Source organism: Somniosus microcephalus, chromosome 1 (assembly GCF_052327205.1).
Source record: "Somniosus microcephalus isolate GS21.2 chromosome 1, FLI_Smic_1.0, whole genome shotgun sequence".
Classification (NCBI taxonomy): domain Eukaryota; kingdom Metazoa; phylum Chordata; class Chondrichthyes; order Squaliformes; family Somniosidae; genus Somniosus; species Somniosus microcephalus.
In genome coordinates this window covers 163443370-163502584 of record NC_140987.1, presented here as the reverse complement: position 1 = coordinate 163502584, position 59215 = coordinate 163443370, and the positions used below count along the sequence as shown (strand labels likewise).

The 59215-nt window shown below is 46.9% G+C and overlaps 1 protein-coding gene across 1 annotated transcript; it reads right to left on the bottom strand.

Moving 5' to 3' along the window:
- Positions 1 to 664: 664 nt before the first annotated feature.
- Positions 665 to 56513, bottom strand: LOC147124431 (uncharacterized). Its single transcript, XM_085987075.1, has 2 exons — positions 53881 to 56513; positions 665 to 1535 (listed from the first exon to the last, which is right to left on the bottom strand). The coding sequence occupies exons 1-2, from the start codon at positions 53932 to 53934 to the stop codon at positions 984 to 986; spliced, it is 606 nt and encodes a 201-aa protein (XP_085843201.1). The 5' UTR covers positions 53935 to 56513; the 3' UTR covers positions 665 to 983.
- Positions 56514 to 59215: the final 2702 nt, after the last annotated feature.

Genomic DNA, 59215 nt, shown 5'->3' with positions numbered 1-59215 from the left:
CAGAGTTGACACTGTAAATAATAGTATGATTAAATTTATTCTTTCTTTTGTACGATTTGGTGTTTATTGTGTCCCTCTAAAAAGGGGGCACTTTTGTTAGATCTTTCGTTTGACGGCGCTAGGGCAACCTTAAAGGTTCAATTAAAAGAGGCATAACTACAATGTAATATCCCTATGCAATAGAATTCAAGGAAACAGTAAACACTATTCTGTACGGATGTTGTGTTTGCCTCCTGGCCTCTGCCAATGTCAGTCTTAATTCAATATTATAGAAGTGGACATAAGATTCACTGCTCGTTCCTTTACATGTGAGCAAACACTTCACCTTGGAACAGCCAGGATGAAATTGGGAATAAAAAGGAAAAATGCTGGAAGCACTCAGCAGCATCTGTGCAAAAAGGAATAATGTTCGGTTAATGATTCAGTTCAATGACCCTTTGTCAGAACCTGCTGTGATTGGGAACTCATTGGGTGGGGAATCACAACCTTGAACCATTGTACTAGTCCATGATCCTGCAGCAACATTTTGGCAAATTGCTATTAAAAAGTGCAAAAAGTCACACAACACCAGGTTATAGTCCAACAGCTTTATTTGAAATCACAAGCTTTCGGAGTGCTGCTCCTTCTTCAGGTGAAGTGGAGAAATGCATAAAGACACAGCTTATATAGTCAGAGAATCATGTCAGATGTTTACAGGTAACCTTTCCAACTGCCATTAATCACACCTCGGCAGAGAGATAATCACAGCAGTCAAAGGTGTGAATGGTGTCCAAACAGGTCAGTCAGGGAAACATTACATCAAAGAACAATGAGGTGGGGTCACAAGGGGTCAAATATTGCAGATGCTGGGGTCTGTATGACAGACAAAAAACATTTTTTTTTTTCTTTTTTTGGGCTGGAAATCACAGCAGGTCCGGCCGCATCCGTGTAGAGAGAACAAGCCAATGTCGACTCGAGTCTGGATGACCCTGCATCAGGTGGGGTTACATGTAGCGTGACATGAACCCAAGATCTCTGTTGAGGCCGTCCTCATGGGTGCGGAACTTGGCTATCAGTTTCTGCTCGACGATTTTGCGTTGTCGTGTGTCTCGAAGGCCACCTTGGAGAATGCTTACCCGAAGATCGGAGGCTGAATGTCCTTGACTGCTGAAGTGTTCCCCGACTGGAAGGGAACACTCCTGCCTGGTGATTGTTGCGCGGTGTCCGTTCATCCGTTGTCGCAGTGTCTGCATGGTCTCGCCGATGTACCATGCTCCGGGGCATCCTTTCCTGCAACGTATGAGGTAGACAACGTTGGCCGAGTCACATGAGTATGTACCATGTACCTGGTGGGTGGTGTCCTCACGCGTGATGATGGTATCTGTGTTGATGATCTGGCATGTCTTGCAGAGGTTGCTGTGGCAGGGTTGTGTGGTGTCGTGGTCGCTGTTCTCCTGAAAGCTGGGTAATTTGCTGCGAACGATGGTCTGTTTGAGGTTAGGCGGCTGTTTGAAAGCGAGTAGTGGACACTGCGACATGTGCTCATGTAGATGGGTCTGGAACGGGTAAAGGAAGGTGGAAACACTGGACTCAGTTAAAAATATATAAGAAAGACAATGAGTAAACCAGAGATGGTGCCCTTTTTGACAGAGTGAGGAGTATACTAGAAGATATAATGAATGGGAAGGGGGAGTTACTACATATATCAATGATAGGGCTGTATATGATGATAATGTTATATGCCATAGTTTGCATCTTCAGGTATGTCTGGGGACAGAGCCACAGAACAAGAAATGAACCCGATGTACAGCATTTTGAACTGATAGAATGGATAAGAGCAGAATAATTCTAACTGGCTGGTGACGACCAGCCCCTTTTTGTAATTACAGGAACATTGGACGTCCGGAATGAGATGGAGCGTCCTCGCCTTGATCCTAGGGATGAACATAAGTATTGCCATTATCGAGGGGGATTAGTAATAAGGAGAACACAGGATGAGGTGTATTTTAGTGTAGCACATAGAGTTACTAAGCTTGCCATTAATATGAGTACTTTTGAGATACAAAACAAACATGGAACTCCCTGTGGGTAAAACAATTAGAGGGTCCACAGGAAAAATCTATCTTACAAAGATGTAAGAAACGGGGAGTATTGGAAACGACCGGAGCAGGGTATGCGGCCGGGTTAGCAACAGTTAATAGCTTGGATATAGAAGGAGTAAACGAAGGAGTAGAAGAATTACAAGCAAAAATAGAGAAGTTACTAAAACAAGCTACTGGGAATAGCCAGCAATTGACACTGGCAGGGAAACCAAACAATAATGCAATTGTCAGGGGTGGAAGAGATAGTAGCCCCCCATGCAGAAACAATCAATACAATTATTGATAGACTTAATAATGCTTCTCGCCAAACCAATAAGGAACTAATATGTGCCACATAGGGCTCATGGCTATTGTCGAATGCTCAGCCTAACATGAGGCAAATAAATAATGAACAGATCCCTGATTGGATTACTAATAAGGATCTGGAACCTTGGATGGACACAAATAAAAGCCTATGCAAAGGATGTAAAATGGGACAAGTATACCGGGCAGGCGATTGTCTGACCCCGTGGACTAAGATGATTGGCTTTGTACTGGCCATCCCACAATTCCCAGAAGGGGGACAACCCCTATACAATGTGATTAATATAGGAGAAGTACAAAGGGAAAGTGGGTTAAATATCATGATGTCCCTACCAAGGCGCTTTGGGAAAGGGATGAAGATAATAAACAGAAGAATGAAACCTAAAGGGGGGTGGTAGTGGACGGGTGCCACCACAAGGGAAGGACATGGGTGTGCACACCGCCCCCCACTGAGGGAGACACATCCGAGTGCGGATTTACGAAAATTACCAATTGCACCCTCGAGGTACACCCAAGGGGGATACACCGGACATGGGTAGCACCAAGGAACAATGGGACATGTTGTGTCACCACAATTGAACAGAAATATGAATATCAAGATATGGCTTGTACCATTCCCCAACCAAACCTTTGTTTTGGTCTAAAGATACCTATACAGATAGGAAAACCTGGTTATTTGATAATATGAGACTTACTAAAAAGGGTTGAAATTTATGTCATACCAGAGCCCAAGGCAATTCCTAAGTTAGAGGAAGTTTGGCAGAAGTTATGGCAGGACACGAAGGAAATTTGAAAGTATTATCATAAAATAGAAGAAGGCTTAAAGAGACAACAGAAAGACATTAGTACAACATTAGAGGAAACTCACCCACTTCCTCATATTTTGATAATTGGGGATCAGGATGGTCGGGGACTTTGGGCGCCTCAGTGATACAAGGCATAATGATATTCCTCATGATTGTTATTACGATATATTGTGTATTTTTACTGCTCCAGTGCCTCTGTACCAGAATGAGTAAGGCCGATATTGGTGCAGTGAAAGAAGTCGAGCCTGAGGAGGGGCAGGTAGCGAAGTTAAGAATGGACAACTCCCCCGCCTCTCCAAGGCAAATGGTGTACAACATGATAGGAAGCCCTGAAATTAGGAGGGATTAATTGGGTATGGTAATTAAGGACCGGGCCGGCCAACCGTAAGATGGAGGTGGCAGAAGGAGGGTGGTGAATGAGGATTGGTGTGTGATGACAGTCTCGAATTGGCACGTCACACATCCAACGCGGGAATGAGGGACAAGCTTGAGCAGAAAGCCTAAACCATTAATGCAGGGTCTAAGGGGCCCCGGGAATGGTTACACCGGAAGGAGTACATAAAGGAAAGACCACCCTAAAGGAAAGCCCACCATACCACGGGGGGGGGGGGGAAGTCGGCCTCCAAATTGATAGGATATATACATGTATAACCTAGACTGGTAGAAGGCCAGGGAGTGCACACTTTGGCAGACACCAGGCAGTGGAAATACATGTTGACCTGTTTTGGAACAATTGTCCAAAAGGTCAAAAGGAGGGACTGAAGTAAGATTACAAAATGAGCATAACAGGGCACGTTTAGTAGAACGCAATTGCAGCAGCAAAATGTGTAAAGATGAAATGTACTAATTATTCTATGTTTAATTGCAGAAATGACCATACCAGTTTAGAGAGATGAAACTTACAAAAAGAGACACTGACATAACCCTTTCCTGGAAAATGAAACTTAGTCGTGGCCAGGAGAGGAATGACTTGTTTCTCAGAAATCACAATCCTGGATGACTCATTTCAGTGAAAAGTGAAACTTATGTTATAGGCTACTTTGTATAAGTTAGACACACCTAGTTAGTGATTAATGTATAGACTTTTAAATCGATTGGACCTCTGGAGTAGGAGGTCTTGGAAAATGTGTATAACTGTGTGAATCTCAAGAGGTTCGGTGGAGTTGGAGCCTTGTGTTGGGACGCAAGAGCCATATCTCCCCAGGCCTGAATAAACCGTTTTGACTTCAATTATTGGGTCTGTCTTTCTTACAGCAAGCCGGTGACGTCGACCATGTATATCACTTGGTCCGCACTTTGGGGGCTTACATCAATCTCTTATCTGGCCATCGTTATCCTTTGCATCTAAAGGTTGCAAAGTTTGTTAGTATTGTTCAACTGATCACCTTTATTTAACAGATCAGACTTGAACTCAACTGCCTGCTCTCTCGCATGAATTATGGGCATAAAAATTGCATATTTTACCCTCTGTCAGCTGTGGCTCAGTGGGTAGCACACTCACCTCTGAGCCAGAAGGATGTGGGTTCATAGTCCCACTCCAGGGACTTTGAGCACATAAAGCTAGGCTGACACTCCAGTGCAGTTCTGAGGGAGTGCTGCACTGTCGGAGGTGCCGTCTTTCAGATGAGATGTTAAACCGTGGCCCCATCTGCTCTCTCAGGTGAACATAAGATCCCAAGGCACTATTTCGAAGAAGAGCAGGGGAGTTATCCCCAGTGTCCTGGCCAATATTTATCCCTCAACCAACATAACAAAAACAGATTATCTGGTCATTATCACATTGCTGTTTGTGGGACCTTGCTGTGTGCAAATTGGCTGCCGCATTTCCTACATTACAACAGTGACTCCACTTCAAAAGTACTTCACTGAATGTAAAGCGCTTTGAGACGTCCGGTGGTCGTTAAAGGCGCTATATAAATGCAAGTCTTTCTTTTCTTTAGCAGTTTAGTTGCTATTGCTATGGAGGATGGAGATGAATTAGGCTCTGTAAATGTGCACTTACTTAATGCTTGCAAAGACTACTGTATTTTTGCCGAGGAACAAGATTGCATTTTTTTTTTGAAGAAGCACTTTATCTCAAGTTCTTTAAGATGAATGCAAAGTGACTCGCGTGATTAGTTTGTTTTGAATTTTTCTCTGGACTCCTGATATTGTGTTGTACTTTCAATATCTTGAACATATTGGTTACTTCTGCAGAACATTCTATTCGCTATTATTAATTTAGCCTGTTATGAAAAGTATCTGGGTGACTGATATTATCCTTCTTCTGAAGTGACACGAAATGTAGCAGTATAATAAGTGTCTGGGGTGGATGATATCCTTCTTCTGAAGTGACACGAAATGTAGCAGTATAATAAGTGTCTGGGGTGGATGATATCCTTTTTCTGAAGTGACACGAAATGCACTGGAATCCGATGTACTATCCAATACCAAGTTTACAATAAAATGGAGGATTTTTTGCCCTTCAGCGCACTATATCCCATATACTAAATTCATAAGGGTAAGTTTCAGGCGCACGGGAACACCACCACCTGCAAGTTCCCCTCCAAGTTACACACCATCCTGACTTGGAAGTATATCGCCATTCCTTCATCGTCACTGGGTCAAAATCCTGGAACTCCCTCCCTAACAGCACTGTGGGAGTACCTTCACCACAAGAACTGCAGCGATTCAAGAAGGCAGCTCACCACCATCTTCTCGAGGGCAATTAATGATGGGCAATAAATGCTGGCCTTGCAAGCGACACCCACATCCCAGGAACAAATAAAAAATAATATATAATTGAATCATACAGCATTTGGCTTATGTGTCTGTGATGGCTCTTTGAAGAGCTATCCAATTAGTTCCACTCCCCTGCTCTTTCTCCACAGCCCTTCAAATTTCTCCTTTTCAAGTTTATATCTAATTCCTTTTTGAAAGTTACTATTGAATCTGCTTTCAGCTAGTGCATTTCAGATCATAACAATGCGTAAAACATCTCCTCCATGGCTTTTTTGCCAATTATCTTAAATCTATGTCTACCAGTTACTGACCCTCCTGCCAATGGAAACAGTTGTCCTTATTTACTCTGATCAAAACCCCTCCAATTTTGAACACCTCTACTAAATCTCCTCTTAACCTTCTCTGCTCTAAGAAGAACAATCCCAGCTTTTCTAGTCTCTCCACATAACTGAAGTCCCTCCATATGGAGAATTAAAAATTTCCTTTTATCACTTGCAGGGATATTAACAACCGCAAACAACCAGCTATGTTTCACAGAGACTCTCATTGTCAATTAGTTGTGCATTTTCTAGTTAAAATTCAAGCCTCGTTAATCAAGTAGATTTTATGGCGTCTGCATATCACGTCGTAGCAGTAAAAAAGGTGCCCAGTGTTTATAATTTTAATAATTAAAATAATTTATGATGTGAAAGTCCTCTTGGTGTCACATAAAACATTTACAGGTGTAAATTGTGGTGTATGTGCCTTTAAGAGCAATTATGGTGTATGTGCCTTTAAGAGCCCGAGGTGTGCGTAATGCCGGTAATTGCCACTTGGGCTATATAAGCCTATGTATTGTGTATATCCTTTAGAAATCCCCCCCCCAGACTTGCTTAGTAAATACCTATGAACCAACTCCTGTCTTCAGTGTCTTTATCTACACACGGACACTACAGTGGCGACGAAGTGGAAACGGACTTACCAGCAATTCGGCAGCACCTCAAGGACACCGATTCCTCCAGCGTCCAGAAGACTCAAGGAAGTAAGAGAAACTGTGGTTTCACCAGCTGGCCAAGCTGGTGACAGGTACTGCGCTAATCCTTCCTGGGCGTCAGGCTGGAGCTCCAGCGGCGGGCTCTACAGCTGAGACAGGCAGCGAAATCGGAGGTCAGCAATAACGGACTGGGAGGGTGCACTCGAGAGACGGCCGGCGCGGCAAGCAGGTCAGCGTTTAGACCTCCGTCGGGAACGAGTCTCCAACAGTGAATAAACGGAAACCACAGTAAAACAGCGTTGTTATCGGTAGCAGCGGCGGGAAAGCGCGGGAAGCGCCATATCGTTGCTACAGAGAGAAAAAAAAAGCGCGGGAAGCGCCATATCTTTTCTGAAATGCCTAAATCTGGTAATATTGAGGCTTTTGATGGCGAAATAGAAGATTGGACCACATACGTGGAAAGAGTAGAGGTTTATTGCACTGCAAATGGAATAACAGATAAAAAAAAGCTTCAGTACTTCTGAACTTAATAGGCGCGAAGACATACGGACTGTTACGAAATTTAATCACTCCAGCCAAACCAAAGGACAAGACTTTTAAAGAAATTGTTGATACCCTGCAGGAGCATTTAAACCCAACACCGCTGCTAATAGCGGAACGATTCAAGTTCTTCAAGAGAAATCAACACAAGAATGAAAGTAATGCTGATTACCTAAACGAATTAAGAAAGCTATCAAAGTACTGCCAATTCGGAGCAGGACTATCGGATTATCTTCGAGACAAATTTGTTTGCGGTCTCTTAAGTGAAGGAACACAAAAAAGACTGCTTTCTGAAAAAGATTTAACATTGGACAAAGCTTTCAGTATGGCTGTATCATACGAAGCAGCAGCAAAAGGAGCTGCAGAGATACAACAAGAGACACAGGACTTCGGCACCCATAAAATGACACAGGAGTTCGGAAGATGTTATCGCTGCGGCAGATCCACCCATAACCAGAGGGACTGCTGGTTCAAGGGCAAAGCATGCAGGCAATGTGGTAAGATTGGACACATTGCACGGGTATGCCAATCTGGACAAAATAAATCCACTGACAGAAAACAAAAAATCAATAAAGAAAAGTACAGGAAGGTACAAATGATGACGGACAATAGCTCCGAAGACCAGAATAGCGATAGCGACTCCGGAAACAAGAGACTAAGCTGTCTCAAATTACATAATGTACTTGCCAAAGAGGATTACCAAACCATTTGGGTTACCCTCACAATAGCAGGGTCCCCAGTTAAAATGGAGCTAGATACAGGATCAGCTCTAACCGTAATAAATCAACGAGATTATGAGAGGCTATTTTCGCATATACCTCTAAAAGACACATCCATTATCTTAAAAACATATACGGGGCAGAAAGTCTACCCCAAAGGAAAAATAAGGGTGCCTGTGGTATACAACGGCAAAGAAATACAAAAGTTGTATTTATACATTCTACAAGATGGTGGTCCACCGTTGTTGGGACGTGAATGGATAAGGAAGATACGTATAGACTGGCACTCCATTCAGGCACTGACGGTGACCAGTAAGGAAAAAAACAATGATGACATCATACCTGAACGATTAAAAGACATCTTGGCCAACGCCAAAGAAGTGTTTCAAGAGAAACTAGGAACCTTGAAAGGCATCACCGCCTCAATAAAAGTGGAAGATACAGCAATTCCAAAATTTTTTAAGGCAAGACCGGTGCCATACGCAATACGTCCGGCAGTCGAGGCAGAGCTGAAGAATTTGGAAAAGGCAGGCGTATTACCCAAAATAGATTGGAGCGAATGGGCAACACCCATCGTTCCAGTCATGAAAAAAACATTGAAAAATAACTCTGAGGAACAGAAAAAAATTCGCATCTGTGGGGACTTTAAGGTGATTGTAAACCCGGTCCTTCACATGGTACAGTATCCTCTTCCGAGGATAGAAGATATTTTCGCCTCACTATCCGGAGGGAAACGTTTCACAAAAATTGACTTGGCACAGGCATATCTACAGATGGAGGTTGAGGAGACCTCTAAAAAGTATCTCACAATAAACACACACAAAGGCCTGTACCAGTACAATCGACTGGTTTTTGGAATAGCATCAGCTCCAGCTATCTGGCAAAGAGCTATGGAGCAAGTCCTGCAAGGGATTCCGGGGACTCAATGCTACCTAGACGACATCCTTATAACAGGAGAAAACGACAACGAGCACCTTGCCAATTTGGAGCAGGTGCTCACTCGGCTGAAAGAACGGGGCCTACGAGCAAATCACCCCAAGTGCGAATTTTTCCAAAATCAGATATCATATTGTGGCCACATAATTAATAAGGAAGGGTTGCATAAGTCACCTGAAAAAATTGAAGCAGTTATAAAAGCCCCAGCACCTGAAAATGTTTCACAATTAAGGTCATTCCTGGGATTAATAAATTACTATCATAAATTTTTACCGAACTTATCAACTATTCTACACCCTCTTAATGATCTTCTACAGACAGGAGTGATTTGGAAATGGAACGAAGACTGTAAACGTGCCTTCCATAAATGTAAAGACTTAATCACATCCGAGAAAATTTTGGCTCATTACAACCCATCACTACCAATCAGACTGGCGTGCGATGCATCCCCTTACGGCATAGGAGCGGTATTGTCCCATAGATTCCCTGATGGCTCGGAACGGCCGATAGCTTTTGCGTCACGCTCATTGAACTCAGCTGAGCGTAACTATGCCCAGATAGACAGGGAAGCACTCAGCCTGGTATGGGGAGTGAAGAAATTCAACCATTACCTACACGGACAAAAATTTACCTTGCTGACTGACCATCAACCCCTCATCTCCATATTCAACCCTAAAAAAGGTGTCCCCATTATGACGGCACAAAGACTACAGAGGTGGTCCCTTTTTCTAGGGGCACACCAATACAACATTGAATACAAAGGGTCAAAACAGCATGGGAATGCTGACGGTTTATCACGCCTACCGTTGCCAACGATAGAAGAGGCACCTACAGTAGACCCAGTAGAGATATTCCACTCTACCATCATGGAATGTCTACCGGTGACAAATTCTGCCATTGAAAGGGAGACAAGAAATGACCCTACTCTCTCACGGGTCTACGATTTAACAGTGAAGGGATGGCCAGCACATGGCGAACCACTGTTGCCAGCATTCTCGCAAAGAAGAGAACAGCTGTCAGTGGGCTGAGGAACCTTGATGTGTGGATCCAGAGTGGTGATTCCACCCAAACTACAGGATAAAGTGCTAAAGGAGCTTCACGAGGGGCATCTGGGTGGAGTGAAAATGAAGAACCTAGCTAGGGTGTTTGTATGGTGGCCAGGTATCGATGGAGACATCGAAGACATGACCAAGAGCTGCCTAGGATGCCAGAAGGTCCAAAATGCTCCGCCACAGGCCCCTCTACATCCATGGGAGTGGCCCTCATCTCCCTGGCAAAGGGTGCATATCGACTTTGCTGGTCCATTTATGGACTCAATGTTCTTAATCGCAGTTGATGCACACTCCAAGTGGCCGGAGGTAATAAAGATGTCCTCCACCACCACGGAAAAAACCATCACAGTATTAAGGACCATATTTGCCAGGAATGGGCTGCCGGAGCAGATATGTTCTGATAATGGACCGCAATTTGTGTCCGAAGAATTCAGAAAGTTCTTAAAGAACAATGGGGTTAAGCACTACACGTCCGCCCCATACCATCCCGCCACCAATGGATTGGCTGAAAGGTTTGTCCAGACCTTCAAGAAGGCCATCAAGGCCATGGGTAATGAAGACATTAAACTTCAGCACAAGGTGGATAACTTCTTATTTGCATATAGGAATGCAACGCATATGGTTACTAACCAAACTCCCGCCATGATGTTCTACAATAGAAACTTAAGATGCCGGCTGGATTTGGTCAAGCCCAACATCCGAAGGGACGTGGAGAACCGGCAGTTTCAGGGCATGAATGAAAGGCCAACTAGGGCCTTCCAGATAGGCCAACCGGTTTTGGCCCGGGACTACCGTACCGAGAAATGGCAGCCTGGAACTATCTGCACACGATTAGGACCACTGATGTATACCGTGGACATCGGAGACAGCATAATAAGGCGCCATGCTGACCAAATCATCAAGTCATCCGAAAAGGGACAACCTACACCACCACTCTATACATCTAACAATGAAGTAGAGATACCCATATCTACCTCCGATCCGGTGATACTGGAGCCCGATGAACCCGACACTGGCCTTCAAGCCGAATCAGCCTTGCCAGAAGAACCTACTACACCACCAGAAACTACTACACCCCCGAGGTGTTATCCGGACCGAGTCAGGAAGCCTCCTGAGAGACTAACTTTTAATTAATTAATACAGCAATGTATATTATTTTGCATATAACATGTAATTAATAATTACTTAAAGTATGATGTACTAGTTAGCTAGAAGGGGAGGAATTGTGGTGTATGTGCCTTTAAGAGCCCCAGGTGTGCGTAATGCCGGTAATTGCCACTTGGGCTATATAAGCCTGTGTATTGTGTATATCCTTTAGAAACCCCCCCCAGACTTGCTTAGTAAATACCTATGAACCAACTCCTGTCTTCAGTGTCTTTATCTACACACGGACACTACATAAATGATAGCAATTCCTGCATTTATATTACTGTTTCTTATCTACATGCTGCCCCTCTGCGACATCATCCGAAAACACAGCATCAGTTCCCACATGTACGCTGATGACACCCAGCTCTACCACACTACCAATGTTCCCCCTAAGCTGTGCGGGTGTCGATCGGGGAGGTCCTGCGCAGGCTGCTCACTAGCTGCTGCCACTGGAAAAGATACCACGCAGCAAATTTAAAGGGACCGTGCACAAAAAATAATTCAAGGGAACGTTGCTCACCACCACTTCTCTCGACCCCTCCACTGTACCTAACTTGTCAGAATGCTTATCCGACATACAGTACTGGGTGAGCAGAAATTTACTCCAACTAAATATTGGGAAGACTGAAGCCATTGTCTTCGGTCCCCGCCACAAACAATGTTCCCTAGCCACCAACTCCATCCCTCTCCCTGGCAACTGTCTGAAGCTGAACCAGACTATTTGCAACCTTGGTGTCCTGTTTGACCCTGAGATGAGCTTCTGACCACATATCCGCGTCATCGCTAAGACCACCTATTTCCAGCTCCTTAATATCGCCAGACTCCGTCCCTTGCTTCAGCTCATCTGCTGCTGAAACCCTAATCCATGCCTTTGTTACCTCTAGACATGGCTATTCCAATGCACTTGTAGTTGGTCTCCGATATTTTACCCTCCGTAAACTTGAGGTCATCCAAAACTCTGCTGCCTGTGTCCTAACTCGTACAAGTCCCATCACCCCTGTGGTCGCTGACCGACATTGGCTCCCGGTTAACCAACGCCTTGATTTTAAAATTCTCATCCTTGTTTTCAGTTCCCTCCATGGCCTTGCCCCTCCCTATCTCTGTAATCTCCTCCAGCCCCACAACCCTCTGAGAAATCTGCGCTCCTCTAATTCTGGCCTCTTGAGTACCCCCAATTTCAATCGCTCCACCATTGGTGGCTGTGCTTTCAGCTGCCAAGGCCCTAAGCTCTGGAATTCCCTCCATAAACCTCTCCGCCTCGCTACCTCTCTTTCCTCCTTTAAGACGCTCCTTAAAACCTACCTCTTTGACCTAATTTCTCGTTATGTGGTTCGGTGTCAAATTTTGTTTTATAATACTTCTGTGAAGCGCCTTGGCATGTTTTATTATGTTAAAGGTGCTATATAAATACAAGTTGTTGTTGTTGTTGTTGTTTCTTTTTAAACATATATAGATTTGCTGTACATGTTGCATGGAGAAAAACTTCTCAGATATTCCAAAATATCAGTTTCCTTGGATAACTATTTACAAAAGCAGGCATAACGCCCAGCACTTTGAATCTGTATCGGACATTGGCCGAGCCGCTTCTGACACACTGCGATGCTCTAATCAATTCTCCAGCAAATTGTGGCCTAAATTCTCCACTGGAGGATTGGGGAGCACAATGGTCTAACTTATGGCGTTCGCCATCAATATTGCCATTGCTGCAAATTCTGGGCCAATGGGGGAGAATACTTGCAAGATAAATTTGACTTCCAGTCTGAAACTGGAAATGGTGTAAACTATAGTGAGGCTAAGAACCTGGAGTAGCAAAATGCAACTTATGAATCAATCAGATTATGGCAGGCTACAAAACACAAGAATACATTTGTGGGTGCCTTTTTATATAAGCTTATGTCACCAAACTGCAAAATGTAACTCCACTGATGCAGATTTTGAAATCACAACATAGATTATAGAAGGATGTTCATCTCAAATACTGCTGAGCCCTGGAGAAAAGGTATACCTTAAGTAAGCTTTTAGAACTGGCATGAGCACTTGACCAAATCAAATGTTATATAGCAGAGGTAGAAATTAAAAAGAAAGTAAACCAGATTAGCACTGGGGACAAAAATCCTAGGAGATAACATGCCAGCTGTAGTGTATGTGCTTTAAGTCAGAACTACTTTTTACAGCTCCTGTATACTGTAGTACTGGCAGTAACCACACCGGTATATAAGCTGTGCGCATGCCTCTGTACTCCAGTCTAGAGATGACCCTCCTCCAGTAAAGACCTGTTGTTTGTTTATGTACAGCATCCGTGTAATTATTTATCCACTGAACCACGGATCTAACAGTGGCGACGAGTGTTGATGCGAATCTACCTGCAACATTGTAAAGTCTGTGGGTTGTGCAGTAAATAAATACACAGACTTTTGAAGTACAAACAAACAGGTCTTTACTATTCAGAGGTCAGGGCGAATCTGCCCTAGTTATCCTGTAACATCACTTATATACTGGTGTGGTCACTGTCGGTATTACCGTATACAGAAGCCAATCAAATAGTGCCACACCTAAAGTAGTTCTCTTAAAGGTGAACGGTTACCCTCAATCGTTCCCTTAAAGGTAGACGGGTACATACGCTACAATCCTCCCTTTTTAGCTTATTACTTACAGGGTCCCCGTTAAACATACATATCTTCAACTTCACATAACAATTTACAGATATACTCTCGGTGGAGAACAAACAATTTACAGAGATAATTCCGGTGGAGTCAACGTCATATAAAACAGTTTACAGATATACTTTCGGTGGAAACAGTTCACAGGTTCAGTCTCTGCGGAAACAGTTCATAGATTCAGTCTCTGATCTTGACTCATTCCGAACAGCATCTCTTTGGTGTAGCCGGTTCACATGGCTAGCGTGACTCCTCCATAGCCTTTTTCTTAACGTAACAGCTTGACCTTCCCTCCTGTTGAACCAGCAGTGCGGACTTTTACAACCAACTGGCTGTCTTGATAATTTTCGGGTTTTCAACTAATTTAGCTCCTTTCATGGTGTCCCGCCTGAGATGATAGTATTTTAGACAGTTATTATCTCCTGCTTCTTCTTTTTCTTTTCTGCCTTTTTGAAACTCTCGGAGCTCCTTTCTCTGCGGCCATCTGTAGCGCCACCAACTCTCTATGTTCATTAGACCTTAAGTGCTTCATGCGGATTTCTGTACTTTGGGAGTTTTCATCACAAACCGGGCAGACCAGATCCTCGTAATATTCAGTGTCACTCAATAGGTCATGATAGTATTCGGGGTCGTCCTGAGTTAGGCCAGTGAGGGGCCCTTCTACTTCCTTCTTATCCAACTGGACGTTAGCCGACGGTGGTTCCTTCTCTGACCATCTTTCTTGAAAAGACTTCTTCAAGCATTCATATTCATCCCGCTCTTCCTGGGATGTCTGCCATTCCTTCACGCCTGGCCTCATTTGTGAGTTCAATACCTTCCCTTCCATCGGGGATTCCGTTATCAGGCTATTTAATCCTTCTACTGAAGTAGCTGTTTCCGCATTCTTCTGTTCCCCTTGACGTAATTCAGCATACTTTTGACATCCATGTGCAAGCTGTGTTGCCCCCTCAGCTCTCTCCGTGACTTTTGGAAGCTCCAAATTCTTTCCCTTTGAAACCTGAAACTCGTGTTCCCATTTTGGAGTCTTGTCCCTCAGCGTGTATAAGAGTTGGCTGGCCGTTAACTCTTCTACGGGGACACTGTGGATTAGCGCCTTCTCCATTTCATCCACCTTTCCCTCCAATGTTTTCACCTTCCTTTCCTCCGGTCCTTTGGTTTTAAGCGCTCGAAGAAATTGCGCCTTGGTGTTCTCTAACTCCTGATCAGGGGCCATTCCTACAGTTTCTGTGTTCCTTCCATTGGCCTTTCCTTCCACTGCCCGGATTCCTAGTTGAATATGTTCTTCAAGTTGTTGGACCTCTGCCATTGCCGCCTCATATTTGTCTTGGGTTTCCTTCAATAATTTAACGAGTTCTTGGACATCTTGAATTTCACGTTCTGCTATGTCTTCCACCTCTAATTTTCCATCTACGGATGGAATCTCTACCGATGAGTCTGTCTTGGTCTGGAGCTCGTCAAACATTTCCTGCAGCCTTTGTAATTCTCGCTCATGTTCAAACTTTAGTTGTTCATATGCTTTCACTAAAACTAGCTTTTCGGAGGTTGCCGAGTTAACCCCTTCCAGGATTGTAGTCTGGGCCCGTTCATACTGTTCCTTCAACTTGTTACACTCTGCTTGCAACGAGTCGTAGAGATGAACTGGGATAAAATCCTGGCTTCCTGAAGATTCCTCTTCCTTTAGGTCGTTCTGTAAATAGTCTAGTTCCTGAACAGTTTCAGGGAGATGTGATCGGTACTTGGCCACGATGGCTCTATGGTCGCTCTTTTCTCGAGCTAGCTGTCTCTGTTGTCTTTCCAGGTTCTCCCATTCAGTGTCCCAGAACTTTTCCATATTTTTCATCTCTTGTACGAGACGGTCACTCCACTGTTCTAATTGTTGTCGTACTTTGACATAAGTTTGAGTCCGAGCTCGGTGTTCTTCCGTCGTGGATGAATCCTTAGCTTGAACAGGCTCAGAATTCTCTGTCAACCTGGAGTTCTGCTCTGTAACTTTATTCTTCTTGGTGACATAAGTCTTTCTGCATGTCTTTGTTTCCTTCCCCATCATCGGCAAGTCCCCTTTAGCCTTGTCATGCATATTTGAATTGGTCTTATCGTCATCCATCTCAGAATCTGAGCTGATAGCTTGCACCGAATCCTCCTTCATTATGGCTTTTAGGTAGTGCCATTCCATGTCTATTTTCTTAATCCACTCCCGTCCTAGAAGTGGTGGTCCTCCCTCAGGTAATACGTACAAATTCATTCTTGGGTGTTCTTTCCCTCTATCTCTCACCTTGACTCTTATTTTCCCCATGGGGTATACATTATGCCCCGTGTATGTCTGTAATACGAACTTGGTATTTCTCAAAGGTATGTGAGAGAACAGCCGGTGGTAGTCCCTTCGGTTGATGACTGATAGAGCTGATCCAGTGTCCAGCTCCATTCGTACTTGGACTCCAGCTATTTTTAGTACGACCCAAATCGTTTGTAGATCAGTTTCTTTCCCCACATTGTGGATCTTCAGACTACCCAGCTCCTGGTTGTTTGGGTCTGAGTCTGAATTCTGTTCGTCTGAACTCTTTTCAGCCACCTTGTGTACCTTGTTGTACTTTTCTTGTGGTGGCTTCCGTTGATTGTTGGTCTTTTTCCCGGACCTGCATACCTTCGCGATGTGACCCAGTTTGCCACATTTCCGACACTCTTGGTTCTTAAAGCAGCAGTGATTCTGGTCGTGCGTGGTCTTCCCACAACGGTAGCATTTTGTTGTGCTCGAAGTAATTTGGTCCACCCCGAGTGCCGCCGCCTTTAGCTGCATTTCGGCCGTTCCTTTCGCTGCGGCTTCATGTGTTGCAGCTATGAGGACAGCCCTGTCCAGTGTGAGGTCGTTTTCTTCCAGTAGTCGCTTCTGCGTTCCTTCTTTGGACAATCCGCATACGAACTTGTCCCGCAGTGCCTCTGTCAGATTCCCTCCGAACTGGCAGTATTTCGCCAGCCTACGCAGCTCGACCAAGTATTCTGCAGTGCTTTCATCTTTCCTCTGCGTTCTTGCGTAGAATTTGAATCGTTCAGCCAGCATCAACGGTGTGGGGTTCAAGTGGTCCTTCAGCACAGCCACAATTTCTTCGAAGGTCTGATCCGCTGGTTTAGCTGGTGCTATTAGATGCTTCAAGAGCCCATATGTTTTTGCCCCCATCGAGTTTAGCAATGTTATCGCCTTGTCGTCTTCCTCTATTTTGTTGGCTTCGCAATAGATCTCTATGCGTTCCACGTACGTGGCCCAGTCTTCTATTTCAGAATTAAAATCGTTAATATTCCCTCGCTTAGGCATCTTTCTTTCTTTGAAGCAGCACAGTATTTCTTTAAGTATTATTTATTATCTTTTTTTTTCTAAAATGGCGGTTTTCCTGCGAAAATGGCGGTTTCCCGCTCTTCACTTCTCTCTCTCTCTCTCTCTCTCTCTGCCCACTTCAATGGCAGTTAAGATGGCGGTTCTTTTCCCGCGAAAATGGCGGTTTCCCGCTCTTCCTTTCTCTCCCCGCCCACTTCAATGGCGGTTTCCCGCCTCTGTCGTCTTCTCCGCCTAATGGTGGCTTTCCGCGTTTCTCCCTGGTGTAAGGGGTACGCTTTCCCCACAGCGGACAGGTTCAGCCGCTGGGCTGGCTCTCGCACAGCTCCCCTTACTCGGCTCTGTCTTTTCCTCCCGCCCGCACGGCTCTACCGGCGCTGGGTACACCCCGTTAACGGAGGACAGTTCAGCCGCTGGACTGGCTCTCGCGCAGTCTCTCTCTCCCCGTGCTCGGCTCTGTCTCTCCCTCTCCCGCACGTTCGGTTCTACCGGCTCTGGGTACTCCGTAGGTGGAGAACAGTTCAGCCGCTGGACTGGCTCTCGCGCAGTCTCTCTCCCCGTTCTCGGCTCCTGTTCGCTCTCCCACTCCCGCACGTTCGGTTTTGCCGGCTCTGAGTACCCCGTTGGTGGAGAACAGCTCAGCCGCTGGACTGGCTCCTCGCAGTCTCTCACTCCGCACCCGGCTCTCACCTGCACGGTTCCCGTTCGCCTCCCCAGCCCTCTCGCAGACCGGTGTTTCCCTCCCCGGCTGCGGCTGGGTTTCTCCTCCCGCGCCTACTCGCAGGTTCAGCGCTTCGTGGCTGCAGTCGCTGCCCGGATTTTTCCCGCCGATCGCGGTCCGGCTGTCACCCGACGCCGTTGGACCCGACTTTTGGCCGGTACAGCTCCCCCTCGACCGAGGTCGAGTGCTCTGCCCTTCTCCTCCGGATACTTCTACCCCTTCCCCTACTCAGTCGCTTCGGCCGCCTTGTTTCTTGCTGGTCGGCTCACTCCACACCGTGGTAGCAGGGTAATCAGTGCCTGTTGCTGATGAAGCTTTTGTTGCTAGTCTTCCAGCTTCTGTAAAGTACCACACTTTCTGTTGTTGTAGCCTCGTGTTTTCTTTTGGTAGCAAGACGAGGGCGGTTGCCTCTCTTCGACGCTCTTTGTTACTTTGCTATTCTTGCCGCAGGGTACGATCGGACTCGTCGCCACTGTAAAGTCTGTGGGTTGTGCAGTAAATAAATACACAGACTTTTGAAGTACAAACAAACAGGTCTTTACTATTCAGAGGTCAGGGCGTATCTGCCCTAGTTATCCTGTAGCATCACTTATATACTGGTGTGGTCACTGTCGGTATTACCGTATACAGAAGCCAATCAAATAGTGCCACACCTAAAGTAGTTCTCTTAAAGGTGAACGGTTACCCTCAATCGTTCCCTTAAAGGTAGACGGGTACATACACTACAAACATAAAAAAAATAAAAAAAATAATAATAGTCGAGTCCAGGAACACGGGCGTCGACCGCGAGCAACCGCCCAGCAGTCAGGCAGAGATCCAACTTCGCTGGGGAGGCTGTGGAGAGCTGGGCTTGGTTCCCCAGCCACAACGAGCAGTAAGAGACCGACGACAGGTCCAGAGCAGACCCTTCCCAAGCAGCGGCGGCTGGAGCCGACCGACGGCAGAGAGAGAGAGCCGGGCAGCGTCGACGGGGTAAGAAAGAGGGTGAAGAGAGCAGGGCGCAGCCGGTGATTGATCACCGAGCGGCGTCGAGGAAAAATACTGCAAACCGGAGAGAGAGAGGGTAAGAAACAGCCGGGTTCTAGACTGAGCGGCGTCGACAAATATCAAGAGAAGAACGCGCAGAGCACAGCCAGGGATCACGGGCTGATCAGGGTCTGCGGGGCGAAGCAAGGGGAGGCGCCATTGAGCCGCGGAGAAGCAGGGAGAGCGCGGGAGGCACCACTGAGCCGCGGAGAAGAAGGAAGAGCGCGGGAAGGAAGGAAAGCGTGGGAGACGCCATTTTGTGCCAGCGGAGAAGAAGGGGAAGCGCGGGAGGCGCCATTGGGGATAGTTAACGCACAACCAAGGATGCCGAAGAGTGGCAGTATCTCTACGTTCGACAATGAAGTCGAAGATTGGGCGACATATGTGGAATGTATTGAGGTGTACTGCAGGGCGAATGAAGTGCCTGATGCGCTATCAATTACTCAAAAGACTGAGGTTAAGTGAGTAACTAACAGGCTTTTATTAACAAGAGAATGAAGGTGTGCCTCGAGTGGTCGACCAGTCCAGAATACAGAGGGACTGTGGAGCAGTCACCTTTATACCTGGACTCGTGGGAGGAGTCAGCCGAGGCATGTACAGACATGTACACAGTGGAATACAAACACCCACACAGGCAGGTATAACAGTGGTTTACCACATTCACCCCTTGTTTAAAAATGAGTCCGGCGGGGTGAAGTGTATTAAAAGTTTGTGTATTGGAGTCTCTCCGGCGGTCTTGTCTGCCGCTGTGATCGACGTGAAGCTTCCGGCGTCGAGTCCCGCGTAGGCTGGGGCACTGGTGTGTAGTCCTTGTGGGTGTCGAGCGGGTCGCGGGGCCCAGGCGTGCCGTCTGCTGGGGTTGGATATTGGATCGTGGGGCGGGTGGTAGTGGGTAGTGGGTTACTGGGGCCCCCGAGGGTGCGAGGTCTCGTATGGAGACTGTGTCCTCCCGCCCGTCCGGGTACGCAATGTAAGCATACTGGGGGTTGGCGTGGAAGAGGTCGACCCTCTCGACCAGGGGGTCCATTTTATGGGTCCTCACGTGTCTTCTCAGTAGGACCGGCCCTGGGGACGTCAGCCATGGCGGTAGCGATGTCCCCGATGTGGACTTCCTTGGGAAGACAAACATTTTCTCATGAGGGGTGGCATTAGTGGCAGTGCAGAGCAGTGACCGAATAGAGTGGAGCGCATCGGGGAGCACATCCTGCCAGCGGGAGGTCGGAAGGCCCCTAGACTTTAAGGCTAGCAGGGCGGCCTTCCAAACTGTTGCATTCTCTCTTTCCACCTGTCCGTTCCCCCGGGGGTTGTAACTGGTGGTCCTGCTTGTGGCAATACCCCTAGCGAGCAGGTACTGGCGGAGTTCGTCGCTCATAAACGATGAGCCCCGGTCGCTATGGATATAGCTGGGGAAACCGAACAGGTTGAAGAGGTCGTTCAGACATTTAATGACCGTGGCACTGGTCATGTCCGGGCAGGGGATGGCGAACGGGAAACGGGAGTACTCATCAATGATGTTGAGGAAATACACATTGCGGTCGGAGGAGGGGAGAGGCCCTTTAAAATCAACGCTCAGGCGCTCGAAGGGGCGAGTGGCTTTTATCAGGTGAGCCCTGTCTGGTCTATAAAAGTGCGGTTTGCACTCAGCGCAGACTTGGCAGTTCCTGGTCATGGTCCTGACCTCCTCAATGGAGTAAGACAGGTTGCGGGCCTTGATGAAGTGGAAGAACCTGGTGACCCCCGGGTGGCAGAGGTCATTGTGGAGGGCCCGCAGTCTATCGATCTGCGCGCTGGCGCAGGTGCCACGTGATAGAGCATCCGGGGGTTCATTGAGCTTCCCGGGCTGGTACAAGATCTCGTAATTGTAGGTGGAAAGTTCGATTCTCCACCTCAAGATCTTGTCGTTTTTGATTTTGCCCCTCTGCTTGTTGTTAAACATAAAAGCAACTGAACGCTGGTCAGTGAGCAGGGTAAATCGTTTTCCGGCCAGGTAGTGCCTCCAATGACGCACAGCCTCCACAATAGCCTGGGCCTCCTTCTCAACAGCGGAGTGTCTGGTCTCCGGGCCCTGGAGGGTTCGTGAAAAGAAGGCCACGGGTCTCCCCGCCTGATTAAGGGTAGCGGCCAGGGCAAAGTCGGACGCGTCGCTTTCCACCTGGAAGGGGATGGATTCGTCCACTGCGTGCATGGTGGCTTTGGCAATGTCTTCCTTGATACGGTGGAAGGCTAAGCGGGCCTCTGCCGTCAAGGGAAAAGAGGTGGACTTGATCAGCGGACGGGCCTTGTCCACATAGTAGGGGACCCACTGGGCGTAATAGGAGAAAAACCCTAGGCAACTCTTCAGGGCCTTGAGGCAGTGGGGCAGTGGGAGTTCCATAAGGGGACGCATCCGGTCGGGGTCGGGACCGATGACTCCGTGTTCCACAACACAGCCAAGGATGGCGAGGCGGGTTGTGCGGAATATGCACTTCTCCTTGTTATACGTCAGGTTCAGGAGTTGGGCGGTGCAGAGGAATTTTTCGAGGTTTGCGTCATGGTCCTGCAAGTCATGGCCGCAGATGGTCACATTGTCCAGATATGGGAAAGTGGCCTGCAACGCATTTTGACCGACCATCCGGTCCATCTCCCTTTGGAAGACGGAGACCCCGTTGGTGACGCCAAAGGGAACCCTAAGGAAGTGATAGAGGCGGCCGTTTGCCTCAAAGGCAGTATACTGGCAGTCCTCAGGGCGGATAGGGAGCTGGTGGTACGCTGATTTCAGGTCAATGGTTGAGAAGACGCGGTACTGCGCGATCTGGTTGACCATATCAGCTATGCGGGGGAGTGGGTAAGCGTCCAGCAGGGTGTAGCGATTTATTGTCTGGCTGTAGTCGATGACCAGGCGCTGCTTCTCGCCGGTCTTAACGACCACAACCTGGGCTCGCCAGGGGCTGGTGCTGCCCTCAATAATCCCCTCCTTCAGGAGCCGCTCCACTTCGGTTTTAATGAAAACCCTGTCCCCGGCACTGTATCGCCTGCTCTTTGTGGTGATGGGCTTACAGTCGGGGGTGAGGTTAGCAAACAGTGGTGGGGGGGTGACTCTGAGTGTGGAGAGGTTGCACCTGGTGCACGGCGGGCAGTTTGGAAGCTGCTGGCTGCGGACTGTGAGTGGGGGGAGGGGTCCACCGTACGCCATTGTAACACTTTTAAGGTGGCACTGAAAATCTAACCCCAGTAGAACGGCAGCGCAGAGGTGGGGCAGGACCAGAAGTTTAAAATTATCGTACACAGTCCCATCTACTAAGAGTGTCACCACGCAGTAGCCGCCAATGTCCGCCGACTGGGACTCAGAGGCCATAGAAATCCGCTGGTGCGCAGGCAGGACTGGGAGAGAGCAACGCCGCACCGTGTCGGGGTGGATGAAGCTCTCCGTGCTCCCAGAGTCAAAAAGGCAGGTTGTTTCGTGACCATTTACCTTAATGTCCATTGTGGACCGGGCCAGTTGGTGCGGTTTCGCTTGGTCCAGCGTAACGGAGGCCAGCGTAGGGGTCGGTGTGTTGCTGCGGGTATCAGATGAGGCGGTGTTGGGGGCCTGCTGCGTCCCGGCTGGCGTCCAAGATGGCGGCGTCCATGATCCCCATGTGGCTGGAGGCGTCCAAAATGGCTGCTGTTCCGATGGTTCGCACATGGCTGGGGAGGCCCAAGATGGCGGCCCGCATGGCCCACACGCGGTGCTGCTGGGGTTCGGGGTGGCTTTTGCCCTGCAGACGCTGGCGTAGTGTCCCTTCTTCCCGCAGCCTGAGCAGATCGCATTTTTCGCCGGGCAGCGCGCTCTGGGGTGTTTGGCCTGGCCACAGAAGTAGCATTTCTGGCCTTGGGACACTGCTGCGGTAGTTGGGCCGTTGCTGGGATGTGGCTGGGGTGGCACGGCGCTATGAGACGGTCCTACCGTGTCCCAGGCTGTCGTTCCCCGCGGCGTCCACAGTGCAGAGGAGTAGGCATCCATGCCCCGGTAGGCTGCGTCCAATGATAGTGCGAGTTCAGAGGCCTTGTTGAGGTCGAGGTCACTCTGCTCCAACAGTCGCTGTCGGGTGTAATTGGACCTGTGGCCCGCTACAAAAGCGTCCCGGATAAGTTCCTCTGTGTACACGGCGGCCTTTACATCCTTACAACCACAGGCCCGGCCAAGCACAGACAGTGCCTGAAGGTATTCCTCGGTCAATTCCCCAGGTTGTTGTTTACGACTCCCCAGGAGGTGCCTGGCGTACACCTCGTTCACTGGGCGCGTGTACTGGTCCTTGAGGAGCTTGAGAGCAGCCGTGTACGAGGTCGCGTCCTGGATGACCGAGTACGCTCGGCGGTTCACTTTGGAGGTCAGGACATCCAGTTTGTCCTCATCCGATTTGACCGTTGCAGCGGAGGCGATCAGGAATCTTTCAAAGCACCTAAGCCAGTGAGCAAACTTGGTGGATGCGTCCGCCTCCTGATGGTCTAAGTCCAGGCATGCTGGTGTGAGGATCTTCTCCATTATAAAAAAATCTTGTTAATAAAATTGATGCGCTATCAATTACTCAAAAGACTGAGGTTAAGCGAGTAACTAACAAGCTTTTATTAACAAGAGAATGAAGGTGTGCCTCGAGTGGTCGACCAGTCCAGAATACAGAGGGACTGTGGAGCAGTCACCTTTATACCTGGACTCGTGGGAGGAGTCAGCCGAGGCATGTACAGACATGTACACAGTGGAATACAAACACCCACACAGGCAGGTATAACAGTAGTTTACCACAGTGCCAGATGCTAATAAAGCACTGGTTCTGTTAAATTCCATGGGTGCAAAAACTTATGGGTTACTGCGAAATCTAATAACCCCAGAGAAGCCGGTAAACAAGGATTTTGGAAGCATAGTAGAAATCCTACAGGACCACTTAAGCCCCACACCGCTGCTGATAGCAGAACGATTTAAGTTCCATAAAAGGAACCAACACAAAGATGAAAGCAATGCTGAGTACCTAACGGAACTGCGCAAGCTATCGAAATACTGCCAGTTTGGAGCGGGACTAGCAGACACGTAAAGGGACACGTTTGTGTGTGGGCTACAAAGTGAAGGAACCCAGAAACGGCTTCTATCAGAAAAGGACCTTAGGCTGGACAAAGCTTTCAATATGGCAGTATCACACGAAGCAGCCACAAGGGGCGCTGCAGAGATACAATGGAGACCGCAAGAATACAGCACCAACAAAATGACCTATGGAACAGGGAAGTGCTATCGCTGCGGCAGAACAACACATGACCAGAAAGATTGTTGGTTCAAGGACCAAGTGTGCAGACAGTGTGGGAAAGCAGGACACATAGCAAGAGTCTGCAGGTCTGGGAAGAAAACCAACAGTAAGAAATCTCCACAGATGAACAGAAAAGTGACACAGACTCCGGAAGCAAGGAGCTGGGTTGTCTGAAACTACATAATGTAACCGAAATAGAGGATCACCAGACTATCTGCGTTACACTCAAGATAGACGGAGCCCAAGTGGAAATGGAATTGGACACAGGGTCAGCTCTAACAGTCATATATCAAAGAGACTACAAGCGGCTATTTTCACACATACCCTTGAAAGCTACAGAGATTGTCTTGAAGATGTATACGGGGCATAAAGTCTACCCCAAAGGAAAAATAAGGGTGAAAGTGACATATAAAGGTCAGGAAATAGCTAAAATGGATATATATGTATTGCCAAATGGAGGACCACCACTGCTAGGATGTGAGTGGATCCGGAAGATACATTTAGATTGGCATTCCATACAGGCACTGAAGGTGGAGGCCAAAAAGGATGACGACATCACACCTGGACGACTGTCAAAAATGCTAACTGACGCAAAGGAAGTGTTCCAGGAGGGACTAGGAACACTAAAAGGAATAACAGCAACAATTAAAATAGAGGATAATGCAAGCCCAAAGTTTCTGAAGGCCAGACCAGTGCCTTATGCGATCAGACCAGCGGTTGAAGCAGAGCTGGAAGGGTTGGAATGTTCAGGAGTACTGTCCAAAGTGGACTGGAGCGAGTGGGCTACACCCATCGTCCCTGTAATGAAGAGGTCATTGAGTAATACGCCTGGGGAACCAAAGAAGATCCGCATCTGTGGGGATTTTAAGGTGACAGTGAACCCAATCCTTCACACGGTGCAATATCCGCCTCCACGAATTGAGGACATTTTCGCCTCGCTATCTGGTGGTAAACGCTTCACCAAAATTGATCTAGCCCAGGCGTACTTGCAAATGGAGGTAGAAGAAGCTTCGAAACATTACCTTACGATCGACACCCATAAAGGTCTCTATCAATACAACCGGCTGGTGTTTGGAGTAGCCTCGGCTCCGGCTATCTGGCAAAAGGCGATGGATCAGGTCCTGCAAGGGATTCCAGGGACCCAGTGTTATTTGGACGACATCTTGCTCACGGGCGAAAATGACGGTGATCACCTCGCTAACTTGGAGAAGGTGCTCGCCAGATTAAAGGAATATGGGCTACGAGCTAATCGCCACAAGTGCGAGTTTTTCCAGAAACAGATCTCGTATTGTGGCCACGTCATCGATGAAGAGGGGTTACATAAGTCCCCTTACAAGATCGAGGCAGTAGTCAAGGCTCCAGCACCGGAAAATGTGTCACAACTGAGGTCGTTCCTCGGGCTGGTAAACTATTACAGGTAGACTACCCTTTATCCGGACTGCCGAAAACCGAAACCCTCTAAAAACCGAAGGTTTTTTCGTTCAGCGTAAGTCGTGCGTACGACTTATGCTGAACGAAAAAACCTTCGGTTTTTAGAGGGTTCCGGTTGCGGAAGTTCAGATAAAGGGTAAGTCGTGCGCACGACCCCCCGCCGATCCCCCCGCCGACCCCGCCAGCCCCGACAACTGCTGACCCCGCCAGCCCCGACAACTGCCGACCCCGCCGGCCCCGACAACCGCCGACCCCGCCGGCCCCGACAACCGCCGACCCCGCCGGCCCCGACAACCGCCGACCCCGCCGGCCCCGACAACCGCCGACCCCCCCGCGGACCCCGCCAGCCCCGACAACCGCCGACCCCCCCCGCGTACCCCGCCGGCCCCGACCCCCGCCGACCCCGACTGACTTACGCTGAGCGTCAGCGTAAGTCGTGCGCACGACCCCCCGCCGACCCCCCCGCGGACCCCCGCCAACCCACCTTCCGAAATCCGAAATTCTCCTTTATCCGAAACTCGGCTGGTCCCGAGGTTTTCGGATAAAGGATAGTCTACCTGTACCACAAGTTCTTACCAAATTTGTCTACGGTACTACACCCGCTGAACACCCTACTGCAAACAGGGGTACCTTGGAAGTGGGATGACAAACGTAGACGAGCTTTCCAGAAGTGTAAAGAATTGATCACATCAAAAGAGGTGTTGGCCCATTTCAACCCAGCACTACCAATTCGTTTGGCATGTGATGCATCACCCTACGGCATTGGAGCGGTGCTGTCGCACAAATTCCCAGACGGGTTGGAGAGGCCAGTGGCCTTTGCGTCTCGGTCACTAACCTCAGCCGAGCGCAACTACGCCCAGATTGACAGGGAGGCCCTCAGCCTAGTATGGGGAGTAAAAAAATTCAACCATTATCTGCATGGGCAGAAGTTCACCTTGCTGACTGACCACCAACCACTTGTCTCCATCTTTAATCCTAAGAAGGGCGTGCCAGTAATGACTGCACAGCGGTTACAAAGATGGTCCCTGTTTCTAGGGGCGAATCAATATGAAATAGAATATAAAGGCACGAAACAGCATGGAAACCATCAGGGCTATCACGCCTGCTACTGCCTACGGTGGAGGAAGCACCAGCAGTGGACCCTATCGAGATATTTTATTCGTCGATAATTGAACGATTGCCAGTAACAAACTCGGATATATAGAAGGAGACCCGCAATGATCCGACGCTGTCACGGGTATATGAATTGACGGTGAGGGGATGGCCAACACGTGGCGACTCACTGTTGCCAGCATTCTCATCCAGAAGAGAACAGCTGTCAGTATGCCAGGGGACAGTGATGTGTGGATCCAGAGTGGTGATTCCACCCAAGTTAAGGGAGAGAGTGCTAAAGGAGCTACATGAAGGTCATCTGGGGGGAGTGAAAATGAAAAGCCTTGCTAGGGCTTATGTGTGGTGGCCGGGAATCGATCAACAAATCGAAGACCTAACTAAGAGCTGCTTAGGATGCCAGAAGGTCCAAAATGCACCACCACATGCCCCTCTACACCCATGGGAGTGGCCCTCCTCTCCATGGCAATGGGTGCACATTGATTTCGCTGGTCCATTCATGGACTCAATGTTCTTAATAGCAGTGGATGCTCATTCAAAGTGGCCTGAAGTGATAAAGATGTCTTCAACCACTACAGAGAAAACGATTGCAGTCCTACGGACCATATTTGCCAGAAACGGTTTGCCAGAGCAGATCTGCTCTGATAATGGACCACAGTTTGTGTCCGACGAGTTCCAAAAATTCATGAAAAGGAATGGGGTAAGGCATTACACATCCGCCCCGTATCATCCAGCCACCAATGGATTGGCTGAGAGGTTCGTACAAACCTTTAAGAAGGCGATAAAGGCCATGTGCGATGAGGAAATTCCACTACAGCATAAGATGGACAATTTCTTATTCGCCTACCGAAACGCGACACATGCAGTTACCAACCAGGCCCCGGCCATGATGTTCTTTAACCGAAGGTTGAGATCTCGTCTGGACTTGCTCAGACCAAATGTGCGAAGAAATGTTGAGGACAAACAATTCCAGCACATCAACGAGAAGCCGACAAGGAGCTTCAATGTAGGGCAACCATTCTTGGCCCGTGACTATTGAACAGAGAAGTGGCAACCCGGAACGATATGTACAAGGCAGGGGCCATTAATGTACACAGTGGATGTCGGGGAGAACATTGTGAGACGCCACGTCGATTAGATCTTAGCGTCACAGGAAGGCGTCAACCCCATGTCTCGAGTACCTGGGGATGAACCCAACATACCGGTAGCATCTACTTCAGACCCAGTAGCAGTGGAACCCGATGAACTACCCGATGAAAAGGGGTCAGAATCGCCTCTGCACCAAGAACAAGAACCTCCGGAAAGGCGCTATCCCGAAAGGTTCAGGAAGCCGCCCCAAAGACTGAATCTATAAATGGACTTTTGTTATTGAATGTACATGTAAAAATGTAATTGTTATTTGAATATTAAGGGGGTATTATTAATCTAAAAAGGGAGGAATTGTAGTGTATGAGCTTTAAGTCAGAACTACTTTTTACAGCTCCTGTATACTGTAGTACCGGCAGTAACCACACCGGTATATAAGCTGTGTGCATGCCTCTGTACTCCAGTCTAGAGATGACCCTCCTCCAGTAAAGACCTGTTGTTTGTTTATGTACAGCATCCGTGTAATTATTTATCCACTGAACCACGGATCTAACACCAGCAAAGGTCAAAATGCAGCCAGTGGTGACTTCCTGTTCTGATCCTGCCGAATTTTGTGGGCTCAGTGGATGGTCACCTCAATTGCATGGGAACAATGCCCTGCACCGCTAGGGGTGCACCTTACACACCTGTCTGCTTTGGGGGTTGTTGGTGTCAGGCCCCACAAAGCAAAATAGCAGTAGCCCATCGATCCCCTTGTTAGGGGGCCAAAATAAACTTGTACCTTTAAGAAATCTTTGGGCGGGCCCTGCTCCTGCCTTGAGGAGGCCGGTATGCCTCTTCCTTCTTAGCATACTGACCTCCGAAGGTCTGCTAGACCTCTGCGAGGCAGAGGTTACAAGGACTCCCGATGGAGGGAGTCCCTGCCTTCTCTACATTACTGGCCTTGTAAGCGGTGGTTGGAGGCTTTGCCCATTACCAGGCCCCAAGGAAATTCCCAGCGAAGGATGGTACCCACTGCATCTGGGTTCCAGCTCATTTCTGTCTCTTGCACTGCCCTGCTGCTGGAGTTACGTTGGGACTATGCCGAAAGAGCTGAGGAATTTCAGCCCCATTAAGTGTAAACTGTATGACACCAAAGCAAACCAGGTCAACTCTAATGTTTATGTTATTACTGCAGCGGAAGTTACCTCTATACTGGTTGAGTGTCTAACAAAGGGTGAAGAATGTCGTGCATGCAGGAAACTAAACCATGTCTGTCAGTGCATCTAATGAAACATTGTGGCCCAGATATATATGCATGGAAATATAGCCAGTCAAAACAGCTCAATGTGCAGCAAGTTACTGATACAGAACCTATTGTATGCAGCTCTGGAGATGGTGATGCATATTTATTCACCATATATCAGAATAGCATGCTCATCAGTTCAGTAATCAACAATGAGTGACAACAATATATTTTCAAGAGATACCAATTCAAATCATTATTGATTTCAATTCATAAAATATTAATTGATGAATCAAATTATGAATCTATTGCTGCTTCTGAATCTAGACTGGAGGTTCTTTACATGCAGAATCAGTTCATTCCAAAGGTACCTCTTTCAGTGAATGGTAATTTTTTTGTTCACATGAGTTTGGGTAGCAAGCAGTCTCAGTTGATGTGTTTGTTATGAAGGCAAAGCCTGGTTCCCTATTTGACCTATGTACAGATTAAATTCTACAATTCATCAGTCTTCCTTCAGCAGTATGTAGCATCAATAGATCAACATCAAAGGATGCTTTGTGCAGAGAATTCGCTCATGTATTTGACAGTACAGGCAAGCTGTAGGTCATGCAGGTCAAACTACATATTGACAAGTCTATTATTTCTGTTGCTCAGTATCATTGTAAGAAAACTTCTTCTCTACAGAAGAAAGTTGAGGCAATGCTAAAAGAGTTGGAGAACAGTGCTCTAATTGAAGATCCAGATAGTCCTATACCTTGGGTTTCACTTCTAGTAATCATTCCTAAGCCCAAGAATCTTAACAACACCATTGTGTTGATAATCGAGGAATGAACAAAGTCATTAAGCATGAAAAACATGAAATTCCAACCCTGGATGAAATTATTGCAGAGGTAAACAAACAATGTGCTTTCTCAAAGCTAGACCTGAAATCACTAGCTTAATAAAGTGTATTGTTATATTACAACATTTGCAACACATGTTGGTCTGAAACAATAGACCACACTTATAATACTGCACTGAGTTCTGGTCTCCATATTACAAAAAAGAGAGAGGCATTGAAAAAGGTGCAAAAAAGATTTACAAGAATGATACCAGCAATGAGAGGTTGTAACTATCAGGAAAGATTGAACAGGCTGGGTCTCTTTTCTCTAGAAAAGAGAAGGCTGAGAGTTGACCTAATAGAGGTCTTTAAAATTAAGAAGGGATTTGATAGGATAGACTTAGAGAAAATGTTTCCACTTGTGGGGGAGTCCAAAACTAGGGGCCATAAATAAAAGATAGTCACTAATAAATCCAGTAGGGAATTCAGGAGAAACTTCTTTACCTAAAAAGTGGTAAGAATGTGTAACTTGCTACCACAATGAGTAGTTGAGGCAAATGGCATAGATGCATTTCATGGGAAGCTAGATAAGCATATGAGGGAGAAAGGAATAGAAGGATATGCTGATCAGGTTAGATGAAGAAGGGTGGGAGGAGGCTCGCGTGGAGTATAAACACCGGCCTGTTTCTGTGCTGTAAATTATATATAAGTAATGTAATACAAATGCTAACTTATGATATATCTTCAGCAACAGAGGTAAATCATCATATGCTTCGATAAGTTATTAAAGAAATTCCAGGTGTCTTGAATATGTGATGATATCCTGATACATGTTCGATTGAGTGGGCCACCTTCACAGCATTCTTCACATTTTACAAAAAAATGGTGTTGCACGCACATCCAAAATAGGAATTGGCAAGGAACACCAAGGATATTTTTGCCTAGTTTTAACAAATCAGGGATTATCACCGACCCCAAGAATGTTAAATGCAATCCACAATGCCACACTCCCAAAGAAGGGATCAGAAGTCTGTTGTCTGCTAATCATCATTACTTGCTGTTGCAGGAAGGGTGACAACATCAATGTTTCATTTATATAGCACCTTTAACATAAAAATAATCACACAGCACTTCACAGAAGCATAATCAAAGAAATGAATGCCAACCCAAAGTAGAAGATAATTGGCGATGTAACAAATTTGGTCAAAGGGTTAGGTTGTATTGAGTGCTTTAAAGGAGGAGAGGGAAGTGGAGAAGCAAAGAAGTTTAGGAAGGGAATTTCAGAGTGTGTGGCCTCGGGACTGATGGCACTATCACCAATTGTGGGGTGAAGGGAAAGGAGGATGCAGAAAAAGCGAGAGTCAGAGGAACAGAGAATTTGAGGGAGGGGACTGCAGGGCTGGAGCAAGCTACAGAGGGGAAGGCCATGAAGGGATTTAAACACAAGGGTAATATTTTTAAAATTGAGCATTGGACCAGCAACTAATCTAGTTTAGCGAGGACAGGGGTGATGGGTGAGCAGGACTTGGTGCGCATTGGAATAATTGAGTCCGGTGGTGACAAAGGCATGTATGAGATAGGCTGAAGAAGGGTCAGAGGTGGTGGAAAGGATATGGGGTTGAAAGCTCAGCTTGAACTTCAATAGGATGCCAAGGGTGTGACCAGTCTGGTTCAGCCAGAGACAGTGGCCTGCGAGGGGGTGGAATCAGTGGTGAGGCTAGGGAGATTGTGTTTGGTGCTGAAATTCTGTCTTCCCATTGTTTAACTGGAGGAAATTATGGCTCTTCCAGGACTGAATGTGAACAAGCAGTCTGACATGCAGAGGCAGTGGAAGTGTCAAGAGAGAAGGTGGAGAGGTAGACCAGAGTATTGTCAGCATACATGTGGAAGCTGACCCCATGCCTTTGGATGATGTTATCATGAAGCAGCATGTAGATGAACAAGATGAGGTGGCAAAGGAAAAGTCATTGGGCGGCTCTGGAGGTAATGGTGTGGGGACATGAAGAGAAGTCATTGTTGGAGATGCTCTGGCTATGATTGGATACGTAAGAGTGGAACCAAGTGGAGGAGAGTGGAGGAGAGACGTTGGAGGAGGATGATGTGATCAACTGTGTCAAAGCCTTCAGAAAAGTTGAGTAGGATTTACAGGGGATAATGCACCATGATCACAGTCACAAGGACTAATAACTAAAGGTAGCATCTTCAAGTGGGAAGACAATCATGATCAAGCCATACTTCTGATGAAACAACCACTATTCAGTTTACAGTGAGTTTCAGAGATCAATGGAGATCTATTGTTGTATCAGTTTGTTGGGCTTAGAAGCCATCCTTATACAAAAGATGACCTTGGTGCAACTAAACATACCAATACTTTACTCAATTCCACAGAGCAACAGTACAGCCAATTGATCTTGAAGTGTTGGCAACTGTGTGTGCCATGCAATAATTTTACCTATAGTCAGCAATTTATGATGTTTACAGATCTCAACATTTTGATCCCTATATTCTCTCGGCCAAGTCTAGGATCCAGCACTGTTGAAGGACCAGTCTTATAATGTAATCACAAATTATTGCCTTGGATCTGATAATTCTGCTAATTTAATGTCACAACACTCAGATTTGAATGTTACCATTTGTCATTAATTGGAGAGAGCTAAGGAATTAATTTTGTAGCTGAACTTTCCACACTTAAGAAACAAAAGAGGTGCCATTACACTACTAGGTGTATTCTATAGGCCACCAACTAGTGGGAAGGATATAGAGGAGCAAATTTGCAGGGAAATTACAGAGAGGTACAAGAACTATAGAGTAGTGATAATGGGGGACTATTACTATCCCAGTCTATCCTAATATAGACTGGGATAGTAATAGTGTAAAGGGCAGAGACGGGGGAAGAATTTCTGAAGTGTGTTCAGGAAAACTTTCTTGATCAGTACGTTTCCAGCCCAAGGAGGAAGGAGGCATTGCTGGATCTGGTTCTGGGGAATGAGGTGTGTCAAGTGGAGCAAGAGTCAGTAGGGGAACATGTAAAGTCTGTGGGTTGTACTGTTAATAACGACACAGACTTCAGGAGTAACAAACAAACGGGTCTTTACTATTCGAAGGTCAGGGCGAATCTGCCCAAGGAATCATGCCACAACACTTATATACCGGTGTGGTCACCGTCGGTATTACAGTATACAGAAGCCAAACAAGTAGTGCCACACCTAAAGTAGTTCTCTTAAAGGTGAACGGTTACATACAATAGTTCTCTTAAAGGTAGACGGGTACATACACTACAATCCTCCCTTTTTAGCTTATTACATACAGAGTCCCCATTAAACATAACATATCTTCAACTTCATATAAAACAATTTACAGACATAGTCTCGGTGGGAAACAGTTCACAGGTTCAGTCTCTGCGGGAACAGTTCACAGATTCAGTCTCTGATCTTGACTCGGTCCGAACAACATCTCTTTGGTGTAGATGGTTCACATTGCTAGCGTGACTCCTCCATATCCTTTTCTTGACGTAACAGCTTGAACTTTCGTCCTGCTGAACCAGCAGTGCTGACTTTTACAACAACTGGGTTGCCTTGATATTTTCCTACTTCCCAACTGATTTAACTCCTTTCGTAGGGTCCACGCATGATCTGGTAGAAGTGATAATATTTGCGATAGTTATCATCTTCTGCTTCTTCTTTTTCTTTTCTGCTTTTTGGAGACTCTCGGGGCTCCCTTATCAGCTGCCAGCTGTAGCGCCACCAACTCTCTATGTTCCTTCGACTTTAAGTGCTTCATCCTGATTTCGGCACTTTGGGAGTTTTCATCACAAACTGGGCAGACCACATCCTCGTAATATTCAGTGTCACTCAACAGGTCATGGTAATATTCGGGTTCGTCCTGAGTTAGGCCAGCGAGAGGGCCTTCTACTTCCTCCTTACCCATCTGGACATTAGCTGACTGTGGTTCCTTCCCTAGACATCTTTCTTGAAAAGACTTCTTCATGCATTCATCTTCATCCCGCTCTTCCTGGGTTTCCTGCAAATCCTTCACTAATGACCTCATTTGTGATTTCAATACTTCCCCTTCCCTCAGGGATTGATTGATCGGGCTATTCAATCCTTCTACTGGAGCAGCTGTTTCAACATTCTGTTGTTCACATAGACGCGATTCAGCGTACTTTTGGCATCCCAGTAAAGTCTGTTTTGTAACCTCAGCTATTTCCCAAACTTTTGAGAGCTCCGCACTCCTTCCCATTGAAGATTGAAGCTCATGTTCAGATTGTTCCCATTGCAGAGTCTTTTCCCTCAGCATATGAAGGAGTTGGCTGACCGTTAACTCTTCCACGGGAACACTGTGGATCAGAGTCTTCTCCATTTCATCCACCTTTTCCTCCAATGCTTCCACCTTCTGTTCCTCTTGTACTTTGGCTTTCAGCGCTCGGAAAAGTTGCGCCCTGATGCTCTCTAGCTCATGTTCAGGGACCATTCTTACAGTCTCTGTGTTTCTTACAGTTTCCTTTTCTTCCACTGAAAGGATTCCCAGTTGAATCTGTTCTTCAAGTTGTTGAACCTCGGACATTGCCGCCTCATATTTGTCTTGGGTTTCCTTCAATATTTTTATGAGTTCTTGGACATCTTGTCTTTCATGTTCTGCCATGTCTTTCCCCTCTAATTTCTCATCTATGGATGGAACTTCTACCGATGAGTCTGTCTTGGCCTTGAGCTCATCAAGAATTTCCTGCAGCCTTTGGACTTCTTGCTCATGTTCAACCTTTAGTTGTTCATATGCTTCTACTGAAACTAGCTTTTCGGAGGTTGCCGAGTTAACCCCCTCCAGAATTGTAGCCTGGGCCTGTTCATACTGTTCTTTCAACTTCTCACACTCTGCTTGTAAGGAGTCGTAGAGAAGAACTGGAATAACATCCTGGCTTCCTGAAGATTCCTCTTCATTTGCTTCTTTCGCAATTTCCTGTTGGAGTTCAGCCAAGGCTGCTATGCTATCTGCCTCTCAAAGTCTCACTGCTATCAAATCTTCTTTATTCTTGCGGTCTATCTCAGCCATTTTCCGATTACTTTCATTTAACTGAGTGAGTAGTCCCTTATTCTGGGCTGAGAGATATTGCATCTTCTCATGTAGACCATAGCACTCCTTCTCTGCTCGACATAGCTGGTTACTGCTGATTTGGTTCTGTGTTTCAAGTTCCAACATCCTTTGCTTAGCTTCTTTCAGTTTCACCCCTATAAGCTCCTCTTGCAACATGGCCACATTATTCACATCAGGTAAAGAAGCGTTTCTCTTTTCCATGTCCAAGATTTTTTTCTCCATATCTTTAAATGCACACTGCGATTCAGCTTCTCTTAACCTTGCCTGCCCTAGCTCCGTCTCCAATTGCAGAACAAAATCCTCAGTGTAGCGTGGTTTGCCTTTATGCTGTATCTCTAGATCATGCAAATATTCTAACTCCTGAACATCATAAGGGAGATGTGATCGGTAATTGGTCACGATGGCTCTATGGTCGCTCTTTGCTTGAGCTAGCTGCCTCTGCTGTCTTTCCAGGTTCTCCCATTCGGTGTCCCAGAACTTTTCCATTGTTTTCATCTCTTGTACGAGACGGTAACTCAACTGTTCTAATTGTTGTCGTACTTTGAAATAAGTTTGAGTCCGAGTTCGGTGTTCTTCCGTCGTGGATAAGTCCTTAACTTGAACAGGCTCAGAATTCTCTGTCAAACTGGAGTTCTGCTCTGAAGCTTTATTCTTCTTGGTAGCATAAGCCTTTATGCATGTCTTCGTTTTCTCCACCATAGTCGGCAAGTTCATTTTAGCCTTGTCTTCCATATTTGAGTTGGTCTTATCGTCATCCGTTTCATAATCTGAGCTGATAGCTTGCACCGAGTCCTCACTCATTATGGCTTTTAGATAGTGCCATTCCATGTCTATTTTCTTGATCCACTCTCGTCCTAGAAGTGGTGGTCCTCCCTCAGATAATACGTACAAGTTCATTCTTGGGTGTTCTTTACCCCTATCTCTCACCTTGACTCTTATCTTCCCCATGGGGTATACCTTATGCCCCGTGTATGTCTGCAATACGAACTTGATATTTCTTAAGGGTATGTGAGAGAATAGCCGGTGGTAGTCCCTTCGATTTATGACTGATAGAGCTGATCCAGTGTCCAACTCCACTCTTACTTGGACTCCAGCTATTTTTAGTATGACCCAGATAGTTTGTAGGTCAGCTTCCTTACTCACATTGTGAATTCTCAGACTACCCAGCTCCTGGCTGTTTGGGTCTGAGTCTGAATTCTGTTCGTCTGAACTCTTCTCAGCCACCTTGTGTACCTTGTTGTACTTTTCTTGTGGTGGCTTCCTTTGGTTGTTGGTCTTCTTCCCTGACCGGCATACCTTAGCGATGTGACCCAGTTTGCCACATTTCCTACATTCTTGGTTCTTAAACCAGCATTGATTCTGGTTGTGTGTTGTCTTCCCACAACGATAGCATTTTGTTGTACTTGAGGTAATTTGGTCCACCCCGAGTGCCGCCGCCTTTAGCTGCATTTCCGCCGTTCCTTTCGCTGCGGCTTCGTGCGATGCAGCTATAAGGACAGCCCTGTCTAGTGTGAGGTTGTTCTCTTCCAGTAGTCGCTTTTGCGTCCCTTCTTTGGACAATCCACATACGAACTTGTCTCGCAGTGCCTCTGTCAGATTCCCTCCGAACTGGCAGTGTTCCGCTAGCCTACGCAGTTCGACCAAGTATTCCGTGTTGCTTTCGTCTTTCTTCTGCGTTCTTGCATAGAATTTGGATCGTTCAGCCAGTATCAACGGTGTGGGGTTCAAGTGATCCTTCAGCACTGCTACAATATCATCGAAAGTCTGATCCGCCGGTTTAGCTCGTGCTAGTAGATGCTTCAAGAGCCCGTATGTCTTTGCGCCCATCGAGTTTAGCAATGTTATCGCTTTGTCGTCTTCCTCTATTTTGTTGGCTTCACAATAGATCTCGATGCGTTCCACGTACGTGGCCCAGTCTTCTATCTCAGAATTAAAATCGTTAATATTCCCTCGCTTAGGCATCTTCCTTTCCTTGGGAGCAGCACAAGTATTTCTTTAAATTCTTATTTATTATTTATTTATTTCTAAGATGGCGGTTTTTCCCGCGAAAATGGCGGTTTCCCGCTCTTTCCTTCTCTCCCCGCCCCTTCAATGGCGGTTTCCCGCGTCTGTCGTCTTCTCCGCCTAATGGCGGCTTCCCGCGTTTCTTCCCTGGTGGGAGGGGTACACTTTCCCCACAGCGGACAGGTTCAGCCGCTGGGCTGGCTTCCGCACAGCTCCCCTTACTCGGCTCTGTCTTTCTCTCCCGCTCGCACAGCTCTACCGGCGCTGGGTACCCCGTTCACGGAGAACAGTTCAGCCGCTGGACTGGCTCTCGCGCAGTCTCTCTCCCCTTGCTCGGCTCTGTCTCTCTCTCCCCCACGTTCGGCTCTACCGGCGCTGGGTACCCCGTTGGTGGAGAACAGTTCAGCCGCTGGACTGGCTCTCGCGCAGCCTCCTTTGGTCGGCTCTGCCTCTCCCACACGCCCGGCTCCCGTTCGCCTCCCAGCCCTCACGCAGTCCGGTGCTTCCCTCCCCGGCTGCGGCTGAGTTTCTCTCTTCCCGCGCCTGCTCCCGGTCTCAGCGCTTCGTGGCTTCGGTCGCTGCCCGGCTTTTCCCGCCGATCGCGGTCTGGCTATCTCACGACGCCGTTGGACCCGCCTTCCTGACCAGCTCTGCTCCCCCTCGACCGTGGTCGAGTGCACAGCCCTTACCCTCCGGATTTCGTTACACTTTCCCCTACTCACAGTCTCCGCGGCCGCCTTGTTTCCTGCTGATCGGCTCACTCCGCACCGTGGTAGAAGGGTAGTCAGTGCCTGTTGCTGATGGAAGCTTTTGTTGCTAAGTCTTCTTCCTTTCTATTGCTGCAGCCTCGTGTTTTCTCCCAGCATAACAACGAGGGCGGTTGCCTCTCTTCGACGCTCTTTAGTTGCTTTGGTAGTCTTGCCGCAGGGTACGATCGGACTCGTCGCCACTGTAAAGTCTGTGGGTTGTACAGTTAATAACGACACAGACTTCAGGAATAACAAACAAACGGGTCTTTACTATTCGAAGGTCAGGGCGAATCTGCCCAAGGAATCATGCCACAACACTTATATACCGGTGTGGTCACCGTCGGTATTACAGTATACAGAAGCCAAACAAGTAGTGCCACACCTAAAGTAGTTCTCTTAAAGGTGAACGGTTACATACAATAGTTCTCTTAAAGGTAGACGGGTACATACACTACAGAACAACTGTGTCAAAGCCTTCATTATCCCCTGTAAATCCTACTCAACTTTTCTGAAGGTTTCGATTAGCAATGGAAAAGGACAGGGAGAAATCTAGAGTAAAAATACTTAATTGGAGGAGGGCCAATTTCAGTGGGTTGAGAACGGATCTGGCCCGGGTAAATTGAAATCAAAGATTGGCAGGCAAAACTGTAATCGAACAATGGGCTGCCTTTGAAGAGGAAATGGTTTGGGTACAGTCGAGGTACATTCCCACGAGGGGGAAAGGTAGGGCAACCAAAGTCAGAGCTTCCTGGGTGACGAAAGAGATAGAGAGTAAGCTGAAGCAGCAAAAGGGGGTGTATGACAGATGTCAGGTTGAGAATACAAGTGAGAACCAGAATATAGAAAATTCAGAAGGGAAGTGAAAAAGGAAATAAGAGGGGCAAAGAGAGGGTATGAGAATAGATTGGCAGCTAACATAAAAGGGAATCCAAAAGTCTTCTATAGACATATAAATATTAAACGGGTAGTAAGAGGAGAGGTGGGGCCGATTAGGGACCAAAAAGGAGACCTATGCATGGAGGCAGAGGGTATGGCTGAGATACGAAATGAATACTTTGGCAGCATCTTCTTCCTTGGTAAAGACAGATACAAAGTCATGGTGAAAGAGGAGGTAGTTGAGATACTGGATGGGATAGAAATTGATAAAGAGAAGCTACTAGAAAGGCTGGCTGTACTTAAAGTAGATAAGTCACCAGGACCGGATGGGATGCATCCTTGGATGCCGAGGGAAGTAAAGGTAGAAATTGCGGAGGTACTGGCCATAATCTTCCAATCCTCCTTGGATACAGGGGGTGGTGCCAGAGGGCTGGAGAATTGTAAATGTTACACCCTTGTTCAAAAAAGGGTGTCAGGATAAACCCAGCCAGTCAGTTTAACCTCGGTGGCAGGAAAGCTTTTAGAAACGATAATCCGGGACAAAGTTAACAATCACTTGGACAAGTGTGGATTAATTAAGGAAAGCCAGCATGGATTTGTTAAAGGCAAATCGTGTTTAACTAACTTGATTTAGTTTTTTAATGAGGTAACAGAGAGAGTTGATGAGGGCAATGTGGTTGATGTAGTGTACATGAACTTCCAAAGGTGTTTGATAAAGTGCCACATAATAGGCTTGCTGGCAAAGTTGAAGCCCATGGAATAAAAGTGTCAGTGGCAGCATGGATAGGAAATTGGCTAAGTGACAGGAAACAGAGAGTAGTGGTGAACAGTTGTTTTTTGGACTGGAGGAAGGTATACAGTGGTGTTCCCCAGGCGTCGGTACTAGGATCACTGCTTTTCTTGATATATATTAATGACTTGGATGTACAGGGCACAATTTCAAAATTTGCAGATGACACAAAACTTAGAGGTATAGAGAACAGTGAGGAGGATAGTGATAGACTTCAAGAGGAAATAGATAGGCTGGTGGAATGGGCAGACACGTGGCAGATGAAATTTAACGCAGAAAAGTGATACATTTTGGTAGGAGAGGCAATATTAACTAAAGGTACAATTCTAAATGGAGTGCATGAACAGCAAGACCTGGGGGTATATGTGTACAAATCACTGAAGGTGGCAGGGCAGGTTGAGAAAGCGGTTAAAAAAACATATGGGATCCTGGGCTTTATAAATAGAGACATGGGGGAGAAATTCGGTATCGCCCCGTTTGGGGGCGGTAAATTTTGAAAGCTGGGAAACTTAGTGCCAGACGCTAATGATTCCCAGCTTTTTCTAAATTTGTTTTTTGTGCTCCAGGAAGTAAGTGGAGAGCTAAATCAAGCACTCCACTTCCTTCCTGGAGCGCTAAAGGACGCAGGCGGGGCGGTAGAGGTGCAGCACCGCACAATTTCCCATGCAGCACTACCGCGATCCGAGGCTCCTTCCCTCCCTTAAAGGAAGGGCCAACGCTGCAGGCTCTGCATTGGGACCAGTGAGCTGGTCCCCGACGGCAGCTGCGATCCGGCCCAATCAGCCCCATGCACTCCAGCAGAGTGCCGGGCTGATCGATCACGGCCCAGGAGAATTGAAAAAAAGCATTTTAGAAATTTTCTAACCTCCTCTTTAACTTACGCCCCCAAAGCGCCCGGCCTCCCAAACAATGCCTCCTGCAGCTGTCCGTGAATTTGCCTGGTGATGTTGCAGGGGGCGGAACTGAAGTTCAGGACCGAGGTGCTACCGGGAGGATACGCACGGCAATGACGTCACAATCTCTGGGCGCAGGAGATTGGGGCACAAAGTGTTACCGCCGCCGCAAACCTCCCGGCCAAGTTAGCGGGAGTCGTTCATCTCACTGCACCCAGGCGGTAAGTCGTTAGTGCCCCGTTACTGCCCCCCGGGGGCACTAACTGGAGGCGCTAACCCACCAAATTTCCCCCCCCCATAGAATACAAAAGCAAGGAAGTTATGATGAACATTTATAAAACACTGGTTCAGCCTGAACTGGAGTATTGGGGGCGATTTTCTCACTGGAGGCGAGATGGAGGTGGGTTTCAGTTTGGGTGGGTTTGGAACCCGCCTCCACTGATAGTTTTCAAAAAATTGCGATTTTTTTCCCCCCCCCTGATTGGCCACTTGATTTCAGAGGTGTAGGATGCTCTTGGTCAATTAGTGTTTTGGGACTGAAACTCGCCTCTGCTGACGTCACTTTTCCAGTCTGATTTTATGGCTTCTTGCTGCCTTGGATCATTCCACAGCATTTCTGCCTATGCTGCAACATATTCTAAGAAACCATGTCCAATTCCAAGGCAAGGGCCTTCTGGAGGCTCTCGGATGAGGCACTGAAAATGTTGTTTGAGGGGGTGACAGCTAGCAGGGAGGTGCTCTTCCACTCATCTGGGAGGAAGAGGCCTTACAAAGAAACCAAGGCTGTGTGGGTACAGTTGGCAAGGGATATAACCTCCAGATCTGTGTACAGATTGGGTAAATGATTCTGTGTATTGATGAAATGCCATCCCTGTTGGAAAGCATTAAAATGATTTGATGCCAAAATGTTGGAGTCATGGCATCTGTTCTTTCGCCTCAGGCAGCTCCACATTGTGGCCTCCGCCACACTTGCATTGTCAGGTTGGTGGCCAGAGTGAAAGGAGGCCAGAGAGTCATGTCCATTGTCAATGATGTCTTAGGATGGAGCCAAGGACATGTGCCAACTTGGGCAACCTATGCGAATCTAGCCAGGATAAGTTCATCCCTTGAATCCCAGGCAGCCATGTGCTCGCGTGCTGCTGTTGCTGCTGGTCGATACACCGGCACTCTGACCTCCTCCTGCTCTTCCTCCTCCTCCTCCTCCTCATCTGAGGAGGGCTGGAACTGAGCCACTTGCTCATCAGAAAGCTGCAAGCCATGACGCTGTGCGCTGTTGTGCAGTGCACAGCAGACCACGACCATTCTGGAGACCCTGTATGGTGTATACTGCAGGGCTCCACCTGATCGGTCAAGGCATTGGAAGCGCATCTTCAACAACCCAATGGTTTGCTCAGTGATGGACCTGGTTGAAGTGTGGCTGGCATTGTAGCGCTCTTCAGCCTCGTTAGCTGGCCTCCTGATCGGCGTCATTAGCCACTTCTTCAGGGGGTAGCCTTTGTCACCAAGGAGCTATCCATTAAGTTGATTTGGCGGATTGAAAAGCAGAGGAACACTAGAGTGCCACAGGACAAAAAAGCCATGGCAACTACCACAGAACTTGGCGCAAACATGCAAAATCTCCTTCTTGTGGTTACACACCAGCTGTATGTTGAGGGAGTGGAAGCCCTTTCGGTTGACAAAGATAGCTGGTTTGTGATGGGGTGCCCTAAGGGCCACACGTGTGCAGTCTATGACGCCCTGCACCATTGGCATGCCTGCCATATTTGCAAAGCCAACCGAACGGGCGGTTATACTTGCTTGATCCCTTGAGAACTGGATGTAATTGTGGGCCTTAGCAAAAAGGGCATCAGCAAACTGCGTGATGCAACTGTGGGTGGCCGACTGGGAGATGCCGCTGCTGTCTGCTGATGATCCCTGGAAGGAGCTTGAGGCAAAGAAGTTGAGTACGGTGGTGACTTTGACGGCCACTGGTAAGGGGTGTCTACCTGTTCCTCTGGGCACCAGGTCTTGCTGCAGCAGTCCGCAGATCTCTCAGACAACCTCTCGTGAAAGTCTTCGCCTCCTTTGGCACTGCTGCTTACTCATGTTGAGGTAGCTCATCCTTTGTCTGTAAACCCTTTGTCGGGGGTATCTCCTGCGGCGAGGTGCCTTGATGCGCTGGCGCCTTCTGCCCTGTGCAGCATCAGGTGGTTGAGCAGGAGGTTGGGGCTCCTGCTGCTGTTGCTCCTGAGCTGCCTGGTTCTGCTGCCGCCGTGGATGCTCCTTATCCGAATCTGAGATCCATGGTGAAAAAAACGAATGGTTCCCATGCTGCTTGCAGATGCCTCCGTTGGGGAAGCGCTCATTGCAAGCGGGGAGAGGGTCTTCCAAGGAGGTCCCACAGTTGATAGATTCAAGTTGCAGCACCTCCGACTTTGGAAGGCCTTCTAAAAGTACTCAAAGACCTTTTAAAGCAAAGTTCTGCCACCTGCAACTAATCCTTGATGAAATAAACGATTTAATGCTGGGCCTGCAGCTGTGAGGACACCACCCACTAGTCAACTTGCCAGGTTTAGTTGGCGTGGTTTAAGAGGGTCATGGAACACGCCGAAATGGTTGAAAAATCATGAGGGCCTCTCAAAATAGGATTAGAGAGGCCCTTAATGAGCAATTAATCCTCTTAACAAGCACTCTGGCCAGCCGAAGGCGGGACCATTTCCCGCCCTGCAAAACCGGCACTGGCAAAATCCCGTGGAGGCGTGTTAGAGGAAGGTTCCAAACCCATCCTCATTGTTTCCAATTTTCCCGCCTCCAAACCCGCCTCCACGGACGTCAGAAAATTGCCCCCTCAGTGTCCAATTCTGGGCACCGGACTTTAGGCACGATGTGAAGGCCTTAGAGAGGGTGCAGAAAAGTTTTACAGGAATGGTTCCAGGGATGAGGGACTTCAGTTATGTGGATAGACTGAAGAGGCTGGGGTTGTTCTCCTTAGAGCAGAGACGGTTGAGAGGAGATTTGATGGTGGTGTTCAAAATCATGAGGGGTCTCGACAGGGTAGATAGAGAGAAACTGTTCCCATCGGTGGAAGGGTCAAGAACCAGAGGACACAGATTTAAGGTGATTGGCAGAAGAACCAAAGGTGACAGGAGGAAAAACTTTTTTACGTAGCAAGCCGTTAGGATCTGGAATGCACTGCCTGAAAGGGCGGTGGAGGCAGATTCAATTGTGGCTTTCAAAAGGGAATTGGATAAGTACCTGAAGGAAAAATGTTTGCAGCGCTACGGGGAAAGGGTGGGGGAGTGGGACTAACTGAAGTGCTCTTGCAGAGAGCCAGCATGTGCTTGATGGGCTGAATGGCCTCCTTCTGTGCTGTAACCATTCTATGATTCTATGAAGGGAATCACTCCAGTTGATATTTGGAAAGCTGTACAGAAGGATCTTACACAACAAGCAACCATACAGTGTCTATACATAAATTAATGGCACAAGTTGAAGGCTAATTACTGGCATTATTGGCCAATTCTCTTGCCACTGGGCATGATATAATTCTACACAGTGAGCATATAGTTATCCTAATGGAGCTGCAGGACTGAATAATATCTAGCACCCACATTGGCCAACAGGGGATAGTCAAAACCTTAGCCCTCCTCAGGACTAAACTGTGGGTCCCAGGCATCGACAATAAGGTAGAAAAAGTTGCTAAAAGATGTCTCAGCTGTCAGGCGACAAGTGTTGAATGCAAGACAGGACGATATGGCATATAAGAACTATTTGATTATCCATGACGGAATTTGTGTTGATATTTGAAGATGTTTTCCATCAAGAGACTCTCTCTTAATAATGGTTAACAATTTCTTGTGATTTTCAGAAGTTGAAATAACCAAATCTACAGCAGTAAAAGCCACTACTCCACATCTGTAAGATATTTGCAGTATGCAGAATTTCAGAGGTATTAAAGTCAGACAACAGATCTCCATTCTAGACTTCAAAATTCCAGTATTTGGCAGAAAACTTTGGATTTTATCAAATCACACCACAATGGTTAACCACAAACACTGAGCCTGAAAGATTCATGAAAACCATCAAATTGTGTCCAGACTGCTCGCTTGGAGAATTTATCTTGGCAGCAACAGCTTTGCGCATTCCTGCATAACTAGCAGGCTATGCCTCACTGCACTATGTTGTTTCTTTCCAAATTTAATCACAGAGGGTGAAATTAATCTTGGATCTGATAATGCTTTATGTGGTCCAGCCAGATCAATCAAGCGGTTGCATAGTCTTGTATGTTAATACACATTTACAGCATTTTCTTTTGGTTAGCTTGGCCCCTGACATGCCTGGAAACTCTTCACCAGGTTTAAGGGAATCCAAGCCAAGCTAATGCAAAATCCAGTTGTTGTTTGCCACACTCTCCCTATAGGGGCATGTCACACTTAAGTCCCAAGAGCTTAGTAGCAGAGCAAAAAGTATTCCATAACACAGCACTGGTAAGCTGCTACTGCTTGTCTGGCAAGGACTATCCTATCCTTTAGGGCACTGGCTTGCAAGGTTATCTGAAGCCAAATAGGAAGAATTCCAGCCCCAATGACAGGTTTACCCTTCAGATTCCATTAATGGTGTTCAATCCTCAGCAGTGTCTGGGAGCACTGAGAACTTGCTTGGCTCAGGTATTGAATTCCCAAGTCCGTCACAGAGAGTTGACTCGGTTCCACATTTTCAGAAATTTTCTTCCGTTAAAAGAAAAAACAATTAGTCTCCACTTGCCCAGTGCCTCCCCTGTGCTAATGTCTTTACTTCGTATCAAACAGTTGCCTGCGGCACAATGGGCAGCCAGTCGCCCTTCCCTGGCTGCTAGTGGCTGACATTGCAGTCCTGACTTTCCTGGCATGTCATGAACGACGTATCTGTAGCATCAGAAAATTATGGAAATGAGCTGACTTCATGTTATTTGATGACACCGGTTCATTTCTGCACGGGCACATGCAGCATCTGCAGAGTGTTGGTAATGTTGTACGTGGGGTGCATTATCTCTAATACTACTGTGGTGTATGTAACCTGTTCCACCTTAAGAGAACTTAAGCCTGTTCCACCTTAAGAGATGTACTACTTTCTCTGGCTGCTGTATACGTAATACCGGTGGTGACCACCGGTATATAAGCACTGTGTAGTAATATTGTATTTAGTAAAGTCCTGACCTCCAACCAGTAAAGACCTGTTGAACTTTAATCTTGTAGTCTGTGTTAGTAATTACAACTAGAACACACAGACTTAACAGTGGCGACGAGTCCGATTCTTACCCTGCGGCAGTTTATATCCACGGCGGCTTCGTCTACAGAACAGACGTCGAAGAGAGGCTTCCACCCTCATCACCCTGCTGGAAGACACGTCGCACGGCAGACATCGAGAAACCAGAGTGCAGAAGACATCCTGAACTCGAAGCCTCCATCAGCGGCTGTCAGCTATCTTCTTTCTACCTCGGTGGTGGGTAAGCCGGGCAGCGACGCGACCAGAAAGTCGGCCGCGTTGGCTGTACAGACGGGGAGGGAAGACGGAGGAATAAGGGCGGTGAGATCGATCGCGACCGGAGATAAGGGCCGGGCCGCATTCGGGCTGAAAGGCGCAGCGCGGGGACATCGATTGCGGCTGGTGATAAGGGCCGGGCCGCATTCGGGCTAAAAAAGCGCAGCGTCTGGGGCAACTGAAGGCGCGAGAGCCGCGGTGAAGCGGAGACAGCGTCGGGGGATGGGTGAAGACCGCCAAGCACGGGAAAACTGCCATTTTGTAGGCGGAGGACGAAGACAAGAGCGGGAAGCTGCCATCTTGGATAAAAATAAAAATAAATTAAATTGCAACGATGCCTAAACATGGGAACATTAATACCTTTGATAGCGACATCGAAGATTGGGCCATGTATGCAGAACGCATACAAAATTATTGTAAAGCAAATAAAATCCCAGATGAAGAGAAAGTACTAACATTATTAAACTTAATGGGTGCGAAGACATACGGGCAATTGAAACACCTTTTATCACCAGATGAACCGGCGGATAAGACGTTCGAGGAGATTGTTACTGTCCTGAAAAATCATCTAAACCTCACGCCGCTGATGCTAGCGGAACGATTTAAATTTTACAGCAGAAGGCAGCTGAAGGATGAAAGCAATGCTGAATATTTAATGGAATTGCGTAAGCTAGCAAAGTACTGTCAGTTTGGAACGAGACTGACAGAGGTGCTACGAGATAAATTTGTGAGTGGTTTATTAAAAGAAGATACACAAAAGCGACTGCTCGAGGAGAATGAGCTGACGCTTGAGAAAGCGGTCACGATGGCAGCAGCACACGAAGCCGCAGCGAGAGGCACGGCAGTAATGCAGCTACGATCACCGGAACTCAGTGCAAATAAATTGGGTTTGAGTACTGTAAAATGTTATCGTTGTGGAAAGACAACGCACGATCAGAACCAGTGTTGGTTTAAAAACCAAGAATGCAGAACGTGTGGCAGGCTTGGCCACATAGCTAAAGTATGCCGGTCAGGAAAGAAGACCAGCAACAAAAAGTCACCGCAAGGAAAATACATAAAGGTACACAAGGTGACAAAGAACAGTTCGACCGAACAGAAGTCAGATTCAGACGCTAGCAGTAATGAACTGGGTAGCTTAAGAGTACACAATGTTGGTAAGGATGCAGATCTCCAGACAATTTGGGTCACCCTTCAGATAGCAGGAGTCCAAGTAAAGATGGAATTGGACACTGGATCGGCATTGACGGTCATGAATAAGAAAGATTACAAAAGGTTATTCCAACATGTTCCCCTACGGGATACGGAGATTATATTGAAAACATACACGGGGCAAAGAGTGTACCCCATCGGAAAGATAGAGGTAAAAGTGGTCCACAAGGGCGAAGAAAGCCAAGTAATGGACTTATATGTGCTACCTGAAGGAGGTCCACCACTACTGGGACGGGAGTGGATTAGGAAAATGAACATGGACTGGCACTCCTTGAAGGCACTAACGGTAGATTCAGGGGAAACAGATGTCAAACCTTAACGATTGTCCAAAATATTGGATGATGCTAAAGAGGTGTTCCAGCAGGGACTGGGAACACTGAGAGGAATTACGGCAAACATCAAGATTGATGAACATGCACACCCAAAATTTTTTAAAGCCAGACCGGTACCCTATGCAATACGACCTACTGTAGAAGCAGAACTGGAAGCGCTAGAACGTTCAGGTGTACTGTCTAAGGTAGATTGGAGTGAGTGGGCTACGCCCATTGTTCTCGTTATGAAACGTCCTTCGAGCAACAAGCCAGGAGAACCAGGGAAGGTTCGCATCTGTGGAGATTTCAAGATCACCGTTAATCCGGTGCTTCACACGGTGCAGTATCCGCTTCCGCGGATTGAGGATATTTTTGCTTCGTTGTCTGGCGGGAAACACTTCACCAAGATAGACCTGGCGCAGGCGTACTTGCAGATGGAGGTTGAAGAAGAGTCACGCCAATACCTCACGATCAACATGCATCGAGGTTTGTACCGGTACAATAGGCTGGTTTTTGGAGTGGCATCGGCTCCAGCAATTTGGCAGAGGGCCATGGAGCAGGTATTACAGGGAATTCCAGGCACACAATGTTACCTGGACGATATTCTGATTACAGGTGATGGTGATGAAGAACACCTCGCAAACTTGGAACTGGTGCTCAACAGACTGAAAGAGTATGGACTTACATAGATACATAGATACATAGAAGATAGGAGCAGGAGTAGGCCATTCGGCCCTTCGTGCCTGCTCCGCCATTTAATGAGATCATGGCTGATCCTTTAATTCAGTATCCCGTCCCCGCCTTCTCTCCGTAACCCTTAACCCCTTTTGCCCGTAGAAATATATCTAATTCCCTCTTAAATATATTTAATGAGCTGGCGTACACTGCCCTCTGTGGCAATGAGTTCCACAGGTTCACCACTCTCTGAGTGAAGAAATTCCCCCTCATCTCTGTCCTAAATGGTTTAGCCCTTATCCTTAAATTATGTCCTCTAGTTCTGTTTTCACCCGCCAAGGGAAACATTCCTTCTGCATCCAGTCTGTCTAGACCTGTCAGAATTTTATACACTTCTATGAGGTCCCCTCTCAATCTTCTAAACTCCAGTGTGTACATCCCTAAACTACATAGTCTCTCCTCATAGGTCATTCCCGCCATTCCTGGTATCAGCCTGGTGAATCGCCGCTGCACCCCCTCCATGGCAAGAACATCCTTCCTCAGATGAGGCGACCAAAACTGTACACAGTACTCGAGGTGTGGTCTCACCAGTGCCCTGTACAGCTGCAGCAAGGTATCCCTGTTCCTGTATTCTAACCCTTTTGCTATGAAGGCCAGCATACCGTTTGCCTTCTTGACCGCCTGTTGCACCTGCATGCTCGCCTTCAGTGACTGGTGTACAAGAACACCCAGGTCTCTCTGTACTTCCCCCTCTCCCAATCTATTGCCATTTAAATAATAATTTGCCCTCCCGTTCCTGCACCCAAGGTGGATAACTTCGCACTTGTCCACATTATAGTGCATCTGCCATTTATCCGCCCAATCGCCCAGTCTGTCCAAATCGCTCTGGAGCTTCCTGGTCTCTTCCTCTGAGCCCACCCCACCTCCTAGTTTAGTGTCGTCTGCAAATTTGGAAATGCTGCATCCGACTCCCTGATCCAGGTCATTAATGTAAATTGTGAACAGCTGGGGGCCCAGGACAGATCCCTGTGGTACCCCACTTGTTACTGCCTGCCATTCAGAAAATGAGCCGTTTATTCCAACTCTCTGTTTTCTATCTGACAGCCAGTTCCCTATCCACGCCAAAACTTTCCCCTTTATCCCATGAGCCTCAATTTTCCATGCTAATCTTTTATGTGGGACCTTATCGAAGGCCTTTTGGAAGTCCAGGTACACCACATCTACTGGCTCTCCCCCATCTATTCTACCAGTTACTCCCTCAAAAAATTCCAATAGATTAGTCAAGCACGATTTACCCTTTGTAAATCCATGTTGACTCTGTCCTATCCTGTCCCCATTTGCTAAGTGCTCCGCTATTTCATCCTTAATGATGGACTCCAGCATTTTGCCCACAACTGATGTAAGGCTTACAGGTCTGTAATTACCTGCTTTTTCCCTACCCCCCTTTTTGAATAGTGGGGTAACGTTAGCTACCCTCCAATCCATCGGCACTGTTCCCGAGTCTAATGAATTCTGAAAAATCATCCTTAGTGCATCTGCTATCTCTAGGGCCACCTCCTTCAGTACCCTAGGATGCATGTTATCAGGCCCTGGGGATTTGTCCACCTTCAATCCCTTTAGCTTCCTTAACACCATATCCTTAGAGATATTGATTTGCGTCAGTTCCTCCTTTGCCAATGTCCCTATTTTTCCCGATATCCCAGGGAGGTTTTTTGTGTCTTCCTTCGTAAAGACTGACCCAAAGTATGCATTTAGTTGATCTGCCATTTCCTTATTTCCCATTATATATTCCCCCGTATCTGACTGCAATGGACCAACTTTGGTTTTCACCAGTCTTTTCCTTTTGATATATTTATAAAAGCTTTTGGAGTTAGTTTTTATATTTTCCGCCAGCTTGTTTTCGTAAGCTATTTTGCCCCTCTTGATCATGCCCTTTGCCCTCCTTTGCTCTATCTTAAACTGTTCCCAATCTTCCGCTCTGGCGCTTTTTTTGGCTATTTTATACGCCCTATCTTTGGATTTTATGCTGTCTCTAATTTCCCCTGTTATCCACGGTTGAGTCACCTTTTTAGATTTCCTTTTATGCCAGATTGGTATAAACAATTTTTGCAATTTTGTCTTAGAGTTAATCGGCAGAAAAGTGAGTTCTTCCAGAAGCGGATCTCGTACTGTGGTCATGTCATTGACCGGGAGGGGCTTCATAAGTCTCCTGACAAGATAGAGGCAGTTGTAAAGGCTCCCGCTCCGGATAATGTCTCTCAGTTGAGGTCGTTTCTAGGATTGATTAACTATTACCATAAATTTCTACCAAATCTATCCACGGTACTGCACCCGCTAAACGCTCTTTTACAGAAGGGGGTACCATGGGAATGGAGCGAAAACTGTAAGAAGGCATTTCGCAAAAGCAAAGAATTGATCACCTCAGAGGAAGTGTTGGCTCACTTCAACCCGACACTGCCTATTCGGTTGGCTTGCGATGCTTCTCCATATGGTATTGGGGCAGTACTCTCACACAAGTTGCCAAATGGCACGGAAAGGCCAGTCGCGTTTGCATCCAGACCATTGACCTCCGCTGAGCGCAACTATGCGCAGATCGATAGGGAGGCTCTCAGCCTTGTATGGGGAGTGAAGAAGTTTAATCATTACCTGCAGGGCCAAAAATTCACACTTCTGACAGACCATCAGCCGTTGGTATCCATTTTTAACCCTAAGAAGGGTGTTTCAGTGATGACAGCACAGCGTCTCCAGAGATGGTCCCTTTTCCTAGGGGCACATCAATATCAAATAGAATTCAAAGGTATGAAGCAGCATGGCAATGCTGATGGGCTGTCGCGCCTGCCACTACCTGAAGAAGAAGAAACGACGAAAGTTGACCCTGTTGAGTTATTTCATTCGACCATCATCGAGTGTTTACCAGTCACCAATGCAAGTATTGAAAGAGAAACCAGGAACGACCCGACACTGTCCAGGGTCTATGAGGTGACAGTGAAAGGATGGCCAACACATGGTGATCCTCTGTTACCGGCATTCTCGGCAAGGCGAGACCAGCTGTCCGTCTGCCATGGTACTTTGATGTACGGGACAAGAGTGATTATTCCTCCCAAGTTAAGGGAAAGAGTTCTAAAAGAACTGCATGAAGGTCATCTGGGGGAGTTAAGATGAAAAGTCTTGCTATGGCTTATGTATGGTGGCCGGGTATTGACCAACAGATAGAGGAGTTGACGAAAAGCTGCGCTGGGTGCCAAAAAGTGCAAAATGCACCTCCGATCGCACCACTACACCCATGGGAATGGCCTTCAGCCCCATGGCAACGCGTACATATTGACTTTGCTGGTCCATTCATGGACTCCATGTTCCTAATTGCGGTGGACGCACATTCCAAATGGCCAGAAGTGATCAAGATGAATACCACTACTTCAGAAAAGACAATTGCGGTGTTAAGAACAATATTCGCAAGGAACGGATTGCCAGAGCAGATCTGTTCGGACAACGGACCACAGTTCGTGTCAGAAGAATTCCAAAAATTCTTAAAGAAGAATGGGGTGAAACATTATACCTCTGCCCCATATCATCCGGCGACAAACGGGTTGGCCGAGAGATTTGTCCAAACATTCAAAAAGGCAATAAAGGCCATGAACGAAGATCAGATTCTGCTACAGCACAAGGTGGACAATTTCCTAATGGCATATCGAAACGCCGCTCATGCAGTGACTAACCAAAGTCCTGCCATGATGTTTTATAACAGGAGGTTGCGGTCCAGGTTGGACTTGTTAAAACCAAATGTGCGGAGGGAAGTGGAAAACAAACAGTTCCGGCATATTAATAACAAGACCACTCGAAGTTTCGACGTAGGACAACCAGTGTTGGCAAGGGGCTATGGAAACGAAAAATGGCAGTCCGGAACAATTCGGGCCAGACAAGGACCTCTGATGTACACAGTAGATATTGGTAACAATGTGATAAGGCGTCATGCGGATCAACTGGTAGAATCGAGAGCAAGGGTCGAACCCATGGTTGCGACAGAGACAACTGTGGAAGACGTTAATGAACCTGAAGCATCTACCTCGGCAGGGAATGTACCTGATGATGATAACATCCAATGCATGGGAGACCAACTAGAGGAGTCACCTCAGCAACAGGAATCAGAGACCACTGAAAGGTGTTATCCAAACCGAATCAGAAGGCCTCCTGAGAGACTGAACCTTTGAACTGTTTATACCTGAAGTTATATATGTTATTATGTTATGTTAAATGGGGATATGACTGTTAAGCTAAAAAGGGAGGATTGTGGTGTATGTAACCTGTTCCACCTTAAGAGAACTTAAGCCTGTTCCACCTTAAGAGATGTACTACTTTCTCTGGCTGCTGTATACGTAATACCGGTGGTGACCACCGGTATATAAGCACTGTGTAGTAATATTGTATTTAGTAAAGTCCTGACCTCCAACCAGTAAAGACCTGTTGAACTTTAATCTTGTAGTCTGTGTTAGTAATTACAACTAGAACACACAGACTTAACAACTACTACCACTAAATTTCTGTTCCTCAGCTCAGCACCATTGATAAGGACAAATTTGGTTCCTGGGGTGTGGCATTTGGAGCTGTGTGAATCATCAGGACCAACTGCCAGTAAAACCAGCCTTCTAGGTGTGGTTGTTTGCCATACAGAGGTGCTACCTTTAGGGATCACCCCATTATCTCCAATAGTGAATGATATTGTAAGAGTTGAATCAATTTACCAGAGAACGGGTAATTTGTCAATTTGATCTCCTCCTCTCCCAGAATATGAAATATCAGGACAGCCTTCTTTTCTGCTCCAACTAAGAAGTTTAGACTTTCTTATAACCTTTGTTCTGGGCCATATTGAAAGCTGCAACATGTTCAAAATATTCACCTTTTTAAAAGTCTTCTGTCTCTTGTAATAAGTAACATTTTTTAACCTTTTGAACCAGTACAGCCCAAGCATCATGTATCCCAGATTTGTGATTCACTTTGTAAAACGACTCTGTAACATTTGGAATTCCGAAACGTTTGCCATCTTTTCTCTTTTCAGAGGCTGATGGACCTACTGTGTGTTTCCAGCTTGTCTGTTGTTATTTCAGGTTTCCAACATTTGCAGTTGGTTTCTTTTTATCTTTACTGTAACTTTCTTATTAACTGCTAAACTTTTTTTTCAGTATACTTTGGTTTGCATGCCATTTTCCACTAATTCCAAAGGTCCAGTGGTTTATTTTGGGTTAAAAATGTGCTGTATTTGCATATATATTTGCATTAGTCTGCCTCAATTAGTTAGTATTCTTTTCTCTGTGTCAGAAGGTTATGCGGTTGAGTCACATATCAGGACTTGCGTGCATAATCAAGACGGACATTCCTGTACAATGCTAAGGGCTGCATTATTGGAGTGCTGGCCTAGAAATTCGAGCATGTCCATTTTTGGGCGCTGGGCTGGTGGGAGGCGGGATTGCAATGTACAATCCCTGCACCTGAATGGTGAGGTCCGAGGTGCCCCCGATTTTGGCCTCAGGCTTCATTTCCATCAAGCTGGCGAAGCACAAACAGTAACAGGCAGCGATCCTCGGGTAATGTATTAAAGGGGACTAGGAAGGGATGAAATCGGGTCATAAAGGGAGCAAATGGGTCAGGAAGAGGGCGATCAGGTCGGAAGATAGAGTTGGCCGAGGGGGGTAGCGGAGGCCGGGGTGGGGGTTAGTGGTGGCCGGAGGTGAGGTAGCAGTGGATGGTGGGTGGCTGTTGCGGCAATTGGGGGGCGGGCGGTAGCAGCAATGATTGGAGGGGGTGTGCTGGCCGAGAGCGGCTCCACATTCAAGTAAGTATATTTTAAAATCTTACCTTGTTGGTTGTGGCCTGTAGCGGTCCCTTTAAGGACCCCCAGTTGGGCTGCATGTAGCTTTGCGGAACACCTCCGTTCAGTCCGTAAGGGAGACCCCGAGCTTCCAGTCGCCTGTCATTTTAATTCACCGCCCCATTCCCACTCGGACCTCACTGTCCTCGGCCTCTTGCAATGTTCCACGGAAGCTCACTGTAAACTTGAGGAACAGCACCTCATCTTCCGATTATGGTGCGAGGGGGAGGGTGCGAGGGGGAGGGATTCAAATTCCTGGGACATTGGAACTGGTTCTGGGGGAGGTGGGACCAGTTCAAACCGGACGGTTTGCACCTGGGCAGAGCCGGGACCGATGTCCTAGGGGGAGTGTTTGCTAGTGCTCTGGGGGAGGGTTTAAACTAAAATGGCAGGGGGTTGGGAACCTGAGTAGGGGGACAGAGGAAAGGGAAACAAGGATAAAAGCAAAAGATAGGAAGGAGAAAAACAAAAGTGGCAGTCAGAGTAATCAACAGTTTAAATCAAACATGGCCACAGTAAATAATAATTCTAATAGGTCTAAGAGCGTTAAAAAAACAAGCCTGAAGGCCTTGTGTCTTAATGCGAGGAGCATTCGTAATAAGGTGGATGAATTAGCTGTGCAAATAGAGGTAAACAAATATGATTTGATTGGGATTATGGAAACATGGCTCCAGGGTGGCCAAGGCTGGGAACTCAACATCCAGGGGTATTCAATATTCAGGAAAGATAGGCAAAAAGGAAAGGGAGGTGGGGTAGCATTGCTGGTTAAAGAAGGGATTAACACAATTGTAAGGAAGGATATTAGCCCTGATGATGTACAATCTGTATGGGTAGAACTGAGAAATACCAAGGGGCAGAAAACGTCAGTGGGAGTGGTATATAGACCTCCAAACAGTAATGCAGAGGTTGGGGATGGCATTAAAAGGGAAATTAGAGAAGCGTGCAATAAGGGCACAGTAGTCATCATGGGTGGCTTTAATCTACATATAGATTGGGCTAACCAAATTAGTAACAATACTGTGGAGGAGGAATTCCTGGAGTGTTTACGGGATGGTTTCCTGGACCAATATGTCGAGGAACCAACCAGAGATCAGGCCATCTTAGACTGGGTATTATGTAACGAGAAAGATTAATTAGCAATCTTGTTGTACGAGGCCCCTTGGGTCGGAGCGATCATAATATGATCGAATTCTTCATTAAGATGGAGAATGAAGTAGTTGACTCAGAGACTAGGGTCCTGAATTTAAATAAAGGAAACTACGATGGTCTGAGGTGCGAGTTGGGTAGGAATGATTGGGGAATGTCACTCAAAGGGTTGACGGTGGATAGACAATGGCAAACATTCAAAGACCGCATGGATGAACTACAGAATTTGTTCATCCCAGTTTGGCATAAAAAAAAAGGTGACTCAACCGTGGCTAACAAGGGAAATTAGGGATAGCATAAGATCCAAGGAGAGGACCTATAAATTGGCCAGAAAAAGCAGTAAATTTGAGGATTGGGAGCAGTTTAGGGTTCAACAAAGGAGGACAAAGGGATTAATTAAGAAGGGGAAAATTGAATATGAGAGTAAGCTTGCAGGGAACATAAAAACTGGCTGTAAAAGCTTTTATAGGTATGTGAAGAGAAAAAGATTGGTGAAGTCAAGCGTAGGTCCCTTGCAGTCAGAATCAGGGGAATTTATAATGGGGAACAAAGAAATGGCAACCAATTAAATTCATATTTTGATTCTGTCTTCACAAAGGAGGACACAAATAACCTCCCAGAGATGTCGGGGAACATAGGGTCTGATGAAAGGGAGGAACTGAAAGAAATCAGTATTTGTAGGGAAATGGTGTTAGGGAAATTGATGGGATTGAAGGCCGATAAATACCCAGGGCCTGATAATCTACATCCTAGGGTACTTAAGGAAGTGGCCCTAGAAATAGTAGATGCATTGCTGATCATCTTCCAACATTCAATGGAATCTGGAACAGTACCCATGGATTGGAGGGTAGCTAATGTTACCCCACTATTCAAAAAAAGGTGGTAGAGAGAAAACGGGGAATTACATCGGTAGTGGGGAAAATGCTAGAGTCCATTATAAAAGATGTAATAGCAGAGCACTTGGAAAACAGTGACAGGATCGGACAAAGTCAACATAGATTTACAAAAGGTAAATCATGCTTCACTAATCTACTGGAATTTCTGGAGGATGTAACTGGTAAAATAGATAAGGGAGAACCAGTGGATGTGGTGTATTTGGACTTTCAGAAGACTTTTGATAAGGTCATAGAGTCATAGTCATAGAGTTTTACAGCACAGAAAGAGGCCCTTCGGCCCATCGTGTCTGCGCCGCCCATCCATCCCTGTCCAGTCTAATCCCATTTTCCAGCATTTGGTCCATAGCCTTGTATGCAATGGCATTTCAAGTGCTCATCCAAATGCTTCTTGAATGTTGTGAGGGTTCCTGCCTCTACCACCCTTTCAGGCATTGAGTTCCACATTCCAACCACCCTCTGGGTGAAGAAGTTCCTCCTCAAATCCCCTCTAAATCTCCTGCCCCTTACCCTGAATCTATGCCCCCTTGTTAATGACCCCCCTACTAAGGGGAAAAGTTCCTCTTTATCTACCCTATCTATGCCCCTCATCATTTTGTACACCTCAATCAGGTCCCCCCTCAGCCTTCTTTGCTCCAAGGAAAACAACCCCAGCCTGTCCAGCCTCTCTTCATAGCTGAGGCGCTCCATCCCAGGTAACATCCTGGTGAATCTTCTCTGCACCCTCTCCAAAGCAATCACATCCTTCCTATAGTGAGGCGACCAGAACTGCACACAGTACTCCAGCTGTGGCCTCACCAGCGTTTTGTACAGTTCCATCATAACCTCCCTGCTCTTATATTCTATGCCTCGGCTAATGAAGGCAAATATCCCATATGCCTTTTTAACCACCTTATCTACCTGTTCCGCTGCCTTCAGGGATCTATGTACATGTACACCAAGGTCCCTCTGACCCTCTGTACTTCCTAGGGTCCTACCACTCATTGTGTATTCCCTTGCCTTATTTGTCCGTCCAAAATGCATCACCTCGCACTTTTCAGGGTTAAATTCCATTTGCCACTTTTCCGCCCATCTGACCAACCCGTTTATATTGTCCTGTAGCCTGAGGCTTTCCTCCTCGCAATTTACCACCCCACCAATTTTCGTGTCATCTGCGAACTTACTGATCATACCTTTTACATTCTCATCCAAATCATTTATGTAGATCACAAACAACAAGGGACCCAGCACCGATCCCTGAGGTACCCCACTGGACACAGGCTTCCAGTCACAAAAGCAACCTTCGACCATCACCCTCTGCCTCCTGCCACTCAGCCAGTTTAGGATCCAACGCGCCAAGGCACCCTGGATCCCATGGGCTCTTACCTTCTTGACCAGTCTCCTATGCGGGACTTTGTCAAAAGCTTTACTGAAGTCCATGTAAACCACATCCACAGCATTTCCCTCATCCACCCCCCTAGTCACCCCCTCGAAAAATTCAATCAGATTTGTCAGACATGATTTACCCTTGACAAAGCCATGCTGACTATCCCCGATTAATCCTTGCCTCTCCAAGTGGAGACTAATTTTGTCCCTCAGAATTTTTTCCAATAATTTCCCTACCACAGATGTTAGGCTTACTGGCCTGTAATTCCCTAGTTTATCCCTGCTACCCTTCTTGAATAATGGTACTACGTTAGCTGTTCTCCAGTCCTCTGGTACATCCCCTGTGGCCAGAGAGGTTCTGAAAATTTGTGTCAGAGCCCCTGCAATCTCCTCCTTTGCCTCCCACAGCAGCCTGGGATACATCTCGTCCGGACCTGGGGATTTATCCACTTTTTGGCCTGCTAAAACTGCTAGCACCTCCTCCCTCTCGATGCTAATATGTTCAAGTATGTCACAGTCCCCTTGCCCGATTTCTATGTCTGCATCGTCTTTCTCCATAGTGAACACAGATGCAAAAAATTCATTTAAAACCCCGCCTACCTCATCTGGCTCTACACACAGATTGCCACTTTGGTCCCTAATGGGCCCTACCCTTTCCCTGGTTATCCTCTTGCCCTTAATATACTTATAAAACATCTTAGGATTTTCCTTTATTTTGCTCGCCAGTGTTATTTCATGGCCCCGCCTCGCCCTCCTAATTTCTTTTTTAAGTACGCCCCTGCACTTTTTATACTCCTCTAGGGCTTCTTCCGTCTTTAGTCTTTTGTAACTGCCAAAAGCCCCCCTTTTATTCCTAATGCATTTTTGTATATCCCTTGTCATCCAAGGTTCCCTTTGCTTGTTGGTCCCACCCTTGACCTTTACAGGAACATGTTGGCGTTGTACTCTCTCTATTTCCCTTCTGAAAGTCTCCCACTGTTTTGATGTGGATTTTCCTATAAGCAGCTGCTCCCAGTCCACTTTGGCCAGATCCTGCCTTATCATATTAAAATCGGCCTTCCCCCAATTTAGAACCTTTATTTCCGGGCCGTCTTTGTCATATTCCATGAGCACCTTAAATCTCACCGAATTATGGTCACTGTCACCAAAATGCTCTCCTACTGACACTTCCACCACTTGCCCGGCTACATTCCCTAGAATTAGGTCCAGTACCGCCCCCTCTCTTGTAGGACTTTCTACATGTTGGCTCAAAAAGCTCTCCTGGATGCACTTTAAGAATTCTGCACCCTCTAAGCCTTTCACGCTCTGACTATCCCAATTTATATTGGGGAAGTTGAAATCCCCCACTATTATTACCCTATTATTTTTGCACTTTTCTGAGATTTGCCTACATATCTGTTCCTCTAGCTCCCCCTGACTGTTTGGGGGCCTATAGTACACTCCCAGCAAAGTGCTTGCCCCCTTTTTGTTTTTAAGTTCTACCCATATGGCCTCATTAGAGGAACCCGCTAATATATCATCCCTCCTTACAGCAGTAATTGACTCCTTAATTAATATTGCAACACCCCCTCCCCTTTTACACCCCCCTCTGTCTCGCCTGAAGATTCTATACCCCGGAATATTGAGCTGCCAGTCCTGACCCTCCCTCAACCATGTCTCCGTGATAGCAACAATATCATACTCCCATGTGTTCAACAACAACTTCAGTTCATCCACCTTATTTGCAAGACTCCTTGCATTAAAATAAATGCCTTCCAGCCCTGCCATATTCTCTTTTGCCTTCACATATTTGCTCTGCCTTCCCAGCTGACTTGTTTTTCCCTCTGTATTTGGCTGTAAATCGCCCCCTACTATAGCTCCACTCTGTACCCCATCCCCCTGCCAAGTTAGTTTAAACCCCCCCCAGCAGTGCTAGCAA

Coding starts and splice junctions, on each gene's coding strand:
- LOC147124431 (XM_085987075.1), bottom strand. CDS start 53,934: ATGCAGCCCAACTGGGGGTCCTTAAAGGGACCGCTACAGGCCACAACC. Junction 1,536..53,880: donor TACAGGCCACAACCAACAAG/GTAAGATTTTAA, acceptor TACCCGTTCCAG/ACCCATCTACATGAGCACAT.